Source organism: Stylophora pistillata, chromosome 2 (genome assembly GCF_964205215.1).
Source record: "Stylophora pistillata chromosome 2, jaStyPist1.2, whole genome shotgun sequence".
In the NCBI taxonomy this organism is placed as follows: Eukaryota; Metazoa; Cnidaria; class Anthozoa; order Scleractinia; family Pocilloporidae; genus Stylophora; species Stylophora pistillata.
In genome coordinates this window covers 2,898,316-2,968,579 of record NC_142520.1, presented here as the reverse complement: position 1 = coordinate 2,968,579, position 70,264 = coordinate 2,898,316, and the positions used below count along the sequence as shown (strand labels likewise).

The following is a 70,264-nucleotide window of genomic DNA, read 5'->3' as shown; positions in this document are numbered from 1 at the left end:
GTCAGACAGATAAACAGCCGGTGAAAAATATTCAGCGATTATATGTGGTTATGGTTTTGATTTTGAATCAATCTTTTCCTTACAGTCCACTCATAAGAACTTATTGGTAGCTCTGGACAAGCTTGCTGTGCCGCCAACTCCTCAGATGGTATTGGCTAGTGCTGATTGTTGTTTAAGGCCGGCTGAGAATAGCACTGCTGACAGGTTTGTAGTGATAATGTCGGTGACTATGGCGATGACGACGATGATCGCGATGACGATGATGATGACGATGACAACCAAGATGACGATGACGACCATTCTAAAGACATCCTCAGTATTTAATTGTCAGACTTTACAGTACACTACAATAACACCAATTGAACTTAGAGATTCTCTGAGAGCCTTAGCGAACTTCGCTAAACACGTACGTCCAAAAAGCCTCGTATTCTGCACGAGCTTCGCGCTCAACCAAACTGTCTCATAAAAAAGGATAATAAACACGAAACATTAATATTCCAGAAGACACGATATATTTCTGATAGTCACACGTAGCCGAATTCCTCAATAGCACGTGCACCAACGTGGCTCTCTTTAAAAGTAAAGCTATGCGCAAATAGTAGACACGGCAACACGATAACTACATCGATCACGATGACGATTTGCAATCATTATGCCCAGGCTTTCTACAGGTATTAGGTAACAACAAGTTGTGTAAGATTACCTGTAGTTCAGACTGTGCAGGTTTAAATGTGTATCACATATTTGATATTTTCTATGTAGGTGTGCCTTTTGTCAGGTGGATGACATTTTTACAGAATACGAATCACGAATATTTGGCCATCAAGGAATGAAGGGCGTCGATGAGCATAAGTAGGTATTCCTGTGTACAATAAGTTTACAATTCTCTCGACTGATTTCCGTGACTTTCTGTTTCTGTTAGTTATGAGAATCTACAGGTAAATTAACATAGTATTTCGCTTCGTATTTTGTTCAAAGTTTTCAGACTGACGACACACTTGATTGGCATCGCCATGGCAACACAGGAGGATTACGTGCAGAGTCTGAGGTCGAGAAGGTCCTGAAAGTAATACATAACTTCATCAAGACTCATAGTAAGTCAAAAACTTACTCAGTCCTTCTTAACTTGTCACACAACACTTCTACTTACTCGCGTCGCGCGTCACGCGAGAAAAGTATGCGCGTCACGCGTCACGCCCCAACTTTCCTTCTCAGTCTCCATAATGGTAGTTGTTTCGTAGGTTGCGATTGTTGTTAAAAAAGACGAGTCGCTACCCTAGTTTCCTTACGAAATGACACAACTCAAGTTAAAGTGTAGCCTGACAAGTCACGACCCTAGGCAATCTTCAAGTGGTCACACAACGGTGGTGGAGATTTTGCTTAAAGAGTCACCACTCAAATTATTTGTTTCATGTTCTTTACCAATGTTATTTTGGTGCTCTTAGGTTAGACACTTTACTCTCACAGTGCCTCTCTTCACCCAGGTGTATAAATGGGTACCGGCAATTTAATGCTGGGGGTAACCCTGCGATGGACTGGCATCCCATCCAGGGGGGAGTAGAAATACTCCTAGTCGCTTCATGCTACAGAAACCGGAGTTAAGCACCGGCCTAATGGGCCACTAGGCTCGTAAACAGACTTTACCTCACCTTTGTTTTTACAGAAACTGGGTCAACTGCACATCTTCATCAAGAGGGTCGCTTACACTTGAGCTTAATTGATGGTCTAAGAAAAGAATTTAAGGTTAGCTTTTAGGATCTGATTCGGTATTTACGTTTAACCCGTTGCGCCTTAACATCAGTATGCATATTCTCCATACTGTTCTCTATACATTTCCTAAGTTGCTGCCAAGGAGAATTTGTTTATCAATCAAGAGCTTCCTTACTAGGTGATCATTTCCTTTATTCTTGTGACCTTTATGTATGATTCAGGGGTGATATTGTAAGGAGAAATTAGATGCTCCTAGGGGCCAAATGCTCGTTTATAAGTGGCGCCTCATTAAGGAGAGGGCACCGCCCAGATCCCTCGAAATGTACGGGTCCACGGCACTCAATTTGTCCTGTGAAAGAAAAAACGTACAACCACGTCGTTTAATACTCCTAATGGAGAAATTTGTTTTTATTGCGGGTGTCTTTTCGTTTTGTTTAACTTCACTGTGTGATTGGTCGAAAAAAGCTCGCGCCTCTAATCAGTCAAAACTAAAACCAATCACGACTTGGTCACTCAGGTTTCCCGCGCTTTAGGCAGGTTGTTTGTTTTTTACTGTTAGTTTTTATTGGCTCGTTGTAATATGTGCCTTTTTTCTGATTGGCTGTTATAAGTACTTTGGTATTGGTGTCGCAATCAAAAAGGCGCTCCATCGCGCTCAGTGATCGGTCGAGAAAATCTCGACATTTTCCCGCGCTTTTAGGTTCTTTACTTGTTTTTACTCAGAGTTCTCATCGGCTTCTTGAGATTTGTTCCCTTGTTTTGATCAGTCGTTGTAATACTTAGTTTTTGAGTGTACGAAATTTAATCGAAAGTACTCTAAGATAATTAAATACTGTTTGTTATCTATTTCTCAGTTTCTCAGAGCTCTGTGGTTTGCTCTGCGAGAGCGTATCTCTTGTCTTGACGAACTTGACATGTGTACAACTCGCCTCAGGCTTTTGTTGCCAGGAGAACCTGCCACAGATAACAACCACGTGATTCATCCTTTACAAGTACTCAAACATTTCTATATTTAACCAGTGGGCCCGGACGAGGTAGACTGGACTCCGGATTAAATGGTTCGATTATGAGCCATGGCCGGATTATCGTGATGACCCTTGACTACCACAGTATCTTTTTCTACCCAGAATGTTAAATGATTTACTCACCACTAAGAAAAAGGAGTGATGTAGAGAAACAATTTACGATAAAAATTTTTAGGAGACGTTTCTTAAAACATCCTTATTTGGACATAAGTGTCCACTTTTAGACACTGTTGCCCGATTTCCGCTAGTGTTCGATTTAGACAAAAGTGTCCGATTTTGGATCTTGGACATTAGTGTCTGATTTTGGATTTTGGACACCAGTGGCCGATTTTGGATTTTGGACACAAGTTGCCGATTTTGGATAATGGACTCAAGCGTCCGATTTCGGATTTGGTAGAATGGGCTGTCGAATCTTCAAATTATTCAGACTGGATACAAATCCGTAACTCTGTTATCAACTAATTGGATTATTATTTTCTTTTAAAGATAGAACAACAGCGCCTAAAGTTCATGTCGGAGAGAGTTGTTGCACAAACTGAATTGAGAAAGAAACTCGGCCAACTACTTTATCTCAAAAACTTGGCGAAGGTAGGATTTCTGATCAGATTCCATGGAGGTTTCCATCCAAAAAAATAAGCCCTGGCTTTTGAAAGATAAATTTCAGGCAATATACACGAAGTATTTCTTTGCCCTATTTTCAGACCCAAACCTGTCATGACGGCAAGAACCCGGAACCATGTCCAGTTTGCACCAAACTGCTTGGAGTCCAGGTAAATAGCTCCAAAAAGACCCCTCTACTTAAGATCCTTTTGACTTATTTGGGTCCGTTCGCTTTTGTTGTCATTCTTTCAGTGGAGCGTTTTCTCTTGTGGACATTGCATTTGCTGTCAATGTTCCTGGGTGCTCCTGCGGCAGGCTGGAATTGGTCCCCGGCAAAGGAACGTACACGTGAAGTGCCCGATGTGCCGGATACCTACTCTTGCACAAGAAATTTCCTACGTCAGCACCGCAAGGAGCCAGGACAAGGATACAGAGGAGCATGTCACTGTCAAGGTTGTTTGGAGCTTCACTGTTTAGATATTAATCACTAATTCTCCTCTGTAGTTGTCATAACTTTCTTTCAGAGCAAGTTCTGAGAAATAAGTGATTCATTAGGTTAACGCGACCTTTTCGTCTCAAAATTGACACACAACTTATAGCGCTTCTCGATTAACCTTCACAAAACCAAAACCACAGTAATACAGCAAAGGAAATTATCGCGAGCAGCTAATGAGGGTTTAAATTTGCACAAAGTAATTTGCTTAAAGCGCGGAAAAGTGCGTTTGACGAGGTCACGGTTAGTCTCGAGTCTGATTGGTTGAGAAAGTGGCGCGATTTTTCTAGACCAATCACAGAGCTCTTACTGATTGAACTATGTAATTAGTGTCCACCAATGAGAGCGCTTTTCGATTGAGGGTCAATGGTCGATCACCAAACTGCGTAAAGCGCGGGAAAACACGGGCGACCAAATCGTTATTAGTTAAGTTTTGCATCTGATTGGTTGAGAGAGTGGCGCGAGTTTTCTAGCCAATCATAGGGAAAAGTAAACCAAACAAATGGTATCCCAAATTTCTTTCGACACGCAATTGGAAATTTCTCTTAGTATTTCAATTACTTAATGAGATCAAACGATGAGGTATTAGTGAAGAAGAGTCACAAACTTTCGGTTATTTTCGCTCCTTTAGGGTAGCCATTCTACTAAAGTAGAATCTGTCGTGCGCACATTGTTGGCGATCAAGTCGGCAGACAGTTCAGCAAAGAGTCTTGTTTTTTCTACGGTAAGTTCATGATAACGTATGCCTTTTAGCCGGTGTAAAAGCTCCCCGAATTATTTCAATTGTTAAGTCCTGCTAAAGTAGTGCAGTACTAAACTGTCGCATTCTCTTATTATTCTGTGATTAATTTCTGTTACGTACTGTTCTGATTACAACCTTTTTTCGTTTCCCTTAGTGGCAAGAGGTACTTGGTGTTTTAGCACAAGCTTTGGACGAGAATGGAATCAAATATAAACACATTACTGGCAGCCGACTTTTCCAGGTTAGTACGAAAAGCTGTCAATGAACAACAAAGCCACAGCCGATTGTCTATGGTCATACTTCATAATGTGGCGCCCTTTTTTTGACTATATCTGTGAGGTAGAGGGCATTTCGATCGAGTGTCTAACGACCAAAACTAACGTAATAACGACAGCCAATCAGATCAAAGGAAAATTTCAAAAGGAGCCAATAAGAACGAAAAGTAAAAACAAGGTAACTGTGTGAAGCACGTTAAAAGACGGGTGACCAAGTCGTGATCTGTTTGAACTTTGCGTATGATTGGTTGAAATTTCTGTGTGAGTTTTACTGACGGATCGCAAAGCCTGAGCCTAGTAAGGCATAGCTGGGAGCAGGGTACTTTGTGAGCGAGCGCAAAAAAGCGCATAAAAGTTGTTTGAGGCCCCTGCTTGTCTTGGATTTTATTGAGGGTTATGGAAAGTTGTGGAAAATTGCTGAATATGAATGATGGGGGGGGGGGGGGGAGAGACTTTCAAGTAGCTTATTAGAGATGAATTTCAAGAATTCAGTTTCTGTTGTTAAGTGGAAGGATGTCAACCACCTGTTAAAGGGAAGCGTGCCACCTCTTTTGCCCTCTCGTTGAAGCTTGATTAACACCAGTTTTATTCTTTTAAGTCAAATCTGCAGACGTTTAAACAAGATTCCTCGGTAGGCGTCCTCCTCCTGCCCTTACAGACTGGGTCCAACGGTCTTAATATCATCGAGGCGACGCACGTGTTGTTAGTGGAGCCTGCAATGAACCCCGCCCATGAACTACAGGCTGTGGGGCGTGTGCACCGGATTGGACAAACTAAGTACGTTGTTATTCTTTTTACTGTTTCATATACATTTACTTCAATGTTGCTTGTGAGAAGATATCTTTGGATCAAGTAACAACATTTTGTTGTGAGTCCTTATGGATCTTTTTTATTGTTTTGTATTTCACTTAGTGGAATTTGACTATATGGCGCACTGGCGAACTGTAGTGTGGTGAGGGGAGGAGAGGGGAGGTGGATGGGTTGGGTCACATGTAATGGACTGAGATCCCATCCGGGTGGTACAGGATACTCCCACTCCTTCCATGTTATAGCAAGCTTAAGTAATTTGAACAGGATTTTTGTTGTTGATTTTTTTTACAGACCCACACACGTGTACCGCTTTATCACACGAGGAACTGTGGAGTCCCGGATGTACTCCTTGCTGCAGTCCAAGCCAACTAGCTGTGTCAGGTAACCGTTTTCCACCCGCACCATTTTTCCGCGCAAAAATGTATTCATTCATTGTTGTTATTCTTGTTAACGTCCGCTTGAAGAAACGTGGCGTATATGTTTTAGTTTTAGACAATTCAAAAGTAAAGTTTTGTAGGAAGTTGACCAGGTTTGGAGTCTTCAATGGAAAATTTGTCTTCTCTGAAAAGTAAAAAGTGCTATGATGCAGCCATATTGTCAAGTGGGCGTCAAAATGATATTTCCAGCCTCGAGTTTTTCAGCCCTCTCACCCAGGTTTCCCTGAAAACTGCAATGAAAGTTGTAACACATGATTTTATCTCTCTCAACAGAACTGGAGCACGTGATAGTGAGAATGCCAGTCTGACACTTCGTGACCTCGCCTCATTGTTCACTCAAGATGAAGAACGCGACGATGAGCAAAGCGTGACGGGATCGTTCGGGTTTTATGAACCAATAGGCGCACTCTCTCCAGATTAACAGCGAACTTTAACACTTGCTATTGTCCCGGAAGTTAACATACAAGTCCTTCATTTTTCATACTCAAGTAATTTTGTTTCCATGAATAGAACTACACAGTTCGATAATGTTACGTAGATCTGGCTGCGCTGAGTCGACAACATTTTTTAATAGAAGAATATTAAATGATTCCTATTTTAGCGAAATTGTGAAAATGAAGAAATATGTTGTAAGTCGGTAGATAAGCAAAAATGAAGGCAAGTAAATCAACAATTTCTTCTCTATCCTCCGGATAGTGTAGGCGGCGTAGGTTAGCGGATTTTAATTCCCCAGAGGTGGAGAGGAGCTTGACCAGTTCGTCGTCCAGGAATTCCATGGAGACGAACACAGACACATGAATTGAGCGTTTGCCCAGCAAACGGAGACGTTTTCGCACGTCGCCGTAGTCAAACCCGGCGTTTGCGAGTCGGCAGCTTTTCAGCTGATTCTAGGGTGATGTCGAAGCGTTTGCCTCCGAATTGTGGCACAATGCCGCGTATGTGTTTTGCGAAGTCTGGCAGGGACTTGGCAATATTCAATGAGTCCAGTTCCATAGAATCTTCCATTATAAGGCGAACACTACGCCGGTGATCATGAGCGAACAAAGGCCGTGGTCGGCTGAGCGCGCATTCCGCGGTGTCTGGAGTGTAGCCACAAAAACCATAGAAATCAAATCTGCCGTACTCACCACCTCTATGATCTTCGAAGGCTTGAAACGCGTGTAAAAACTTGTAGAAAAAAGGCCTGCGAATAAAACTTGACTAACGAACAAAAATAAGGACTATTCTTGCTTGCGGCTAAGACACTTGATCTTAGCCAAAAGGCCGAGAAGCGATCTATTTAACAGACAGTACTGTTTCGGTTAAAATTTTTTCTTTTTTTAATCAACTTTATTTATACAATGATTAGTGTTATATACAGAACAAAACTCAATTAAAACTCACTTAAGTGAATTAACGGTAAAGGGCGCGCTGTGCAGTGCACCGGTGAAGGAGACACAACACAAGGGAAATTAGCGAGGTTATTGACAGTTGCCGGGTGTTATTACTATTTACAGGTTGTTTTACGGGAGGCTAGCTCCTCTGTGCAGTACCCCAGTGAAGGGGCCCCAGCTCCGGGAGAAATCTGTTTTCTCTTTACACGCGAGAAAGGTGCTCTCTGTGCAGTACACTAGCTAAGGAGACCCAGCACAGGGGTGTTATGAAGTGGGAAAAGTATGTACAAGGGGCGATTTACACTTTGATTTTGAGTTGACGGTTCTCAAAGGAGCAGAGAACGTTCCGATGAGCCCAGAGAGTGGTAGATGTCGCGCCTGGCGAAAGGTGGAAAGCCGCATTAATGCGGAGGCGTATGCGGGTAGTGATTTTAGAGATTACAGATTTAGCTGAGGTCCTCCGGGATTCAAAAGTCTCTAGGTTCCGGGCGGCACACAGCTCGTTGAGCGTGAGTTTAATTAAAAAGGAGGTAAGAGTGTTTGAGCTCTCGAACTGGGTGCCTCGGGGCAGTCCCTGCCGCAATAAAATAATTGAATTAGTGAGTAAAAAGGGGAAATCATAGAGCTGATTGATCAGGTTCGACATCCAGCTCCACACAGGGGACACCAGATGACAAGAGCAGAATGCATGGGAAATTGTTTCGCGCTCGCCGCAGCCCGCGCATTGATCGCTCACGGCAAGTCCCCGCCAGGACTTGAGGTAAGCGCGCGTCTTGACCACCCCGTGAGCGATCCGCCACGCAATTTCGCTCACCCAATTTGTGCTCGGACCGGCACCAAAGATTTCTTCCCAAATGTGGCGCCAATTACATTGGCACGCGAACCTCCGTTCCCACTGTGTGACACAAGGGAGCCGCTGGGGAGGAGGGGGAGTTAGCCTGGAATAAAAGGTTCTAGCACTGTGGTCAGGGAGAGAATCGAAATTCCCCCCCACCCCCACCCGGTCAACGAGGGTCGGTTAATGGTTATCCCCTAAGTGCTTGGGGACGTTATTGGAGCGGAGAAACGCCCAGCTTTTAATTCTGTGGCTCAGCGGAAAGCCGACCCAATATCGGGCGAAATAGACCCATTTAGCGGTGTAAGTCGCGTCGCCCACCGAAGGAATCCCCCGGAGTTTAAGGGCTCGCGCCTTTTGGAGGGGATTTACTACGGACAACCCTCCCTGTTGCCAGGGGAGCCGGCATGTGTCGCGTTTGACCAGTACGGCCTTACCGTTCCAGAGGAACTCCCAAATAGCTTTGGTGATGCGGGTGTGAACCGCCCTCAGGCATTTTTACCACTGTGGCAGTGTACAAGAGGCCCGAAGCTCCCAGCGTGTTAACGATCATAGCTTTGCCTTCAAGGGACAGGGTCCTAGTGCGCAAGATGTTAAGGCGGGTTTCGAGTTTTGCAACCCGATCTGCCCAGTTAGCCTGGTCCAGATTAGTGTTACAAAGATAGACTCCGAGGATTTTAAGCTTATCGGCCACCCAGGTGATGTTAACGGGGCCAGTTGTTCTACCGGCTTGGGAGCCTATCCATAAGCCCTCGGTCTTCTTGGGGTTAAGCCTCGAGCCAGAGCCTCGCTCGAAGGTGTTAATTAATTTAAAAGCGCGGGTGACAGAGTAATCGTTAGCCAGAATTAAAGTCGTGTCATCAGCGTACTGAGACACTTTGCAGGTTTTATTAGGGGAGAAATCGCTGAAATTTACTCAAGAACCCCCAGGCTACTAACCGATTATGTTTTTTTTTTTTTTTGTTTTTCAGGCGCCCCCGGCCACGGACCCATTAGTGCAATGGTCAGTGCTGCAACGGCCGGACGACATATATACTTAACGGAACCGGAGTGCAATGGTTCCGCCGAGTAACGCCTGAAGGAGGGTACACCAGTACGCCAAAATCGCCCAGGAATCGAACCTGGCCATTATGTTGATTAATTTAACCGACCTCAGCTCGTAGACAAAACGAAATGTACTAGCCGGGATGTGGGAAATTCCATATTATTTCGAGACATTTTGTGACTTTTACATAAATTTTACAGCTATTGCGCATGTCCAGTGTGCTTGTCAACCATGATGCTTTGCTATTCTTAAGAATATCGTGGCCGTGTGATACTTTTTTTGGCAAGAACGAATGTTTTTTCGAATCGCCTAACGTTTTTGTACTGTCAAATTACTACTGAATGTTTTAATTTTACGGTGGTGTGATAAGACGATTGCTATGTCTTTAACTGGAGCTAATACAACTCCATTGGGTCGTCTTCATCCAATATTGGCCGCGAAGCAACACGGATCTGTTAGCCCTACACCTGGCTTGAAGCGAGAAGCCGGTTATTCCGAATTCGGAGGTGAGTTTCCTAGTTACAATACTTGTACCAGCGTGAGATCTTGGATTTAATGCATGCTGAAATTTATTATTATCATGCAGTAAAATCTACTGGCTAGATACCAGTCTAAACACTTGCTTGAGAGAATTTTCAGTTGATCAACGTGAACTTGTAATGATTGCTGTAGCTCCCTTGAAAAGCGCAGAAATTTTCGTTAGGTTAAAGCTTACCTTAACTTTTAAATTACACGATTTTAACAGACGTTTTAGATCAGTATAGGATTGCCTCAGGTCGTTTATGTCTAGTTGTTTTATTTTTAATCTTTTCCGATTACAATGTTTCTAAGATTAACTACGCTCATGTTTTGAAGATCACTGTGGTGACGGCTGAGTTGATCCGAGTTAAATTTTGTTTCACGGAGATCAAATTTATGTTTGCTTATTGAAGACGAGTCCTATTTTCCAAAAAAAAAATCATGAATACTAAATATCACCCTTACTTGTGTAAAATTTGTGCAATATTTGACGTTCTTTTTTCTGTCTTCTTTAAAAAGAAATGAGAATCAGTTCTAAGGCTGTATTTCACATGATGTCCTTTCATTTTTTCGTTTGTTAATCATTATTTGAATCTGAAATAAAGAAAATAAAAGTTAATATGGAAAAAGTGTTTACAGACCTTAGTGACATTATATGGGAATGTGGATTGTAATGTTTGGGCTGCCTTAAGTGCCAGTCTCCCCTAGGCATAAGGGTGAATTAGTTCCACAATTCTCAAGAGGATGGCAGGTAAAGAGGTAACATCATTCACCTAAGGAGCTGAGGGAAATGTTTCCATGTTACATACTTATTGACTGAGTCGATAGGTTAGGTGATAAAAGGTAATGAGATCCTGGGAGTGAAATGTTTAACTTCTTTGTTAACTTTTAGATGGAGAAAGAAAGAAAAAAAGGAAAAGCAGATGGGGAACTGAAGAAAAGAAAACCTTTATCCCTGGAATGCCAACAACAATGCCGCCAAATCTATCACCAGAGCAGCAACAGGCGTATATTGGTAAGGGGATGATCAATGATGATATTTTTGCTACTGATTCTCCTTCATTCTCTTTAATTGCCCTTAGGAGAATTTGTTTTCTAGTCAAGACTTGTTTGCTTCTCACCTTGTGTTTCAAGGTAGGATGTTTTTCTTGTGTAGATTTCTGGGACATTCAGTTTAAACCCTGTCTTCATTTGCAGGGTCTTTGCTAAGTGCTGGGCTGCCAGCTAGATTTGCTAGTTGAGAAGGAGGTGATTGCCAACTGTATTTTGGCAAGGGTTGCTGTAAAGGGTACAAAATTGTGCAACAAAATCTCTCTTTTTTAGCCAGCTCAGTTAGAATCTGAACCTTCAGGCTATTTCCCTATCTACAACCTGGCATTTAGACAAGAATGTCTGTTTTTTTTTTTTCTCATGGCCACCTCTTAATTCAGTTATGTATCACTATCCCCCTATTTTTTTTTGGAATTACATCTAATATGAATATTTGACAGTAAATTGACCTCATCTTTTGTAGACAGTATCTATATTTATTCTTTTGTATCGTTATCGTTTTTCTGTTCAGCCCAACTGAAGATTGAAGAAATTACCAGAATGCTGCGGACGGGAGAGCTTGGGATACCAGACAATCCCGATGAGAGGTAAATTCTCCAAACTGTTCTTTACACATTTCCTATGGTTCTTACAAAGAGAATTTGTTGAACAAGCTTAATCTTTATTGGGTAATTTCAGTTGCTTGATTCTCATGACCTTTGGGTTTGATTTAGGGCTAATATTTTAAAAGGAATGAGATGCTCAGGGCTCAACATTAACTAGCCACAGACTAGTGGAAATTCAATTTTGGTTAGTGGTTTTCGATTTCTGCTGGGCCAGTTTGGCTGGTAAACAAACTAAAATTGTTTAACATCTAAGTTGTCACTAGCCACTTGGCTAGTAAGTTGGAAAGTTAGTGTTGAGCCCTGGATGCTGTTCCCTCTTTGAGGTTGAAGGGTTCATTGATCTTAGAAAAATACAAATCAAACCAAGTCTTGCTTCAATGCCATGACTGAAAACACAAATTTTGAATTTCTCAGCTATATCAGAGTGTTTTCAAGGGGAGAAATGACAGTAGTAAAGAGAGTTATCATTTTGGGTAATATTGTTTGAAAATAAACTCAAAATATTATTTCAAACCCACAGTTTAACCCGTCACACCCTAACATCAGTATGCATATTCTCCATACTGTTCTCTAGACATTTCCCAAGTTGCTGATAAGGAAAATTTGTGTAGCAATCAAGAACTACTTTAGTTGGTGATCATTTCCTTTATTCTTGTAACCTTAATGTGTGATTCAGGGGTGGTATTGTAAGGAGAAAATACCTACATGTAGTAGTCACTCATAGGGATCAAACTCTTAATAATGTCTACTTGTTTTATTTCACACTTTAGGTCACCATCCCCCGAGCCAATTTATAACACAGAAGGGAAAAGGTTGAACACCCGTGAATTCAGAGTGAGAAAGAAACTAGAGGAAGAGAGACACAATCTTATACAGGAAGCTCTGACTTTGAATGAAGATTACAAGCCTCCTGCTGACTATAAGTGAGTGGTTTTTGTTGAATTAGTTTTTACAGTTGACACTTTGGATCCTCTGTTCTGTAACACATTCGACTTAATGGCAGATGTCACTGTTGTAAAGTGGATGCTTTTCTTGAAACAATTTAAAGGGAGAAAAGTTAGATGAAGGTGTTTAATGGTTAGTTTGCCAGACTCTGGTGGAACTCTACAGCGGGTTTGACAATGCTGTTCTCTAGTACAGCATTTCTCGTTGCCATGTTCCCACCAATAACGTAGCTCCATTTTCCGCCTTTAAAAGCACACACAACCCGCAATTCCTCTATTCACTCCGACGAAGGGCTAACGCTCGAAACGTCAGCTTTTGTAAACATTACGGTGGCCAATTTACCACTTCAACTTTGTTGATATATCCAAGTTATTTCGTTACTCCCACTGACGCAGCCCCAAACAGTTTCTTTCGTAACTATCAGCCTTTATTCATTAATTTGTACTCTAGTAGAGTTTGGGTGGGTACAGACACCTAACTTTATTCCTTGGGCACCTTGGAGAGGTGTTTAAATTTTAAGATTTTGATGCATGCCTGACTAACCCGAGTATAAGTGACACTACCACAAGTAAAAGAATGGAAATAAAACTTTGTGTTGAGCATTTGTTTATTGTGACTTCCCTCTGTTACTTTGTAAACAAAAAGCTTAGTAGCCCCACATTGAAAGCATCATTACTGACTGGGAACGAAATGTTGTTACTAGGTAAGATCTTGCCATCCTTGACCAGCCTCAATAGAAATTTCAGTTGGCAGCCCAATTTCTTAACTCAAACCTGGTTAATCCTTGAAAAAAAGGGGCAAACTGCGTAGAAATTTTGTGTACATCATGTCTAACATTAAAAATCTACTTCAAAACAACACAGGCCACCAATCATAAAAATCCAGGATAAGGTTATGATTCCACAGGACAATCATCCTGAAGTGAACTTCATTGGATTACTCATTGGACCTAGGTAAGTTGGCAATTTTTTAGGGATCAATTATTTTCAATTTTCTAGGAATGAAAATATTGAATACCATCGTGTCCTCGATGCTGTTGGCAATTGCTGATAATAAAATAGGTTCTCTGCTAGGTACAACATTCTCCCATGGTAAAAAAAAATAAAAAATTCAAATCAGTACAGCAATCATTTTTCCAGTTGAATTTTCAAGAACTCCAAGAAATTGTGTGGTAATTGTAGGAGGTATCTCCAGTGGTAAATTTTACCGGTTATTGTTACTAATCAAGTTAATTCATATATTTACAATGGTTCAAGGAGAACACTGTGGGAAGTGTTCTTGCAAGGAGTTTGTTGACATTAGAGCAGTCAGTTTCCTGACAAACAGATTTGCTGACGTCTGAACTCTTTAGAGTTTGGAGCTGTGTTCTTTCCTCTTTATTTCATTGTTTGCCACAGCAGTGTAAAAGACCCACCAAAACCACTACTTGCATACATGTACATGTCTTAGATGGCAATACACTCTGCCTCCTTTTCAAAGCATTTACATGACAGTTCATGCTTAAGAACATTTGCATTAACGTGTCCTTCTTGTTATTTTACTTTGAATTTGTGCTGAATAAGTATAAGTTAATGGAAGTTTTTGTGATAGATGTTTCCATTTCTGGCATAGCATGCCAAACTGAACCTTTTCACTTCCAAGATCTCATGAGTCATTCTCCTTACTGTCTGCTAAAGAATTCTTTTAATGTTAGTGTAGAGAACTTGGTATTGGATCAACTAATAATCCCTTAATTGATTTTTTTCTTTCTTCTCATCACTTGTCTGCTTGATATTGTATTGATATTGTAAGGAGAAATTCTGTGTTGATCACACTTGGCAGTCAAGCGGTTGATATATACCTTACTAGCTGTTAAATGGAGGAATGATAGAATTGATTTTTTTTAATTTATTTTTTTCTCTTCTCATTTAGAGGTAACACATTGAAAAAGATTGAAAAAGAGGTAACATATTTCTTTTTTTTTAAATTATTTGTTTCTCTCTTCTTAAGAGCTATCACTTTGAAAAATATGGAAAAATAGGTAGCATCATATATCTCTGATACAGATGATGTGATGAAACCAGCAAGTATTGAACTTTCAGCTAACAATTTGCCACCATGCTTTCATTTCATTGAGAATTTTAATGAATTTGAAGGACTGCTTTCCATCCCATTACACCCCAATCTCAGTATGCATATTCTCCATACTGTTCTCTATACATTTCCTGAGTGATTGACAAGGAGAATTTGTTTATTAATCAAGAGCTTCTTCAGTTGGTGATCATTTCCTTTATTCTCCTGACCTTAATGTTTGACTCAGGGGTGATATTGTAGGAGAATTTAGATGTTCATCACTCTTTGGGGTCAGAAGGTTAATTACTGATTAAGGTGCATTTTCTGGTTTTCAGAGTAGCGCAAAGATCATGATCAGAGGAAAAGGCTCTATAAAGGAAGGAAAAATACACAATGTAAGATGTCATGTTTATTTATTTATTTTTTGTGCATCTCAATGTATCTTAAACACCAGTACATAAGCCACACACTGATAAGCCTGACCCCAAGTTTGGACCAAAAAAATTTTGAAAAGAAATTAAAAGAAATTACAAGGGGAAATCTTGAGAAAATTGCACTTTATTGGTTGCTGTATTAAACAATCAGTGGTGTCAACTCACTAACAATGAAAACAGCGAATACTTTGTAACCTAACTGATAATTTTAGCTGTAATAGTTTGGGCATAGTACCTTAGACTTATGTTTAATCTTACTTTTTTTCATTCCTGTCAGATTTTAATAGAATTTTACTTGAAACAACAAGAAATCTTCAGTGCTTAATTTGTAGAATCTTTTTGGCTTGTAGCCAAGTATTTAATACAGACTCATGAATATTCATGAGTATTAATTTTTGCCATTGTTTTTGCAAGTTTGTGGCATGTTTTCAAGATGATCTCATAGATAAGCTACACTACTGATTTGTCGCAAACATATTGAGAAAAAAGGTGTGGCTAATCCACTGGTGTATATAGTGATGCAGTGGACAAGGGCTGAGAATTAAAGAATGAGCAAGCAAGTTCTTTTCTTTTCCCTGATTGTCTTTTGTTTAGGGAAGAAAGGACGGGCAGCCCAATCCTGGAGAAGATGAAGAGCTTCATGCCTTAGTAACTGGACCAAATGAACAGTCTGTACAGAAAGCTGTTGCAATGGTAAGTTCTTTCGGCTTTTTTATGCAGAGGATTGATTAATTTCTCAGAAGAGTAACTTGGTAAATTCTAGTAAGTGAGTTTAATGGACAATTCCTTTCCTTTTTTTTTTTTTTTTTTGCAGATTCGGGATATATTGCGCCAAGGAATAGAAGCCCCGGAAGGACAAAATGACTTGAAGAGGATGCAGCTGCGAGAATTAGCTGCTTTGAATGGAACACTGAGAGATGATGAGATTCTGAGGTAATAATCCTGACATCAGTATGCACATTTTTGGTACTGTTTTTTCTACATTTCCTAAGATGCTGACAAGGAGAATTTGTATAGAAACTGAGAGCTCCTGGTTGGTGATCATTTCCTTTATTCTTGTGACCTTGAGGTGTGATTCAGGGGTGATATTGTAGGGAGAAATTCAATGCTAGTCACTCTTAAGGGTTTAAGGGAAATTTCTCAAGCTTTTTTTGCCGGTTCTATTTGTAGATGTCGAAACTGTGGGTCAGCAGAGCATCGCCATTGGGAGTGCCCTGAACAGAAAAATGTTACAAATAATGTGCTTTGTACAAAGTGTGGGGCAGCAGGCCATCTGGCTTCAGATTGTATTCAAACAGAGTAAGTAACAACTGTTACAGATCACAAACATATAGCTTTTACTAATTTTTATTTGTCCCACAACATAATCATGTACTAGTTCTGTAGAGTGCTGTGTAAGCAGTGTTATTAAGTGTCTCAGTATGTGCATGGTCTATTTGAACCCAGAGATATATTGTTTATAGTTCAGGGATTTCATCAATTTCAGAAGTAGGTGTACATTAGGACATAAGTAGGGCGAAGACAGTTCAGTGGTAATCGAGGCAGATTTGTCACCGGTCTTTCTCTTCTGTTCACTTAACATGGCACACAGCGAACTGATCGTGCTGTTGATTGAATTGTGACAACTCATTCCAAAAAGGAGACAAAATATTAACACAAAACACCTTCATTGATGTCTGTCTTTAGAACATATTAAATGGGAGGTAAAATGGCCATAGTTGCTGGCTCCTTTGTGGAGTAGCCGCCAGAATTCGCAGATTGCCAGCTTCTAATGAAATCCCTGATAATTAATATCCTACTTACCTTGTTTTCTTGTTTAGTAAGTGGGATAGATTGGCACATTTTGCATAATCTTGCAAAGCATAATGTTTTGTTGTGATTGCCTGGAGCTTTAGTAATGAATTAAATATTTAATTATTAGTAGAATACAAGATGTTTACAAAGGTGTAGATTTTAGTTTCAAAATTAACTAATGCAAGATTTCTAAATTACTTTTGCTGTTTTTAACCTTTTAGCCTACCGCCTATTCCTGTGGTACAAGTGGACAAGGCAAAAATGGATAGTGAGGTAATATTGATTTGACCCATTTGACTCCCAGAAGTGATTGACTAGTAATTTCTCCCTATAATATCCTATACGTTATTCAGCAATCTTGTAATGAGAATACTCAAACCAAGGGAAGCAGGGATGATGTAGCAGTGAGAGCACTCGCCTCCCACCAATGTGGCCCGGGTTCGATTCCCGGACCCGATGCCATAAGTGGGTTGAGTTTGTGTCGGTTCTCTTCTCTGCTTCGAGGGTTTTTCTCCGGGTTCTCTGGTTTACCTCCCTCACCAAAAACCAACATACAGCTGATTCCAGCTGGCTGTAAGCTGTGCTCCAAGATCACACATGAACTGTATAGTGGCTGCCAGGGGTGCCATTGTAAGCTTTAGGTTCGACCTTGTTGAGCTGCATTGTTGCTGTACTTTGCAATGGCAGTTAGCAGTGAAAATTATTATTTTTAATTATTATTATTAAATAAATGAATAAATAAATAAATAGTCTTTATTTCACTGATAAAATACATATCAAGTGTTACATATAAAGTGTAATGGGCTAAAATATGTATTAATTACTTACAGCTAAGTTATGCTTAAAACTAAGTCTATTAATAAAAGAATTTATAAAATGCTCAGTATTGCAAAGTGGATATATTGGCTTAACTTGCCTAAGCCTATGAGTAGCAGAGTTAATCCTGGGAAGGGAGTGGTGCAATGGATGATGTTCTCACGCGCTTAATTTTTTGAAGATTCCTACATCAGACTTGTCTAAGCAATTGATAATAGAAACCGGAGAAGACGTGTATCTACGTTTGCAACAACAATCCAGGAAGCATTGTATGGTAGTAAGTTCTGGTGGAGATAAACCATATACTGATATTCCGTATGTAAGTTCAGGCAGAACCAGAGCGCTGAATAATTTATCCAACTCTGCCTGACAATAACCCTCCGTTCTAAGAGTTCTAAGAATATATAGGCATTTATTAGCTGAGGCCAACTTATTCTTGATGTGAATAGAGAACCTACAATTTTCTCGAAATGTAACCCCCAAAATACATAGATGTGAATGTTGAGGGATATTTTGTACTGTGTCTAATACATACTTGTAGCCCTTCTTTCAGAAAACCATTTCTTTACATTTAGAGAAATTACACTTCATAGAATTATCGATACACCATTCTGTAAAGTTATTAACCATGAGCAGCAATATTACTATCACTATCACATTAATTATTAATTATTATTATTAATTATTATTCTTAATTAAATTATTAATTATTATTATTATTACCAAGTAGATGTTGTTATCTTGGTCTAATACCAAATTCACCTGACTAATTCATAAGGAAATGTGGAGCAGTTAATTTAAAAAGGGACAATTCACAAGTAGATTTTGCGAGTGAAAGGGTTAAATGTGACCTGTTTTGCTCTGACGAAGGGCTAATGCTCGAAACGTCAGCTTTTTAACTCTTTACGGTGGCCAATTTACAATATCAACTTAGTTGATGTAACCAAATTACCTTGTTCCCCCCACAGACGCAGCACCATAGTTTCTTTAGAAACTTACCCCCTGTTTCTAAACAGTCTCTTGGGTGCTGATCAGAGAGAACACATGACAACGAATGTCCTTGCCTTTTGAGGCAAGGCACTCCTATGAGTCACCAAGACAGAATTTCTCCTCACAAAATAAATACAATTTCAAGCCAATAAGTGATCCAATACCAGTGCAATTCAATTCTTGAATCAAACATCATAAGAATTTTATGGCAGACAGTAAGGAGAATTTGTCATCAGATCTGGGGAGTGAAAGGGTTAGGGTTTGAAAAGTCAGTTGTTAAATTCACCAAGCTTCATGGATGGGTGCAAATAGCAGAAGTAACTTGTTTTTTTTTTTTTTTTTTTTTTTTTTTGTAGTACATGTCACTCATGGCAGAGCTAGGAGAGGGCCCTCTGCCAGAGCCAAAGGTGCAGCCAAGGCTTCCGCCCCCAGTGGAACAAAACAGGCCACCACCACCTCAGCACACACCCACACCACGCCCCACTCTACCCATGCAGGTATGTTCAGGTTTACAACTAACTTTTTATGGGGGTGTGAAGTGGCTCTGAATTGTTCTGGATGGACCAGTTTTATGGTTGAAAAAGTTTTTAAGATGTTTCCACATTAAAAACATTTTCCTTCTACTGAATGATCACCAGGCAAATGAACATTGTCTTAGAGTGTCATGAAAAAAAATGAGAGATGCTTGGTCTCTTTGACAATGATTTACGTAAAGACCTTTGACAAGACTTCAAAATATTTACATGCTTGCAACCACCACTAAAGTTTTGGTCATCGTGTGACTGATCAGTCATTTCTCTGTTGCACTGGCAGCCAGCCAGCTGGTCACAATTTTGGACCCAGTAGCTATGATGAGAACAAACAAACAAATAACACAGGGTGATTTGAGATGTGAAACTTTCCAAGGGGAAAACAGTTGGTAAATTAAATGCAATTTATGAGTAAATGGAAAAAGAAACAAAGATTTAAAATCAGATATTTAGAACAGAGTGAAGAAGAAGCACAAAGCAGGTGGGCAAATAAAATGACTGAATTTATTAGGGCAGAAGGAAATACAGATTTGCATTGTCATCAAATTTGTTTCTTGTTTCTTGTTTCAGAACACCAATCAAGATCGGCCTCCATCCTCTGCCCCACCACCATGGGCGGCACCACCAGGTCCTAAGCCACTCATGAGCACGCCAGTGCCCATGCCTGTGGGAGGGCCACCTCCACCACCACCACCACCTAATGGTAATAATGCTCCACCATGGGCAAAACCTGGTCTGCTGCCTCCTCCTGGTGGACCACTGATGGGTAAGAGCTGGCTCTCTTAGGAGCTGACTGTCTTAAGAGCTGGCTCTCTTAGGAGCTGACTGTCTTAGGAGCTGACTGTCTTAAGAGCTGACTGTCTTAAGAGCTGACTGTCTTAGGAGCTGACTGTCTTAAGAGCTGACTGTCTTAAGAGCTGACTGTCTTAAGAGCTGGCTCTCTTAGGAGCTGACTGTCTTAGGAGCTGACTGTCTTAAGAGCTGACTGTCTTAAGAGCTGACTGTCTTAAGAGCTGGCTGTCTTAGGAGCTGACTGTCTTAAGAGCTGACTGTCTTAGGAGCTGACTGTCTTAGGAGCTGACTGTCTTAGGAGCTGACTGTCTTAAGAGCTGACTGTCTTAAGAGTTGAATTTCTTATCAAGCTGCTGTTGTCTTAAAGAAGGGTTTCAGCAGTGACAGATTTACGATTGTATTCAAGACTGCTTCTGACCTAGTGAAGATAGAAAATAAAAGTTGAAGCTTCAGAGAATTGGAGTGTGAAGAATCGAAATGGTACCCTTTTCTTCTGTTCCTTTTCATGACTTTTACTGGACTATAGTGCTCTGTGTGTCTGACAATGACTTTTACCCTTTTACTCCCAAGATCTCATTAGTAATTCTCCAAAGTGTCTGCATTGCAATTCTTATGATGTTAGTTTGGAGGATTTGGTTTTGGATCAACTGATAATACCTCAATTTTCTTTTTCCTTATTCTCATCACTTGTCTGCTTGATGTTACTTGATGTTATATTGATATTGTAAGGAGAAATTCTGTCTTGGTCACTCATGGCAGTGAAAGGGTTGATTCTAACAGTGACATTAGTGAAAGCCAATCTTTGATGCACTTGTTAGTCACGTCCTAACCTCTGTTTTCTTGTTTCCAGGCCCTCCTCATCCTCATCAAGCTGGCGGCCCACCACCCCCTCCCCCTTCGGGTGGACCTGGACCATATCCTCCCCAGGGACCTGGGGGACATGGACCCCCACCCCCACCCCCACCAGCATCTGGTGCTCCCCCTCCGCCTCCTTGGCAGAGTGAGTATAGAAACCTGTTTGGAGTAGTTGAAATCTGGGAGAAACATTTATCATCTCTGTAAAGGTCAACATGCTGGTTAATACCTAAGTTTGAAGTGAAAGGTTGATGCAGTTTTTAGTACAGAGGCATCAACTTCACTGGTTGGAGATAGTTTTTTTTTAGTGATTATGATGACTGAGCTGAGCTTATACCTGTCCATGTGTGGAGAAGTGTCAAAGATGTGGAATCAGTATATACCACACCAGTGAATAGTCCTTTTAGTACACGCTGATTGGCTAGTCTGGAAGTGAAAAACAAGTACTATTTACTTCCTAGCAGCTATTGAGACAAAATTGTTTTTCAACAGTTTCATTCCGACCATTTTTTGGTATATTAAAAGAAATAAACTTAATTTTTGGGATCTGTGTGGTTCACACTAAAACAATTGTTCACCTCGGTGTTGGTGAAAGCATTGGTTATTTACGTCACCACTTCACCACTTTGCTGGATAATTGTTCAATTTTGCAGTAATTTATTAACAGCTGTAAACTAACCAACATTCCATATCTTTTTAATTGTCCTCCAGATCCTGTTCCCCCACCATGGCAGAATCAGGGACCTGGATTTGCTCCACCCCCACCCCCAGGGTTTTCTCCTTATGGACCACCCTTACCACCCCCATCAGATGGTCATTGGGTGAGTTATGGTTCTACAGTTCTCATGTTATGGAAGTTTTTCGATTTATGAGATGATTACTGTGGATTCGGAGCTAACAATCCTAGAACCAATCAGGAGAACTGCATGGAAGATGAGGAATTAATTGTGGTTCTAGTCAAATCTTAGCTAGTGCCACTTTAAGGTTCTTGGTCAGAGGAGAAAAGTGAGGAAGTTCTGCCTGGATGGGCCATGTGGCTGCAGTTCTTACTTACCCATAATTTATTTTAGTCTATGCTTAAACTCAGTTTTGAATTCAACTTTCTAATGAATAACTTTTATTTTTATACCCAGGCCCCACCCCCACTGATGGGTGCACCTCCTCCCCCACCACCACCCCCTCCCCCAGGACCACCTCCTCCATCAACATGAGGGACGGAAGACTGGTTCATTCAGGATCAAGAGAAGAATACAAGCGTCTGTGTGGTTCAGTCACATTTAACCAGAGAATTTGTTATCGCAAGTGTAAAATCCACATCTCGGCTCTTGATTTTTCATGCAATTCTAGCATAGTGATAACAACGCTAAGTTTGACAGCTCTTGAAATTTTTGTCTTTGTCATGTCTCTGAAGAAATAGTAAAGGATCAGTTTTGTGTTAAAGCTGGCTGCTCTCAAAGAATTCTCTTCCTTCAATTTCTTCAGCGAAATTGTCTCCAGATGTCTTCATTTTAAAAGGAAATTATCTATAAATTTGTTGCTCTTGGTAAAAAAACAAATGTTGTGTTTCAGGAAATGTCATATGCAGGTAGCCGATGTACAAACGCAGTCCCCCTTAGGTTTGCCTTCCTCCTTTTTAAGAAGAAAAGAAAAACTTCAAAACGTCATATGCTGTAAACGCTGTATCAAATATGTATATTTTTAAACTTTAGTTTGCACTTGGGCTGAAATTGGGAACAGTTTTACCTTGTCCTATGAATGCTTTGGGTCAGCGCTCTTCATTTCACGTCGACTTGCCTGGTTTCTTGGGTAGAGTAGGCGTTAATCTTTCAAACAAATAAAGACAGATGATGATCATAGACCATTGAGTCAGTTTGCTAGACATAACGTCTCGTAGTCACGTTCGACGCACTAAAAACTACTATAAAAGCCTGGAAGAAGTGTGGACATTTCAGAGTCACTTATATGAACAATTATTTATGAGTATTTTAAACATGGCGGAGTACTACTGATGAGGATCGTAATTGATCGAAATCGATTTGGAATTCCGCTACATTTTTACAAGTGACTTTTATATACCATTTTACACGTTTTTACAATTCTTGTATTCGTTTTATAGTAGTTTTTAGTGCGTCGAACGTGACTACGAGACGTTATGTCTAGCAAACTGACTCAATTATCGAACACGTTCCTGGCCTCGGCCCACAAAATTTCATCACGATCATAGACCAACTTCTGGTTTATTATTTAACTGGTTTGTCTTGGTGTAAGAAACTTTGAAGCTTTTTTATCTCTATTATCTTTCTATGCCATTTTATCTCTATTATCTTTCTATGCCATTTTATCTCCCTTTTTTCCTTCGTTTTACGTCACTCGCCAGTGTAACAGGTTCTTACACCAAGAATGAGTCAAACAGAGGTATTTCCTGTCAGCAGCCTATCTGCCTCGTCTCCAGATCCTATTTTATTTCGCTGTTGAAGAGAGCGACATGATAGGCTTGGGGCGTGGGAACTTTTTTTGCACCGTGTTCTGAGAGGAAGAAGAGCCCAAATCCATTTTATTATTCGAAACCAAATGGATAGTTTACAGACTAATTTGTTTTTATCAGCTGAGTTGATAACGTGAATTGGTCGTCATCAAAAGTTTCTTAGCAACATATGGCAATCTGCGGTCTTTCCTTTCACTTAGGTAGCATGGAAAGCCGTAAAAATCCTGAACAAAAGCTCATCGATCAAACTGGCAGTCCAAATCCCACAGGGATCAACGAACGCTTTTCATTCAACTAATTTATTCTCGTTTTTCTCGTTGTCATGTTCCCACCAATAACGTAGCTCCATCTTCTACCATCAAAAGCACACACAAACCACAATTCCTCTATTCGCTCCGACGAAGGGCTAACGCTCGAAACGTCAGCTTTTGTAATCGTTACGGGGGCCAATTTACCATTTCAACTTTGTTGATAAATCCAAAAAGGTTCTAAAGCTGACTTTCAAGCATTAGCCACTCCCTTTGGCCAAGGGCTATAGGCCAGCGTAAGCGCTAACTGTCGTTTTGTCCAAAACTGTTTGCCTTTGTTAGTTTTCTCATGATCCTTCCACGATCTGACCTGGTTTCTGACCTCATGCGATAATAGCGGATCTTGTGATTAAATGCCAGTTTCTCCTGGTTTTGTGTGTCTCAATACAAAGCCATTCACAGATTCCATGCTGATTTCACTCCGTCATAATCGTTCCAAGGCCCTCTTCTCTTTCTCATTAAAGGCAATCTCGAGCTTAAGGACATCTAAAAATTTTTCTTGGGTAGGTACGTCGCGACCATATCGCTGAAAAGGAGCTGGAATAACCCTGGGCTTGAGATTAATAAAGAGGGTAAGTTTCTAACGGAAATGTGCTGCTGCGTCGTACGATCCGTGAGAGGTTATTGGGCACCTTAAAGAGTTTCTAAAGATAACATTTCCAAGGACTCTGACGAAGGGCTAACGTTCGAAACGTCAGCTTCAGAAACTCTTGACGGTAGCTAATTTTCACTGCCGATTAAAGCGTTTCTGCTTATTAGAATGTGAGAGACTAGGCCCTCACAAGGTGAAAAGAAGAGAGAATCTGGGAACGAGATGTGTTAGAGAACAGAAAGGGTTTCATACGAGCCGTGCGCGATGGGCGCTTTGGAGCGCTTGATTGATCGAAGATTTGTCCCGGTTTAGAAAATGTTTCGTAACCACCAGAACATTTCTCTCCTTCTGTATTTCTTTTTTCTCGTCCTCTAGCTTGTTTTATGGGCGCTTTGTCGTGTTGTGTCCGCCAAGATATGACCATCTTCCGTCCTACGCCTCTCTCGGCTTCGCCGCACATCGCTTTGGTACGTACAGAACCACCAGCTTTGCAAGCTATTTCTTGTCTTGTGTACTTTTGCTCTTTTACCTTATTTTTTGTTTTTCTTTTAATACCTAAAATGCAAACCACGAGCCGAATGCGAGTGATTTACAAACTTTTCTATTGTTCTTGTAAACTAAACTTAAAACATAAATTTTCTATGGGTTTTTAGTATAATTTCAGAGCTGAGCAAAGAGTTTCCAGCAATCTGATTGGTCGAGCGGTTCCTTATATCACGCTATATAAACCGCTCCGCTCGGTTTATGTAAAATGTTAAACTAAAATGTCATAAATGTTACTAAAATGTTATGATTTTAGAAATTTCTCTGTTGTTCAACTCTGAAATTATACTAAAACAATGATTCGCCTCAGGTTCGGTGAATATTGTCGAATAATCTCCTCGACTTCGTCTCGGGGATTATTCGACGATATTCACCTCGCCTTCGGCGAATAATTGTTAACTAGTTGCAATGAACGAAGGCTTTTTTTGACCAGTAGGGGCGCTCGTAGTATTTCAGTTATTTTTTAAAGATTGATTCTGAGTGGGATTGTTGTCGCTTTAAAAACATGTGGTTTCAAAATTTGTCACTGCATTGTTCCACTTGAGAGGAAGAAAATCTTCAATATCACGCGAGTAGTACATGATCATCAGCCACACAACGTGCAAAAGAAAAAAAAAAGAAACAAATACAATACAACAAAATAAATAAATAAAACATACTTTGATCTAATCTTATTTTTATCAGTATTTGATCTTTTTCTTTAAGATAAATTGAGGGTATCAGTTGAAGACAAAAGCAATCGACATGTTTCTTCCTTTGTTTTTATTTCATGTTTAGAAATTCAACCTTTTCTTTGTCCTTTCTTCTTGTGGTGGAGTGGAGTGCTTATTCCTTTTCACTCACTGTGGAGCATAGGTCCAAAGAAACCTCACGCCATCTCCTTTTCTTGTAGTGAAGTATCATTCCATAAATTTCTTCCTTAAAACAAAAATATTCATCAACTGCTTTAAAATCGATATTAAAATTAATTTATGCTTTCATTTGTTTTTTTTTTTTTTTTGTTTTTTGTTTTATTTCATTGGTGATATTTTGTTGTAACTGATCAGTGAAAGTTAATTTCGACCGCGCTTGTTGGCTGGGTTTAATGTTCAGAGGTACCTAATGTTTTTGTTGAAGTAAATGATTAATGCGTTGAAAGAAACTGCATTTGATTAATCTTTGACATAAGCGCTTCGATCTGTTGTGGCAGACGCCGTGTGATAGTGTTTCACAAGCGCCCTCGTAACGAACGAGCTAGTCGATTTCGTGTGTAATTCAACCTTACAACCTCTTTTATAAGTTTGGAGAGAAATCTGTTCTTTTCTGAAGATGCAAGTGTCGTAAACTACGGTGCTAAGAGATGGAAAGTCGCGCGGAAGGTGTGTTTATCACTGTTGTATGTTAGAGATGCGAGGAATTCTACCCTGCATTGGCGTGTTCTTCAGCTTTCGTTTAGCATGAAAGATATTGTGGTGAGTATCTACAAAATAATTCCTGTGATGTTTTTTCTTCGTCGTTAACTAAAAATGGAAACACCCCTGCCATAATTTCTTCGTACCATCTCAGGTTAGCTTGGCTTCTCGTTTTAATACGAGATTAAAGCATTTAAACACATCCGTTTAACGCCACTGATTCCAGAATCAACTTACTTGTCCGTAAAATTAATAAAAATATACTTTAGATGAACATGGTTGTTCTGTAACATCCAAGCTCCCGAATTTAAGTGCAACTTTAGAAGAAAAACCTTCTAGGCTGGGGTCCTCTTCGTAGACTGGTATGTATCTGTCTTGATTATTAACTTTGCGCTTTTTAATGCAATCAGTATTTACATAACCGAAAAGAAAATTTGGTGAACAAACGATCTGGATAGAATCCTCAACCATTCGCTTGAAATGTGTGCCTCAAATTTTTCATTTCAACACAGACTGAAATGGTAAGATCGATCAAAATGATTTGTTTCTTTTTTGTGTGTGTGTATTTGAGAATAACGTCTGGAGTGTGTAAAAAATATTGCTGTCGCAAAGACAGCACACGACTAATTTGCTTATTTCCTTGCGTGCTATTTTGGCATAGGAACGGATTAAGTCTCTTTTTTTTTTTTTTTAAACAGATGTTTTAGTATTAGAAATTTGCAGATAAATTATACTGTGTTGATGTCTGACAAATTCATGCGCATTATTTCGAAAGGTGTCCCGCGTGGACGCGAAAGAAATTACAGATAACAAACCAGCATGGCTAGACATTATTGGGTCATCCTAGGTCAATTGAGAGTCAAATTAGACATGTTGGTCTTTGATTCTAAACAAGCTGTATAAAATTTATTCCTGAGTTAAGTTGAAGTCAATCGCTTTTTTTTTTTTTTGATTTGAGCAATACAACAAAATACCTCCTCAGTCCACACAAGTCTAAAATTATCGAATAATATATTTATTTATTCTTTCCCTGATCACCTACTCTTGACATAGAGTAAAATATTAACTGAATCACTGGATCATTGGACTGTCGGACTATATCCTGGACTAATTTTGTGCCATTTATTTTCCTCTGAATTTGACAAGTTCACTGCTTTGAAAATAATGAAAATTTAATGAGTGGGAACGTTCATGGAATTTAACCCCAGTCAGTCAGTTTTAAGAGATAAAAAAGAATGGAAACAAAAATTATCGAAAGGTTACTGCTTTTGTCTTTGATTCTACAACTCGGAAAGATGCGAAGTTGCATTTTTTTTGTTATGGCTACGTGTCTCGCATGCGCTGCGCGAATACCGCGCGTGTCAATGCATGCTCAGGAGCATGCGTAGTTTAAAGTCTTGGTCCAACGAGGCGTTGTGGGGCTGTATTATTCAAGATTTCTGCCCTTGCTAGTGACTCGAACAAATACTTTTCTTGTAAGGCGTTTTCGCCCTAACGCTGCTACAAAAATCTGCAGCACTGCATTTGACTTAGGGTTGATCTACCATTCTGAATCGAGGGTCATTTTCGAAAATGAAGGACAAGGATAAAACAACTTTGAATCAGGTAAGGCGAGAATGGCGCGTATTTAGTAGTCCTACGATCAGTTGCATGGTCGTAACCTTGCTTAAAAATTCTCTCCTTCATTCAGCGCCTTATTGCGCCTCAGGACTCACAAAATTCGCCAGTTCATTTGTTATTGGAGTCAGGAAAAATTATTTTTGTTGTTTTTACAAACTGCGCTGCTAGGCTGGAATTCTGTTTTGTTATTTTCTTCCATAACTTAATGTCACGCACAGCGACGAAGATAGCGTCTGTGTACTCTGACCATTTTCTTCAGACTGTATTTTTCTAGTCTGCCCTTTTGGCAATGTCAAACGGCCATACCTTACCTCGGAAGATTTACAAAACAAAACTTAAGCTCTTCTTTCTAGTCTGTAGTTTGAAATCAACCATAGGATTTCCTGTGTTGTTCGTTTAAAAAATAATAAAAAACCAACTCTTCTCCGCATCTTCTGGATCTTTCGTGCGAGACTATGAACGTACGATTCAAAGAAGGTGTTTCTTCTCTCCTCTTCGCATGAAATAATTATTTATTGTCAGAATTTTTTAATCGAACGAGCTCATGTGGTTTGGATTCTTCAATCTATATTCATTAATTTAGCCTGCTATTTACATGTGTGTGAAATGTAAGGACGGTCTACTGTTCAAGCGCTCTCGTAGCTTTTAATAATTTTATTGGGAATATTCCAGTAACTTCGACTATGGTTGCAGTCGAACTTTAAACGCGAAGTAATGTAAATGTCTTTTGAATCTTTACTCGTGTTAGTTTATTGTACTTAAAATCGTTTCTTCACGGCTTAAATATCAATCGTAGAGTGACGCGATGTTTGAATTTCCAGAATGTGCATATGATTATTCGCAAAAAAATATTCCCGGTTAATCCTTGTCGTGGGGGCGTGTTGTAATAGGCGTGAAGTCCACCACACCTAGCCCTATGCAAACGCAAACTTTATCCATTTTCAGCTTTTTTCCACTCAAAACTATCTTCCGTTAAGGTTTTCTCGGCTTGTACCAAATGTAAGTTTAATATGTCATGTTTGAAGGGCCATATGCCAGATTTATCTGGATCAGATCTTTTTAATCGTTGTTAATGAGGAACGTTAAATGTTTGTCTGTACTTTTTTTGGAGTGTTCTTAGGAAAAGTTCAAAGGACGTTGTGGATCTCCTAGGGAGGCGGTGAACTGCATGTGTTCTTGCTTACGATTTTGGGTGAATGAGCTATTGTTCATCCCAGAGTTGTTGATAACTTTCGAACTTTTGATCGAGATTATGGTTTAGATTTAATACGCTTGGTTACTCATTTTGTAAATGTATATTCATGAATGAGTGTGCCACCTACCTCGAATTCCATAATCGCATCTTGGTTTCGAATTCAAACTTCGAAAAAGTCAATTTTCCTCGTTTTCTCGAATCAGCCGATTGATTTTTCGAACGAATGATCAGTTGAAGTTGACAATGAACAGATATTTTTTAGTCTGGTCACGCCAATTACTTCTGTTGTTCTTTTCAATGATTCCTTCGCCAGCTCACCCAAAACTTGTTTACCTATACCTTAAGTTACTCTTGTGTATAATTTCAAAGTAAATATGTTTTCTTTTGTGGAAATTTGGACTTCTGGGCGACAATTTGTGTCTAATTTGTTTTTTAACTTACGATCGAAGTACATTACTATGCGAGGCTACTGTCATCTTTTGCATCGTAGTCTAGAACTTTTGTGGTTTTCATCGAGTTGTTCTGTTTAAATTGCACAATTATTATTCATGATTTCTCTTCTTCGATCTTTCTTCTTGAAAATTAGCAATGCTTATCTGTTTAATATTTTACATTTTCATGTTTTTCTTTTGTTATCGTTTCCATCATCAGGTGGTGTGGACCTCAAATAAATAGACTTAGTGATATACATGAAAAGAAAAGAGATAAGCTGAAGCAATGATTTTGATGATTGCACTAAAAACCAGGAACATATCATTCTGACCCAGAAAGTTGACTAAAACTATGTGGTGTTTATTTCTATAAATTAAATCAAACTTTAGTTATGTTTGATGTGAGTGTGAGTGTGAGTGCTTCATATTTATTTTCATTATTTTAATCTCAGCAAGCGATTCAAATTAAGACGGGGTAAACGTTTTTTTTTTTTTTTGAACAGCGGCTATAGTCAGGTGGTAACAGGGAATTAATAATTTGCCAGAATTAGCAAAGTTGTAAATCAGTTTTGTAACTTTGCTTATTTTGCTCTTCCACCTGTTTGTCTTAGTCTGTATGCATTTTAAATCTCTCTGAATGACTCAAATTAAGACAGAAGGCAAGTATTTTTCTTCTAGCCTCTGTTAGCCAAGTAGTATTAGTGATTTAACATTATTTGATTTTTTGCAAATTTGCACATTCATTTCGTATTTTGCTTGTTTTGTTTTTCCACCTGTTCCTTTGCATTGTCCACAAGATTAAAAATGTAAAAGTTCGTTCATTAGGTTCGTTACATTTTTATTTAAACTCTCACCAGCTTTTGATTAAGAGCTCTTTCTCATTGTATCTCAACTCTTAGTGGTCATTTGAATATGTAAGGCCTTTAAAATTGATATCATCCAAAATCATTGTTACAAAGCATTGTTTATTATCTAATAATTTGGATATATCAACAAAGTTGAAATGGTAAATTAGCCACCGTAATGATTACAAAAGCTGACGTTTCGAGCGTTAGCCCTTCGTCATTCGCTCCGACGAAGGGCTAACGCTCGAAACGTCAGCTTTTGTAATCATTACGGTGGCTAATTTACCATTTCAACTTTGTTGATATATCCAAATTATTTCATTACTCCCACCGACGCAGCCTCAAACAGTTTCTTTCGAAACTATCAGCCTTTATTCATTGTTTATAATCTGTTCATTTTTTTTATCCTCCTACTGAATTAGGTTAAGCTAGACAACTGGTGTAGAAAGTGCTATTTCAAATTAGATGTAAACAAATTTTCTTTCCATTTTTACAATTATCAGTGCAGCTCTAGTTAATATATCTTATTAACCAAGCGCAAGGGCCGTACTGGGAGAATATCGGCCCAAGGTCTTGACAGTATGGACTGAGCGCAGCGAGGTCTGTACAAAAAAGACTGAGGGCCGATATTCTTCCAGTATGGTCCCGAGCAAGCTTGGTTAATAAGAGATTTATTATACGACTGAAGTTCAAAGGGACACAAGTACGGTATCATTTGGGACCATTCGGGACAGTGCCCGGTCCAATACTGAGAGAATATTGACCGGCAATAGAGCATTTTGATTGGTTGACTTTAGTTATTGGCCCTCTGACTGCCCGAGTCGTGTAATAAATAGTGTTTTTGCCTGGCCATGTCTCAAGCCTTCAACTTCTAAGATTGATCAAGACAGAATTTCTCCTTACAATATCAATACAATGCCCAGCAGACAAGTGATGAGAATAAAGAAAAATATCAATTAGGAGATTATTGGTTGATCCAATACCAAATTCTTGAATCAAACACTATAAGAATTGTATGGCAGACAGTTAGGAGAATTGCTAATGAGATCTGGAGAGGGTAAGATCTGCAAGGGTAGATATAAGTTGTGTAATTTGTCCTCAGGTGGATGTCACATTTTTACGAGCTGCCAGAGCTGGAAACCTTGAGAAAGTTCGCAACTTTTTGAATGAGGAAGGAGACATACATACGTGCAATGCTGTGAGTAAAAATGATCATATTTCTACAGACAAGTTGATGGAAGTAAACATGTACAGTAGGATAAACTACCTTGGGTCAACTTTGTTTTAGCTGTTCCGTCATGTGTAAATGGTTCAAATGTTAATTAAATCCTTTCACTTTCAAGAGTGGAAAAAAAGGAATTTGCCCCCACAATATTTATACCCTTTTGAATGACAAAAAGTTAGGAGAATGGTGAAAGAAATTTTTTTTTTTAACAGAGAGTTAAAGAGTTGAAAAGTTAACAAAAATTTTTGAATTATCAGTTGGAATCTACATGTATAACCAATTTTTTCCCCTTGGTAGCCATAGAGGGTATGTTGAGGTCATCATTTTAAAGAATGTAAGCTTTCAGATCTTGGAAAAGAGATGTTAAAAATTTTTTTCCTTCTTTGCTAGAATGGCCTCAATGCTCTGCATTTGTCGTCAAAGGAGGGTCATGTTGAAGTTGTCCATGAGCTGTTAAGGCGAGGAGCAGGAGTGAACTTCACTACTAAGAAAGGCAACACAGCATTGCACATTGCTTCGCTTGCAGGACAAAAACAAGCTGTAGAAGTCTTATTGGAATCAGGGGCTTCCGTGAACTCCAAAGCTCAGGTATACAGCAGAATTTGTTAAATTAGCATGCTTTGATTTACATCCTTACATTGGTAAGCATATTCTCCATTCTATGCTGTACACATTTCTCACGGTGCTGTCAAGGAGAATTTCTTTCACAATATTTCATTCTTTTCAAGAATATTTTTAGTCAGCGATCATTTTTTTTATTCCCATGACCTTACTGCTTGATTCAGAGGTGATTCTTGAAGGAGAAATAAGATACTAATCACTTTAAAGAGTTAAATCGTTGGCTACTGTTTTTTTCTGGTAAGAAATGCAGGTGGTGTAATGGTTTGTGCTCGATTCCTGGGCAAAATCTGTGCAAGATTAACTCTTTTTTTAAATTATTTTTATCTCTGAGAATGATAAGGGTCATCTTATTTCTCTTAACATTATCGCACCACCCCTGAATCAAATACCATAAAAACCTGCCAATAAGCCGCACATTTTTTCCAAAAATTGTTGCCAGAAATTAGGGGTGCGGCTTATCTGCGGAAACATTTGTAAAAGGTGTTGTGAATGTCGACGCCAATTTCCATTTTCGTGTCTGATCTAATGCCTGGTTACTAAGCTTTGACTGTTCCACTCGTGTTCTTATTGTAATGCAAAAATCTATGGAAAAACTGTATTGAAAGAAGAAATTTGTGTCAAGAAATATCACAAGAAGATCAATCATATATCAAAGTTGGTAGAAATGATGTTCATTAAAGTGCTAAGACTTTTGAAGTATTTTCCATTACAATATTAATAGTGAGTTTATGTTCAATGAACAGTGGATCAAGAAGACTTCTCAAGACTCAACTTTGGATTTCTTTGGATTTCTTTTGATTTCTTTCAAACAATTTTTTTTTTGAAAATTTGAGCTGCTAAATTCAGGGTTCGGCATATCAGCAGATTTTTAGGGTATATGGGTCACAAGAATAAAGGAAATGATCTTGAACTCAAGAAGCTCTTGATTGTCAGACAAATTCTCCTTCTAAGTGCAGTGTGGATAACTTGCCTCCTAATGTTGAAGCGTTAAGGGGCTAAACTTGACAGGGCTCGAATTTAATTTTTGGATCACTAACCCTTCGGGTTAGTACACATCTTTTTTTACTAACCAAATTATAAAGTTTGGTATCCAAGCTCACAAGTTACGATATCTCAATATTGAACAGTTTGATAATAACGACTAGGACAAATTAAAGAGCAGCTGAAATTGCATGGTGACCTAAAAAACGTTGACAATTATGCACCTATTTTATTTCCCTCTCGTTTACCATGATTAGTCAATAACAGTACATCTACAGCACATTCTCTAACAAGACTTAAACTTGACTTAACAACTTGAGTACTCTAAGTATTCCTCTGAGAGTCGGGTCTACGTGCTCTTTGTCCTGAGGTCTACCAATGTTTAAATATGTTAGAAAATTTTACTAACCATGCTTGGTTAGTTGGACAAATTTTTAGTAACCAAATGTTAATGGGTTACCATTAATTTCGAGCCCTGCTTGAGCCTTTTTGCTCCAGAGTCTATCATGCTAAATTAACTTCTTGCCCACCATGTTTCAGACAGATTACATAGTGCCATTAGTGGGTGAATTAAAACACTTTTACCTGTGAATGCCAACAGTTGTTGTGATCTTTTGTAGAATGGCTTCACACCACTGTACATGGCAGCACAAGAAGGCCATGTTGATGTTGTCAGAACTCTCCTGATTAAAGGAGCAAACCAGCAGTGTACTACTGAGGCAAGTGGACAAGTATTTAGTTCTCCAACTCTTCTTACAGCTGTCCTTTTAAATCCCTGAGTGGTAATTCAAACAATTAAGATTACTGGTATTGTCAGTGACTGTTTTTGTAAACTTAAACTACATCATCTTCAGAATTTACAACTTAGAGTCTTATTGTTAAAATAGCATTGAAAATTTGAAGGGCATCACTGATGGTATCTTTGATACACAATCTTTCCCTTTTGTCCATGTTTGTATAATTTTTAATAGAAAACTGCATTTCAAAAGACACTTAACCCTTTAACAACCAGAAATGATTAACATGTAACTTCTCCCTTTGATATCCATACACTATCCAACAATCATGTAATGAGAATATGGGCCCGGTTGTTCGAAGGCTGACTAGTGCTAACCCAGGGTTGAATTTTAATCCAGGTTTCTTGATTTCTCTGTCCAAAAACTGTTTTGGGATAATTTTCCCCAATTCTTTTTAGAGCACGCAATCATTAAATTGTAGACAAATGGAATGAAACTGAATTTTCTTTTAATTAAAGCTTTCAGATCTGAAATTGAATTTCACACTAACCCTGGGTTATCGTAGCCCACCTTCAAACAACCTGTCCATGATACTCAAACTTATCAGTTAGAATTCTTGCTTGACTAACACCAAATTCTTGCTTGACTAACACCAAATTCTTGCTTGACTAACACCAAATTCTTCTACTGACAACAATCATTCACTTGACTCTGATGATGACTTGCGCACAGGTTGTCGAAACGTCAGTCACTACCACCGACAACAGTCCTTCTCAGGACTACACTCACCCGGACGATCAGACTACACCTTCACCAAATTCTTTCTTGACCAACACCAAATTCTTACGTATATGAGCACGATCCTTCGCAGTAAAGCACTATTTGAGCAATAGTGAAAATCAGACCTGAAAAAAATTTCAGGCCTGTACGGGATTCGAACCACTGACCTCTGCGATACTAGTGCAGCGCTCTACCAATTGGTAGGTCTGATTTTCACTATTGCTCAAATAGTGCTTTACTGCGAAGGATCGTGCTCATATACGTCTCATAACCGCAGTTCACACATATGTTTCATATGTTTGTTGTTGTTTGATTTATTATCTACGGGTTTATGTCGAATTAATTTGATGGCCTGCTCCCAGTTGGCTTGTTAGCTCAATTGGTAGAGCGCTGCACTAGTATCGCAGAGGTCAGTGGTTCGAATCCCGTACAGGCCTGAAATTTTTTTCAGGTCTGATTTTCACTATTGCTCAAATAGTGCTTTACTGCGAAGGATCGTGCTCATATACGTCTCATAACCGCAGTTCACACATATGTTTCATATGTTTGTTGTTGTTTGACCAAATTCTTACTTGACTAACACCAAATTCTTGCTTGACTAACACCAAATTCTTGCTTGACTAACACCAAATTCTTGCTTGACTAACACCAAATTCTTAAAACTAATTTACAAGGAAATGTGTGGCACCTAGAGGTGAGAATTAACAACCTGATCATGGGGTGAAAGAGTGAAAGCAACTTAAAATCCTCTTAAGAGTGTTGTTAGTCTTGTGTATGTTATAATTTGAAATGGCTCTTAGATAAAATGGCATTGACATTATTTTTTGTCAATAAATAATATATAATGAACTAAAAAAAGGGATGATTTGAATATATCAACAAAGTTGAAATGGTAAATTGGCCATCGTTACGATTATAAAAGCTGACATTTTGAGCGTTAGCCCTTCGTCGGAGCGAAGGGCTAATGCCTGACGAAGGGCTAATGCTCGAAGCGTCAGCTTTTTTAATCATAACGGTGGCCAATTTACCATTTCAACTTTTTTGATATATTCAAATTATTTCGTTATCCCCACCGACGCAGCCCCAAACAGTTTCTTTAGAAACTATCAGCCTTTATAAAAAAGGGATGGTCTTGTTTGTTTTTGTGATATACAGGATGGTTTTACTGCAATTGATGTGGCTGTTCAACAAGGGCATGATAAAGTTGTTGGTGCCCTTCTTCATCATGACTCCAGAGTAAGTTATTCACCTGTTACCTTTTTATAAAATTATGTTTTAGGTTGTTTACAGGGCAAAGGTTTAGTTAATTTCACAGAGTGCCAATTTATGAACTGTATTTAACTTTATCTGTTCATATTTTTATTTACTTTTGGGCTAGTTTATATTTATAAAATTCATATCTAATATATTATATAATCAAATCTACATATATATATATATTTATATTTTATCTTTAATTCAGATGTTCTCAAGTTTCTCTTAATACTTGTACTGTATATGGATAATTCTCGTATTTCTTAGTTTGTCGAGCGTTTTTTAACATGAGCCTCTGGCTCGGAAGATTGTGCAAGCACTTCCCACGTTTTCAACTTTAAATAAATCATTACATTACTTTACATAAGCTTTGCTCATATTTTTCTAGGCCTGGTCTAGTTGAAAAGTCGCTTCATAGGCGTTAAGTGAGCTGCTGGATCCTGTTGATAAGTCTTTTTTGTTTCTTTGATAAGTTTCTTTTTGTTTAATTGGTTTTTCATTTTTTTTCTGCTACAGAAAGGCTATCGTTCTCTCCATACTGCTGCAAGGAAGGACTTTGCCAAGGCTGCCAAACTTTTGCTCCAGAAAGATCACAAACCCGATATTGAAGCTCCAGTGAGTTGGCTTCTGTTTGCCATGGAAATGCATGATTGTAAAATAAGCATGTGTGCCTAACAGACAATCTGTTCTGTGATGAATTTTTCAGAATGGATTTACACCTCTACATATTGCTGCCAAGTATGGAAATCAAAATGTTGCAGGAGTCTTGGTTCAACATGGTGCCACTATTGACTACAAAACAAAGGTTCAGGATGTAGTTTTAATCACAAATTGTGAAAATTACTACTGTTATTTTGCATAAAAATGAAGGCTTGTTTGTCTAGTAAGACACTGTAGTTTTACACTTTTATATGCTCTTTCAGCATTGGTGTTTTTAAGTAAAAAATGGTTGTGTGAGTTAATAATTTGTTTACTTTTCTCTCCACAGAATTATGTTATTGCTCCTCTTCACGTGGCTTCAAAATATGGAAACCTTAATATTGTTACACTGCTAGTCGAAAAAGGTTCCAAAGTTGACATTCCTAACAAGGTATTTTAGCTACATACATTCAAGTACTTAACCCTTTAACTGCCATGAGTGACCAAGACAGAATTTCTCCCTAAATTATCAATACAATATCAAGCAGAAAGGTGACGAGAATAAAGGAAAATATCAATTGAGAGATTAGTAGTTGATCCAATACTTAATTCTCAAAACTAACAACATAAGAATTGTATGGCAGTCAGTCAGGAGAATTGCTAAGGAGATTGTGAGAGTGAAAGGATTAAAAACTTTTTTTGTGGTTGAGTTGAGGAAAAAAAAAGAAGAACTTTAGGATGAGCTTGTGTTCAGGTATTGGAGTATAATCTTACTCGTTGTCCAGAATAAGGAGAATTTAAAGGAGTAACTCACAAATAGGATGACTCAAACTCTGTGTCCAACAGGATGGCCTCACACCTCTTCATTGCGCTGCAAGGGATGGGCATGACAAAGTAGTGGAATACCTTGTGAACAAAAAGGCATCGATAACAGCTAGAACTAAGGTACAATTGTCAAAGAATAACCTCTTGTAAAACCATAGCATTGAAGAGGATTATGGAAGTTATGGAAGTGTTTCAAACAAGCCTCTGATTCTCAATGAAATGTGTTTTGATCAGTACCAATGATTATTGAAGCATGAGTTGTCTACTGCATTTTTGGATTGATTGTTGCAAAACCCAAATTAAAACAATCCTGGCTAACAACCTACCAGCAACATAAGAAATATTACAAGGTACCAGCAAGAACTTGGAAAATAAACATCGATGCAACCTGCCTGAAGCTCAGGAAAGGGAAACTGACCAATTTATGATTGGTTTTAGTTTGCATTTGCTCCGACGATGGGTTAATGCTTGAAATGTCAGCTTAAGAAACTCATTACAATGAGCGATTTACATTAGAAACTCAGTTGATAAAAACCAAATTACAAGTTAGTATCTTTTGCTACCCCCTACAAATGCAGCACAAGAGTTTCTTTAGAAACTTACCCTCTTTAGTCAATTGGTTGATAGGCTGGAATGAGTTTTAGGACAAATTTCAGAGTGCTTACAAGGAAAACCATCACAATCTCATGGTTCTTTAATGAATATTTGAGAATGATTGTAGACCTTTTTTTTTTTGTTTTTTTTGACAGCATGGACTCACTCCTCTACACATGTCTTCCCAAGGAAATCATGTCAGCACATCTGCACTACTGATTGATAGCAAGGCACCTGTCAATGCTGTTGCCACAGTAAGAACCAATGATTAAAAACAGTTGCATCAGTATGTATATTCTCCATATTGTTCTCTATACATTTCCTGAGGTGCTGACAAGGAGAATTTGTTTGACAATTAAAAGCTTCCTTACTTGGCAATAATTTCCTTTATGTTTAGGCTTTAAAGTGTAATTTGGATTTTGATCTATCTTTTGCTCTTCTTGAAGTCTCTAAGATTTAATTCTTTTTAACCTGTGTTGTAAACACTAGAAGACCAACTGGTTTAAAACATTGTCATTTGTTTCTCACTATTTTTATTGGTGGGACAAAATTTACTTTTCTTTTCATATTACATTTCATGATACTGTAAATTGATATAGCTAACTGTGTATGATTACATTTTAATGGAGAAGGGATAAAGTTACCTTCAAAAATAGATATTGACATTTAAACGCACAGTGATATGCATGTATTCACTTTGTCGTAAAGCTTCTTACTGTATATAGTGTTGTGCAATTTTTATTCAGCAAACTAGTGTTTTTGTGGAAACTACACTTTTTCATCATGCGAATGGTTTGTATGTCTTGTAAAATTGATATTAATAAGAAATATCTGAGATTTGTTGTATTCCTTGAGATTTTTGGGAACATTGATTTTGCTATATTTTCACAGAATGGCCTGACACCTCTTCACATCGCAGCACATTATGGTCATGTAGACATCGCAGAATTGTTGTTGAATCGTGGAGCTGACACTGATGCAAGAGCTCGGGTATGATTTTGTGGTTTGAAAATAATAAGTACTTTATGATGGTGTAGCTTAGTTTAACAGAGCTTGTGCTGAAATAAAATGGAAATTTTTTATAGATGCTTTTCGAAATGTAAACTGCAACAATTGTTGTCCAAGACAAGTTTATACTCTTTCGAGAATTTTTCATGATTCTTTTTCCTCCTCCAAAGTTCTGTTTCATTCGCAAACAAAGCCAAAATTATGCAAGTTGTTTTGAAAGTGTTTCAATTTTTTTGTTTTACGCTGTACCTTGAATTATCAGAAATTAAACAACTTGATAATTTTTTTTCATTGAGGATGTAAGATTTTATGGTGAAAAAAAATGGCATTTTTTTCCAAATAGAAAAGGATAAACTGACAGCTTTTATGGTCATTGTGTTGATTTTTCCATCTAGAATGGATTTACTCCACTTCATGTGGCCTGCAAGAAAAACCGTGAGCAGGTTATTCAGCTGCTGTTGAAGTATGGTGCAAATGTCCACTCTGCCAATGAGGTATATAATTATATATATATATATTTTTTTTTTGGTAAACATAATCATGCATTTTAAAAAGAGTAGGGACAAAGCTGAATTTTGAGCAAACAAAAATGCTTCTGAAATTGTCAATCCTAGCAGCATAAAAGATGCATGTCACGTATGGACGTAGAAATGGCATAACTTACCACAAAAAAACTCACATTGTTCAATTCTCTTGGCAAGGCAGTCTTTCAAAAAACTGCTGTTTGTCACGATAGCCTGGGGGGCACTTTATTGTTGGAGTTAACAATATAATTTTCTCCATGCAGCATATATTTTGTGTTTGATTTAAAATGGGAAGTGTTTCTTTCTTTAATTTCCCTCCAGGGTGGCCAAACTCCCATGCATGTGGCGACATATTATGGGAATGTGACCTTAGTTCTTATTCTTCTGCAACATGGCGGCTCACCTGATATTACAAATGTGGTAAGTCCCTTTGCAAAATAAGAATTCCAAATGTTCTTGCTTTTTCTTTTAATTACTGAAAAGTTCTTTCTCAACCCAATATAAAATCTATTGTTCAAGTTAACAAAAGAACACATGGCTTCATTTGAAACCTCATTTCATTAACATAACCATTGTTCATTGAAATGCGTTTTCTTGGTGTTATATTGTATACTCGTATATTATAGTTATCAATACTTAATGACATTTTTTTTTCACAATTACTATTGTAAATAGAGATGTTTTGAAAATAGGAATGTTGTCTCCTCCCTTGAACTCACAACATTCTTCAAAATTAGCAGAAACTGGAGTTAAAAATTTTGATAATTTATCATAATTATTAGAATGGCACTTAGTGAACTAAATGATATGAAGAATTTACACTTATTTAATGAACTTAGTGGTTTGATATAATCTGTGCTAGTTTAAAAGGAATTTCAGGTCAAAACGATTTTAAACTAGTTTGGTATTTGTCTCCTTCTTTGTCTTAGGTACATGTACCCAACTTTATCATTCCCCTTCTATGTCATTTTACAATATTTGAGCATATAAACTTGCAAAGCATACCACAGCATTGCACTGCAGAACAGGGCAAAACTACAGACAGAAAGTGGAGCAACAAAATGGCTGCTCTAAACAATCTAAACTTTGTTTGTTTTTTCCATTTTTTGTTTTTTGTTGGTCACAACAACACTTTTTACTTTTGATTCCATCTGTGTCATGACTGTTATGAAACCTCTGCCAGATTAAAGGGAATTTTGTCTTTAATTAAGCAAAGGTTATTGCCCTTGTTTTCTAGAGAGGTGAAACTGCCCTTCATATTGCCTGCCGCAAACGACAGATAACAATTGTGAGGCTTCTGTTAAGGAATGGTGCTTCAGTTGATGCCAAGACCCAGGTGAGAATTTATGTGATGGTTTGCTGACTTACCTAGGTACACGACTTTACCTTTTAAGCCTTATCAGTTTTTTTTTTGTGTGTGTATGTCTGATTTGTTGTACTGTTTGTAATTTGCAGGACCGTGAAACTCCTTTGCACATTGCTGTTAGAACAAAGAATGTTGAGATGGTTAATCTTTTACTGGACCATGGAGCTTCTCCAGATGCCATAGACAAGGTACAAATACTTTCAAAACTCAAATGGTACCATCTTTGTTAGCCTGTTAAGAATGAAACCAATTTTGGTAGTGATCAGTAGAGTTTTGAGAATCTTAAAAAAAAATGACAATCCGCTGAGGGAAAGATTGTTGAATTTTCTTTTTCACTTCGAAGAGCAAAGAGTATTCAAATGCTCCTTTAACCCTCTGGCCCCGAAGAGTGACTAACATCTAATTTCTCCTTACAATGTCACTCTGAATCAAACATTAGGGTCATGAGAAGAAAGGAAATGATCACCAACTAAAGAAGCTCTTGATTAATAAACAAATTCTCCTTGTTAGCACCCTAGGAAATGTATAGAGAACAGTATGGAGAATATGCATATTGATTTGAATAAAAAAAACTCAATGCTGGGGATATTGTTTTGATGCAATACCAGATTCTCAGCTTTGACTAATAGAGAAATGTATGGTGACCATTTGGGAGAATTTAGCTTTTTAGGTCTTGGGAGTTAAGAAAACAGACAAATGACTAACAATGCTTCATTTCATTATCTAGAACAAGTGCACTCCTTTACACATTGCAGCCAGGGATGGTAATGAGGAACTTGTTCAGATCCTTCTGGAGCATAGTGCTTCAGTAACTGAGTTATCAAAGGTATGTACCTAAACACATTTACACCATTGATAGCATGCTAAAGCAAAGTAATCTCAGAGCAATAGATTGGCTATGTAGGTTCCTATTGGACAGTTAAAGACTTAGACTTTGTCAAAGTCGTTCGCTTGGTTTTCTGTTCTGGTGTGGCTCGCTCACTCGGCTCACTCGCGCTTCACACTCACTCGCGCTTCACACTCACTGTCGCACTACGCGCTCAAAAGCGCGACTTGTGAGCAAGTCTGTTAAATACTGTATTTTTAATTATTTCTCTTTTATGGTAAAGCATCATAGGCCAACCTCTGTTTCTTCCATTTCAAGATGTATTTTATGATTTAGTCAAATGGGATGTCTCCTGGAACTTTTTTTTTTTTTTTTTTTTCCAACAGAAAGGATTTACTCCTCTTCATGAAGCTGCCAGAAATGGTCATGTTAGAATTGTGGAAATCCTGCTGAAAAACTATGACAGCCCTGACCCAGAAGGAAAAGTGAGTGAATTATTGTTCTTCTGTATTATGCAGTAAATTACTAGTTGAAAACCAGGGGCACTCATCTTTTCTTTGTGATCAGGGGTACTGAGATGCTCAGGGATCTGAGCTCTCTTGGACTAAAAGGATTTGAGCATTGGTGTTCAAGTAGTGTTTCATGAGCCTGGGGACTCCTCTGACAGACTGTTCCAATAGCTGGTATTTTATCAGTGCGTGAGATGCCTGCTCTCTAGCTCAAGGGCAGATTGCCATTATCTGCCAGCTTTAGAACAGTTTCCATGTTTAGTAGCTAGCTGGTAAGAGCTGGAAGCTGCTAGATATCTCAGGTGCTTAACCACAACTTTGTGAAGCAACTTTCCAGATGATATTTAGCAGGTCTGTCCATGGGAAACTTAGTTTTTTCATTAATGAATTTTGTTCTCTCTTCAGCATGGACTCACACCTCTTCATGTAGCAACTCACTATAACCACGATAAAGTTGCCACTTTCCTTTTGGATAACAATGCCAACCCTAATTCTATGGCTAAGGTAAGGAAAGCCTTCATTTTGATAATTTTCTTAACTGTTTTATCACAAGAAACCGAACGTTGTTTACGTTGGTGTGGCTGTGTTTGCAGAAATACCATGAGCATGGAGCATTCTTGGATTGAGTTTCGTGAAACCAAAACCAAAGTAATCACAACAGCCAATCAGAAGAAAGGAAAATACCTTGAAGAGCCAATGATAGCTAAAGTAAAAAGAAGCAAACTGCCTAAAGCGCGGGAAAACGCGTGAAAACACCGGCGAGCAAGGCGTGATTGGTTTTCATTTTGCATGTGATTGGTCGAGAGGGTGGCACGAGTTTTTCTGGACCAATCACAGAGCGGAGTAAATCAAACCCAACGTGATCTCAGATTACTTGTTATACTCATTTTATAATTGCTCTTTCATAATTACAATCTTAATGCATATTTCCATGAGCTTGGCCAATTTCACTCAGAACGTTACTGCATTATATGAAGATGTAGACTAAGTTAACTTTGTTGAGATATTTTTGGGATAATTTTTTATTTTCTTACTGTTGTTCAGAATGGATTTACTCCTCTGCATATTGGAGCCAAGAAAAATAGAATAGACATCGTACTGATACTGTTGAGGCGTGGAATGGACCCTGATGTCGTAACACAGGTAACAAGTTCTAACTTCGTTACAAGATTCAGATTTTTTTCACCATCTCACCCTCATAAAATTAGGAATAACATTTTTTTTCATCCTATTACCGAGCTCAAAATTTACCACCTTTTCTTGTACGTATTACTCGTTCTGTTGGTGAAACGGAACGGAATAGTAAATGGCGCGAAAGCGGCGGTAGAGGGAGGCTTGGGTCGAGTCGTCTCCGTGCGCGACCTGATCCCATTCCTCTCTCGTTTTTTCAATCCTCAGCTACTCTATCGCGCTTTGTTTTACTCACAAAAGGTACCCCTTTTGGTTTCCTCTTGTTATAGGCCATTCTACACGTTCTGACTAGAATACAAAAGAGATTGGCTTGAAAACGTATGTCTAGGTTTTAAGTTTTTTTTGGTTTTCTTCTGTTTTTTTTGTGTTCCACAGACTGGCATCAGTCCATTGCATTTAGCCGCCAAGGAAGGACATGTGGAGCTTTGCGAACATTTGGTGGAGAATGGAGCGTCACCAGGCGTTACCACTAATGTAAATAACAAAATCATGAATCACAAAAAGTTCAAGGTTTTGGCTGAAAAAAACACAATTATTTTTCCGGCGATAGAGTCCTCAATACTTTGATGGAAAGGTGAAGCCACCGTATTGGATTGTAGTATCGAGAAGAGCGTGGCGCTAGAGCTTACCAGGAAGACGGTAGTGAGACTAAGAAACTTCCCGAGTCTCTCCCCCCTTATTATATGACAAAGCTCTTTATAATCCACTCTTTCACTCCCTGTGACCAAAAACGAAGCTTCATCATAGACCCCCTTCTCCGTTGCAACCTGTCGTCCTTGCCAGAAGGTGGAAAATTTTGAACCCTTACCTGGGTGGGTTGGGGAATTTGAACCGGAAGTGTCAAGTTTGTTTAAGCGGAATACAGATGTTATTATCTTTAACTCTGGAGATGTTCAAGGTTAATGGCTCAGAAGAAAAGGTCTACAAGGTCTTGGGTTGTAAAGCTTAGGCAATGTGTAGAAAGTTACGGTCGCCGATTTTGCCCTTTACAAAAAATTGTGTGGGGCATAGTTGAACACAATTTTTCCCCGGAGGGCGAGAAATTGAAGAAACCAATCTTTAAAAGTTCAAATGCTTAGGAAGAGGGATGTTAAAGCTTTGAATTGATCGATGCATCAATGTCGGGATTAACAACTTAAACGTGAGCAAAACAATTTCAGTGCCTGTTGGAATAAGTAACAATGATGTTTCCTTTCAAATGCTTTAGAATGGACTCACCCCTCTGCACCTGACAGCAAGAGAAAATAGGATTGATGTGGCAAAACTTCTCCTGAAGCACAATGCTCCCATAAACGCGCAGACGGTGGTATGTAAAGCAGATGAACACTTCTTTTTTTTTTTTTGCCCAAAACTATTCTTTTCTTTATCTAGCCTGCAGAGCAATCGTAATTTTGACGCGCCCAGTGCTCAGTGTTTTCTGGGCCAAAATTTTTCTTCTTGGCCGTCATCTTTGATCTTAATAGAAGCGGAAGGCTTGGGAGAGAAAGAAATTTGTACTAAGGGGTGAGCAACAGTGAAAAAATAAGGAGGAGGTGAGGGCGTGGAAGTGACTCTAACTCCAAATTTAACATGGCTGGTTGAGTAAACGATCGCGCGCTTCTTAACGTTAACTCGTGCTAAGAAGACGCCTGCGCTACAGGCTATTCTTTATCATAAGCCATCTTCAGAAAGCTTGCGGGCTTTTCCAAGAAAACGTGGTTTTAGATGCGCTTTCATCATTATTTCTGGAAAACTGATGAGAAAGTATCCACAGAACTGTCACCCCTTGGGTAGGGGAAGTAAAAATTTTCATGCATTTGATGATTGCGCGAAGAAACTTCGTGGGTAAGATAGTGGCTATTAATTCCCAGAAGTGATTAACATGTAACGTCTCCGAAAGATTTCCCTACATTATACAACAAACAAACGAGAATGCTCAAACCTATCAGACAGAATTTGTTACCTTGATCCAACACCAAATTCTCGTTAGTAATTTACCAAGAAAAATATAGCATCTAGTCAGGAGAATTAACAATCAGATCTAGGAAGTTAAAAGGTTTACTAATGGTGAAGCATAGTACAGGCCAGCTTTACCAAAACCAGTGTAAATGGAGCCGGATTTTGTTCCAACCAAAAATGTGATATTCTTGTTTTTACTCTACGTTTTCTCTTGTCATCAGAGTGGTTTCACGCCATTGCATATTGCCTGTGTGTATGGTAATTTTGAACTGGCCAGGCTACTAATTGAAGCGGGAGCAGAGATTGAAAGTAAAACAAAGTATGGTTACACAGCACTGCACCTTGCTGCACAGTATGGCCATAAGCTGATTATTGAGCTGCTTCTGGAGCGTGGAGCCAATCCGAACGCACAGACTAATGTGAGTATTGTTTAAGAAGCACTTATTACCGGTCAATTTACAACCCGCCACGGCGGCGCCTGTTTACTTACAAAACACCCGGGGCGGGGCTAGTGATCGTAAAACGCTTTACTCACGTTTTCCTCTTCCTTGTCCAATTTCCAGGAGGGTTACACAGCACTTTACATCTCCCAGAGGGTTCATCTGAGCACCGAAATCACGGAGAGACTGTCTCAAGTTACAGTAGTCACACAGACAATTAGGTTAAAGCGAAAACAGGTCAGTTATGTTATAAATGTGTGTACAATAATGATAACTGATATTGCAGAAAGTGTTAGATATTTCTCTAGCGACTATATTTTACGTCTGGCCACCATTTTTTTATTTAGTCCACCTAACGGCCATTTTCAAAATTTTTGTGCATAAAACCCTGCTAAGCATAATTTTCCTTTGCCTTTGGAAGATTTGTAATGAGCCCAGGGTGTCAAGTTCCTATTTTTTTCCTATTTTTTGGCCTGCCTCCTATTTTCTCCTATTTTTTCATGAAATTCCTAGTTTTTACTATTTTTTTTAGGGTTTTACTAGGTACACAGAAATATTTTGAAATATTTGAAATAAAATTGCCAATAAAATTGATAAATTCTACAAAAAAACTGAAACTTCATGTCAAAGAAGACCAGTTTGAAGCCTTTATGAGTGATTTTCTTTTGAAACTAGTGCCCAGACTTTAATGGTGCCTGTTAAACATTAAAGCATTGGGTTGTGGAACAGAGTTTCTGTTGGGAGTGTTAAGAGGATAGAACTCAAAGAAATCCTCCTATTTTTTTTCCTATTTTTGGGTGAGAATTCCTATTTATTTCCTATTTTTTGGCCACTGTCGTTCCTATTTTCCTATTTTCTAAGTGTCATTTGTCACTTGACACCCTGTGAGCCTATAATTCTTATTCATTACACGACTCGGGCAGTCAAAGGGCCAATTACTAAAATCAACTAATCAAAATGCTCTATTGCCGGTCAATATTCTCTAAGTATTGGACCGGGCACGGTCCCGAATGGTCCCGAATGATACCGCACTTGTGTCCATTTGAACTTCAGTCGTATAATAAATCTCTTATTAACCAAGCTTGCTCGGGACCGTACTGGAAGAATATCGGCCTCCGGTCTTTTTTGTACGGACCGAGCTGTGCTCAGTCCATACTGTCAAGACCTCGGGCCGATATTCTCCCAGTACGGCCCTCGCGCTTGGTTAATAAGATATATGCAACATACTTTTACACCGTTTGCAGCCAGAGGAATCCTCTTCTCAAGTCTTCTCGACTGTCATTTCCATAGCTTGAGCGTCGATACAATTTTTCACTTGAAATTAAACGTTTGGTTGTTTTCCACTGGTTTTGCATTTCAATAAACCAGGAAGCATACGAACCAATCATACCACGGATAGTTTCAGGAAAAGGAACTCCCATTCGACAAACGCGTGCTGTAAGCACGTATCAGTTAAGTTTGGGTTGCATGACATTTACCTTAGGTGACATTCCCAATATTGTAACGTTGCGTTACAAATACAAAATATTTTTTTGTCAGGGACAAGACGGAGAAGAAGAAGAAGAAGAACCTGACATCGTTTTCAGTGCAGAACCCGAAGAGCTGGAGGAAGAGGAAGTACTTGATGCTCTGGAGGTTATTGAAGAGGGTTAGTGGTTTTTGTTTTTGTAGTTTTTTTGTTTCTGTGTGATTGAGACGCAAGCGCAAGTCAGGAGGTAGGTGGGTTGTAGGACGTAGCGTTTTTGGGGAAACCTCTTAAAATCACGCTGACAATTGGCATCTTGTGCAGATCCAACAATTGCTGAAGAATCAATTGACCGCTTCATGACAATGGAGGACATGGTAGATGATGATCACCGCTCGCCAGGACTGGTGCACAGGGACTCCGGAATTTTCAGCTCGTCTCGTTATTCTGGAGCCTTCTTGGAGGGAACTCCCACCGGCTCCCGAGCGTCGGACTTAGACCGCTCTCGATTGTCCGACTTTAACGTATCGGAGAGCATAACGACTTCGGAAATGATCGTGACAGAGTCCGAGCTTCCGTCAAGTTTGGCGGACATGGCCGATGATAATGTACCGAAGTATGAGCCACTAGTAACGGGTGATTTCCTAGTGAGTTTCCTGGTTGACGCGAAAGGTGGTAAAATGGAAAGCTCTCAAACAGGGCTCAAGATCACGCTGCCGCCAAGATCATGCCAGATGCCGACTAGAATCACTTGCAAACAGCTACGGTGAGTGGAGCTGTCACGCAATGCTGTCATGTAATGCTTTCTTGTGTAGAAGCAATACCTAGGCCAGTTTGTCACGTATTACTTTGAGGAAAAAAGCTTTACATATGTGTCACGCAATACTGTCATATAATGCTATTTTGGCTAGAAGCGTTACTTATACTTACTCGTCACATGGTACAAATGTCACACATGCTGGGGCTGTCGCGCAATGTCTTCTTGTCTTTCATGCTCTTTGTTTTTTGGTTAATTGCCTCACCTAACTCTACCTTCGGTTTTCTACACCTTGAACTCCAGGTGATTGAAAAATCTAGGGACTCTGGACAGCCACTAACCCCACGTTCAAAATGTTCCTTGACAATTTTCATTAAATTTTCGTGAGTATTGTTTTACGAAAAAAATCTGAATTAAAAGTACTCTGTTAGTCTATGCTGATTGATTTGTATATTCTCTGAAATAATTTTGATATATCAGCAAAGTTGAAATGGTAAATTGGCCACCGTTACGATTATAAAAGCTGACGTTTCGAGCGTTAGCCCTTCGTCGGCCTTCGTTAGCCCTTCGTTAGCCCTTCGTCGCTCCGACGTAGGGCTAACGCTCGAAACGTCAGCTTTTATAATCGTAACGGTGGCCAATTTACCATTTCAACTTTGTTGATATATTCAAATTATTTCGTTACCCCCACCGACGCAGCCCCAAACAGTTTCTTTAGAAAACTATCAGCCTTTGTTCATATATATTCTTTGACCCGAGTTCACCTCATTTGACTCAGAGAGTATAGAGAATTGAAAAGTTTCTCTTGATTTTTTTTCAGACTGAACAAGCCATCCCTGCTGCCCCCACTCATGGAGGGTGAGGCATTAGCCTGTCGGGTTCTGGATGTGAATCCATCAGGTGTGAAGTTTCTTCAACCGATTTATTTGGAGCTTCCTCATTTTTCTGCGCTCAGGAACGGAGAGAGAGAGCTAGTTGTACTGAGAACTCAAGACGGAGGGTGGAATTGGGATGAAGTGTGTGTTGAAGACATGAAAGGTACTTGAAAAATTTGGTTCCCTTTCCGTTTCCATTTCTCGATATTTGCCGTTCTAAGAGTAAGTGAAAAACTTAGTGTGCTACCGTGACTTGTTTCAGCCATGGATGGTTACAGCTCAGACATGAACATTCATCAAGGCTTCCTACCCAGTAAGAGGTATGCACGCATTGAGACCCACGACTTCCCGGAGAAGTTCTGCATCATGTCAAGACTGAAAAAAGAAAGCTTCGTCGTTGGTTCCCAAGGCGAGGTCCTTAAATCTTCGACCCATCCCCTAGTACAAGTTAAGGTCCCTGAAGGGGCTGTCTCAAATGGTACCAAGATAACCTTGCAGGTTAGTGGAAAAGAGAGCCTTCATGTTCTTCCGTATCACTGTTCACGAGTTATAATAATAATAAAGGTCTTTATTAAGAATTATTGTGCAAACAGACGTGCTACAATTAACATGAATAACATGAATAAAATGAATAAGGAAAAAGAAAATGTATTAATTACTATTGAAAAGACATCTATTAATAAAAACTGATTTAAAACGGCTTGTCTAGACCTTAGGCAAAATATAATTATGCGACCTAGTTCTCAACCGCCGTGTTCTCTGGCGAGGTAAGAGATCGCTCAACGCAGTGTTGGTGGAAGAGATCCTTTGCCATAATTTCTAATAATTATGATTGAAATGTGAAAAACTGTAGGAGATTCGTAAACCGTCAGATAAATAATTCAGTTTGTGAGGGTAAATTGTGATCGTCTGGGTCAGAATAATGTTGAGAAGGTATGTTCTCGGTAGGTGTGGCTAACTTTTCGGAAGTCAACATCAGAGTCGACTCTAATATTGACTTCCACATAGGCTGTCGACACCAGTCCCCCTCTCCGGACTTCTTTCAACTGGACGATCAGAGTACACGAGTTTAAATTTTTCCACTAGAAATCAATATAATTTCTTTCCGATTATAGGTTCAGCCCGCTGATGAATCTTTTAATGACTTCGAAGACTGGGTGGCTGTCAGCCCTGTGCTCACAATAGAGCCACAAGAGCTTAAGTTCTCCAAACCCGTGACAGTTATTATCCCCACCCCACTTTACACCCCGGGTGGAGATACTTTCGATATGCAGCCATCTCTACGGCTACTCACGTGTGAGCCACGTGATAACAGGAAGTCTATGTCCCATGCGCCCACTTACCAGTGGTATGACATCACTGATAACACACCGCTGACCGTGGTGAAGGAGTATGCAAGTTTCACGACAAGTCGCCCCGCAAGGTAAGATTCCTTAAGGTAAAATAACCCAACCACCCCCCCTGAAAAGAAAAAGGTTATCTACCCTGTAACGTGGAAATTTTGTTACCCGGTAAGCGCTTTAAAGGGAAAGTACGGTCTAGAAAAAGTTGACGTAGATCAAAAGTTCCTTGCTTGAATTGACCTAACTGGGCTATTCATTTGAGCTAAAACCGTTTTAGTTGCGAACAATGACGTTCCAAAAATCGGCATTTTCAAATTGAAATCTGCCATCTTTGTTATGAAGTAGCAATAGTCAAACATGCTAAATTACATCCCTTGCCGAAGTGGATGTAAACAAGGAAAAGTGCGGCGACGGGGGCACCACTTATTGAATTCTCGACTCGGATTTTAATCTAGCAAGAGGATGTAGTACATCCATTTATGTTTCAAACGAAACATGGCTCGTCTTCAGGGTAAGGAGATACTTCTGTTGGGGAGAAAGACAGAGAGAAAGTTAAGAAAATGAATTTCAAGAAGAAACGTCGACCCGCTCAGTCACTCACGTCTTGGAAATCGCGAGTGGTTCTCTTGCGGCAACTGTCAAGAGAAACCTACGGAAAACGAAAATGTATCCTCCTAAGAATTAAATGTACTGGGACACTGACTCAATTCGAAAGGCAAAGGTTTTTTCCTCAAACACATCCTCGCTGTGGAGTGATAGTTACTTTGCTAAAGAAGACGGCGCAGTGCCCGCTACGGATTCATTTTACACTGCTACTTCTGGATGAGACGAACTATTTTTGCAGTTACAGGAACCCAGCTTCGGTGTATAACGGAACACGAGCCATTTGGAACTAAGATCAGCCCAAGTTGGCATGCAACAAGTTAGAAATGATAGACTTGAAGATCATTCTTCGCATGCGTAAACACTGACAAAATTGATTACAAACACTTAGCTGCCAAAATTAACGCTGACAAAGGCAGAAGTTAATTGTTACGAATTAAATTTTGTTTGTTTCAGCATTTACCTTTAATTTGCAAAGTCGTTTTTCATCTTTATTGCTTAGAATTAGCTTCAACGCAGTTATTTTTCGTTCTAAAATGTTTGAAATGTCGCGACTTGTGAGAAGTAGAGCTTGGTTATTTTCGACGCGCGCCGGAAAATCGCCTCTGTCATACAGTGTTTGCATTAAAAGTTACCTCAATATAATTGAAGCTAAAATAAAACTTTCGATTTCTCTTGAAAGCATAAGCACTGCACAATTACGTCAAGTAGTTGGTTCGAAGACACAAATATTTTCATATTATTTTTATCGTGTCCAATCTATATGATATAGTGAAATATGGGCGCCTGCCTGACGAAGGATAATTTGTATTAGTCGCAAACGTGTTTGTCTTCATAATTTGCGAGCGATGTATTAAATGTGATGTAGTTTTTTCTCCGCAGGAGAATGTGACTGTTGGGGTAAAGAAAATTTACTCGATGGACTCATATCAGACTTAGGAAAGACAATATATATTTGTACACCGCTTGGAAAAGTGCATGATGTTGTAAATCGGCTTTGGTCAAGGGTGGCGACTGAAAATTTACCACATGCGGTGTACCACCATTTCGAGCTTCAATTTATTCGCTTACAATAAAATAGTTCGAAAAAACTCGTTGAATAAATAACTGTGAGCTGTGTTGAATATGGAAAAGGTAGGCATAGCTTTCAGTTCGAAGCGAAGGTCAACAAGGAAAACTTACATGCCTGTATATCTCGCTGGAAGTCTTCGTTCTAGAAGTTCCGAGGTTTTACAGAGTTCGGCAAGCCGTCGTCGCGGGTCGTTTTTGCCGGCTAACTTTTCTTTAATATTTCACTTTCCGGCAGCTTGTAGAGGCTTACACCTTTTCCTTTTGAATTTTAGTGTGTATTTTGATATTCAACAACAGGACAGTTCACCTCATTTCAATTATTGGGAGTATTAGAAATTGTTTTAACAAAAGGTCAAACTAGTCAACAAGGACAAAGTGCCGAACTAAGTTTGACTATTGCACGTCACAATGACGTAATATCCAAGATGCCGTTTTTCTAACCACGAAAGTTGTAAAAATGGGCGACTTCGAAGCGCTCTTGTCACTAATACAAAGCAAACTAGACAAAATGGCAGTTATTTTCGAACTCCTGAGGATAAAGTCTTCCTATTGAGATAAACTTTTTCTAGATCGTACTTTCCCTTTAAGGTAAAGTGACATGTTCATCCTCCCGGGGAGTGAAGGGTTTGAGCCATTTAGCGAATAATTTTCCCTTTTTCCAAGACTGTATTGTTGTTTGGAGATGTAATGCGTTATTTCCCACAGGTACTGGCTTGTGGAAACCCGTAACCCAGACAATGTGACGTCGGATGCGCGCCTGTTGTACCGCAAGTTAACCGCTGTCCCTTTCTTGGTCAAAATTGTCGTATTTGCCAAAGTAAACCCTGAGGGAACAGAAGCCCGTTTGAGAATATTCTGCATCACGGATGATAACATCGACAAAACACTTGAGCGACAGACTGGTTTCGTGGAGGTGGCGCGCAGTCGTGACGTGGAAGTGTGCGAAGGAAGACCAGTTCACGTTAGGTGGGTTATGAATCAGTCAATGACAACACAGCGGTAAAACGTCGGGCACGCGCGAGGAGATCATTTTGGCTAGCCAAGCGCCAATTTTCCGCGCAAAGTCTCAAAGGAAAACCAATTGGCACGCAAGGTGTGCGTGAAAGATATGACCTGTAAAAGGAAACAGGAGTAAGGAAGTGGAAAACGAGCCCTTCTGCGAACGCAAACCTTATTTAACTACGAACATTTTGTTTTATCATTTTGTAATAACTATGAAAGACAATTTGATTCTGACAGCTTGGAAGCACGCCACCAAGCCATTATTTGAGTGGTGTTTTGTTCGCAACGAACACGGCGGTGAAATGTCTGCGCAAATTTGCGAGCATTAAAACAAGTGGTTTGAGAGGCGGCCCAACAAAGTGCTTTAGACTAAGAAACCTCACAAACTAGAAGGTCGTTTTTCGTTTTAAAGGGTATAACTTTTTTCGGTAAAGCTGAGAACAAAATAGGCTCGAAAAGTCTCAAGTTTTCCTTTTCTCCTTCTTTTATTTCCTTTTTCAGATTTCTTTTAATGTTTCAAATCTTCCTGACTTTTAGTGACAGCGATTTTTGTTATATTTTCAACAATTTTGCGCGGGGAAATTTGCGCGCGGTTGGTCAAAATTTTGGCCCAACTGCGCATACCTTTCGTTGGACCGCTGTGTTTTTCATAGCGTGTTGTCGTTCACATGAACTCGTTATCGTGGTCTTGCTCCCCTACGAGTTTTCTGTGGTTAACTTGGCAGAATATCCAGCTGCCAATCGGAATGCTGAGATCTAAATCGTCACAAAACACCCAGATGTTTGTTTTCCCACGCTCGAGTTAAAACCGTACATCCGTTCTTTTAACGCCACTTATTATAACTTCAGGTGTGTGGGAAATTTGACTCCTGTTACCCGTGAGCCTCTTCAGGTGACGTTTTCTCCTTTTCGTGAGAACCGCCTTGCAGTGACTGTGCGTGTGACCGATCCATCCCAGCCCTTCACCTGTCGGCTGGCATTCCTCAAAGAACCTCGCAAAGACCGCCAAGGAAACGTGCGCACGATCTGTAATTTGAGCATCGACTTATCTGAAGAGGTGAGACATCAACTAACAGATAGATGCCTTTGTTAAAATTTCCTCGAGCTTCTTGAATGTAATATTGCAAAGAACACTCTTCTCTTCCATTCGCACTTGATAAGATTTTTTTTTAATTCACGCGCGATACACATGATATTAACCAATCACGCCTGAAAACTTTGATCTTGAATCTGAGGTGTTTTCTAATTCACGTACAATGCACGTGATTTTATTTAGCCAATCACATCCAGAGATTTTGAACTTGAATCTGAGGTCGAAGTTGATACTTATTGACGCGGACATTTTTTTTTGTATGTGTTGAGTTATACAACCTTTTTTTATCTTAGATTTTAGAGTTCGATATTTTTCGAAACGTAATTCATTACAAGATGACATTTAATTTGACGTAGTTTTCCTTTTCCTCTTTAATTTTACGTAGACCGTACTCTAGCCTTTCTAATGGCTGATCAGAAGAAATGGAGACATCACAAGAATACCTGTTTAGGGCAAAAAGCGCGGGAAACTCAATTGGTTCTCTTTTAGATCTTAGTGGTTAAGAGGGTGATCCCGATGTTTTTCTGACCAATCACAGGGCAAAGTAGATTCAATGTTATCCCGGATAACTTTCAAAACTTCATCTAAATTTTCCTGAAATTCGTCATTTAAACAAATATGCGTGTCTGGCAACCCGTATCTATGTTAAAGTATTCTTTTCATATCTTACAGAACTTGAAGAAGGGCGATACTGCGTGGCTTCCTGGTAAGGATTTTGTTTTACGGATCAGTTTTCTCTGCAAGCTTGCTTATAAAGAGAAGGGAAGTACACTGTTAATTCTGTAAGGGCAGGAGATGTCATGTGTGGTGAGCGCGAGAAAAAGTGTCATCCGCGTTTTGCGCGGGAAAATATGTCGTCAGCGTTGAGCGCAGGAAAACGTGTCATTCGCATTGACCGCGGGAAATCATGTAACGTGCATTAGAGAACTTTGAAACGATATAATTTTCATCCCCGCTTTTTAAAAGTATGTTTGATATCACGAAATTAACCGCTATTTGAGATTTGAAAGAGGAATCTGACCTTTTGTAGATTCCTCAAAATGAGCTGAAAATTCAACTACGGACGTCGCCATTTTCAATCTTGCTTATCAACCGGGCCTCATAGCTGTGACGTAGCGAAGTCCAAGTCATCTTTTTCCGGGTCGCAGTGATATGTTCAAAGCAGAAGAAAACATGGCTGATGCACTTATAGTGTTATGTTTTGTTAACTCGTAGATGAATTGTTGGCATTGATCGGCAAAAATGTTGGAACAGACTGGGTTGCGCTTGGACAGCAGTTGGGGTTGACAGATTCAGAACTGCAAGAAATTTCCGACAGAAAGTAAGTCTGAGTGTGGTTTGAAAGTTTTCTTGTGTCATGCTTTTTCTTCAAATATGTAGTTAGGAAAAAAAGTTTGCTCTGTTTTTGTTATAAATTTCCTGGCCAATTGGTTGCAAGAATTTGATCTGTTATCAAGATAAAACCTTTCAGCTGATGGGTTCGTTAATTCTCTTAGCACCTGTTTGCTGTAAAGTTATGGAATAGTGCAGAGAAGTTGCCTATAGATCACAGCATTTGGTTGAATCAATTGAGTTATGAATGTGAACTGGCCACCTAAGAGAGATTCTGAGACCGACGTTTCGAGCGCTCGTGTTTCGCTCGAAACGTTAGTCTTAGTACCTCTCTTCGGTGGCCAGTTCATATAAGAGCCCTTATTCCAGATTCGCGTGCGCGCGGTTCAGTTGGACAGCAGTTTCCTATATTAGCATAAGCGAAAGAGAGGTTCTCGGGTCAAGCACCTAAAGACTACTAGAAGAAGAATAAGAGCTAGCAACTCAGTTGATGAAACCAAATTATCTTGCACTACCCACAATTCCTCTATTCGCTCCGACGAAGGGCTAACGCTCGAAACGTCAGCTTTTATAACCGTAACGGTGGCCAATTTACCATTTTAACTTTTTTGATATATTCAAATTATCTTGCACTACCCCCACCGACGCAGCACCACAGTTTTTTTTCGAAACTTGCCCCTTTTTATAGTTAGAGGTTTAAACTTCCAAACGGTATCTTTTTTCTTTTTTTTCCATCAGTTCTTCTTCACCTATCGAGTGCGCCACTGATGTCATGAAGACTTGGCGAGATAAGGAAGACTCCGAAGCTAGCATGGCGTCCCTCGAGAAAGCTCTGCGAGATATGGGACGAAGTGACATCGCAGATAACTTCAAACAACTTGCTTACAGCAGCTACTCCAAAGACCCAGTCGTTATCGTGGAAACGCGCCATTTGTCCCCAGCCAAAGTGTACACACAAAGCTCCGCCCCAGATAACCGCAGAATTTCTGAGTTCCTGGACTCGGTGGGTGAATCTGACGATATGTTTGGCGGTGACGATTTTGGTTCGCCTCGTCTGCAGCGTGCATCAGTCGATGGGGAGGAGGTGTTCACAGAGATCAGAACCACAAGAGTTGAAAGCTCGCCTGAGCCAATCATAGAGGAGTCTGTCATTGTAGTCGAGAAACACAGAGTCGTGGACGAAGATGGCAATGTCATCGAAGAAACGCAGAAAATTATTGAAGATGGCAACGAAGTGACGGAAGACAGAGAGAAATTGCTGCAGGATTTCTTTGCAAACGACAAAGGTGTCTTGGACTTTCTCGCCAGCGACAAGGATGGCACGGTTGAGAACGGAGCTGAAGAAACCGAAATCTGAACAGACGATTTAATGTGTAATTGAGCAAGACATGTGAAGTGCATTTACGTCAAACGCTAAGAGTTAAAGGAGAATGGTTTGGTAAAGAATTAAGAGTTGTGCACGGATTCCAAAAAAAATATCCGCCTCTGGTGATAAGAGTTCTCGCAGATTAAATATTCAAGCGCCTTGTTGTAAAGTTTTGTGTAGGAAGAAGGAATTGTTGAGAATTCAAAATCTCGTTAGAGGGAGATTTTTACATTACAGTCACAAGTAAGATATTCGAACTTGTGGTGAGCAGTTTTAATTATTTTCATTCATCATGAAGTATGTCTTATCATCATTTGTCTACGCTAATTCTTACCTTAGTCCTGAATATTTCAGCGTTTGCAATTTTAAGTCGATAAGACGTGGCGAAGTTTAAAATATTTTTAAGTGTTGAGACGTCGTAGTCTTCAGGTATTGAGGCATCACGCAACGAGGTGTTGTGTGACTCGTGACAACTGGAAAGAGGCATTCTTGCCGCGCGGGGAAGATAATTTGAATTATTGGTTGTTTTTTTTTTTTTTTTTTTTACATTTTAATGTAGCTTTGGTTTGTTTCCTTTGTTCTCACAGAATATCATGTTAGTGTAAATTAGCAAGCGTAATTTCTGAGAAGTGTGTTCGCTGGCTAAGTGTTTGCTGAATTTTTACTTGCTGTTATCGCAAACTGTTTCCAAAGAAATCACTTGAATCTAGAAAGGGCTATCTCAACTCAGAGAACATATTATGTATCGCTAGACACTCGGTAAGTGTCCGGAAAACTTCCAGCTATCGCCATTATCCAATCAGAAACGTCCTAAAAAACTCTCTGGCAGACCTCGTGGCCTTATGGCCTAGAAAAAGCAAATCTTTAATCAAAATTGTGACTGGTTGTCGCCTAGCAAATTTAAGGATATTCGAGGTTTATCAATTCTCAAACTGTAAGCTTCTGGTTTCTCTTAGAACATAGCGCTGTTTAGTGGAGAATCTGGTCAATGAAAATGACGGATTTTTTTAATGACTTTTTTTTCCAGATTGAACTAATAGCCGGATATGGTTCTTAGCTAAGGTAGCCTACATTACTTGGTCGAAATTTAGAATACGAAAATAAACTGTCTGTACTTCAGTCTACTTGTGTCATAATGTACTTTTGGGAATATTGCGTCCAAACAGTTTTCAATTAAGTGTCGAAATTAATCCGGGATTAATCAATCATTCTTAATCTATTAATAGTCTGTGATTGGTCAAAACACTTCGCGCCACTCTCTCAACCAATCAGTTGCCAAAGTAACATCGTTACTTGGTCAGTCGCACGCGTTTTTCCCGCTCTTGTTTTTACTTCGAGTTCTCATTGGCTTTTCAGGGTGTTTTTCTTTCTTCTGATTGGTCGTTTACATTGCTTTGGTTTTGGTTTTACGACGCTCAAATGAAAAGCGCTCTGTTTTTCAGTTCCTTCGCCGCGAGAGTTGAAAGCTAAGACGCACAATACAAGAGGAATGGAAAATAAATCGGAAATCCAGAGCCCAAAGCAGAAGGCGAGTGATTTTTTCCTTAAGCATGTTCTTCCATTTGAGATCATTCTTAGGATGAAAATTCCGCGAACATCCCACAAAGCATTTACTTGGGTGGGGTTAAAATGTCTCGAAAGAACACGCACAAAATAGAGCGGACACGCGAGATGACTTCTTCCTCGCGCGTGTGTCTATCGCGCCCGTAGGCTTAATGAAAGCACTGTGAAACCACATCACAATTCCCGAAGACCTCTTTTGTCCTCTTTATTTTATTTATATTTTTAACCTTGGATATTTATAGAGATGCTAATTTCCCATTGCGGACGTGACCAAGAGATAAAAGCTACTTACGTCAAAAGAAACGAACGAGATAATTCCATGGATGCAACCCCTGGTAAAAAAAGGAAAAAAAAAATTAACAACTCTTGTTCGTATCTGAAAGCTAATACCATCCATATGCCCGGAAATAGCTGAATAGATTTATTTTTAAGAAACCGAAATGTAACATTATACGTAGACGATACGTCTGTAGTCTGTTAAAACACATTTTCACACGGGCTGTTGACCTTTCATTTGATTTGGACGGGAAAAAATCATGAAAATTGAATGGAGATATCGGCTCATTCATCAGTTTCATTTTTTTATGTAACAATACTTCACAAAGAAAGAAGAGTTTTAAAGTACGAGGTTGGAAATATGCGGTAGGGCACCGCACCAATAGGGAAACCATCCTTCATCAAAAAGCATATAGTTAAAAAACTCTTCCAGTCATTTTTATGCAATGTACATCACTTCGACCACAAGTGCTGTTGACATTAAAGGGCCCATACCCTTGAAAAGAGGAAAACTGCTTGCCAGGTCGGTCTTTTCACGAAACGCAGGTCGGTTTATAAACGAGACACAATTCTTAGTTGAAACAATGTCCCGGTACAAGGTCCCCTTTTCTACAAAAATTAAAGCTCTCCCTTGAAGCCCTAATTCAAGCAGGGTAGATTTAAACTCAGCAGGGCCATGAATAGACCAAAAATTTCATCCAAACAAATAGCAAATTTACAGTTGTGCGCAAGGGTTTAAACTGCGCCAAGAGACCCTGTTGTCGGGACAACTTCCTTGCGGTTTTGAACCTGTTAATCTCAAATTGAATCATACAGGAAACCCTCAGATTGCCACTGCTGAGCGATAAGGCTAAAATTAGGCTGAAAGCAACAGTTTATTATTAACACCGAACAGGGAATTTCAAATTGAACAGATGAAAAGTCCCTTTGGCACGATCGATCTCACTGCGGGTTCGATGTGTCGCCAAACAACTCCTTCCAAAAACCGCAGCACACCACAACACGCCCCAACCCACCCCACTGTTTTTCGTTCGCCTGCTCATCTCCTCAAACGAAGAACTTATTTTGACTCATCAAAATGTAACTTCACCTTACACACGGTATCTATACGTCATCTAGCATGCAGAAAATGAGAAAAGACAACTTTATCAGGTCTATGATGTTATCTTGACGAAACAGTAGTTTCTCTTGCCAATAAGAAAGAAATGCGAATTTCATCTCTACATTCATGATTTGATGCTCGAAATTAGCAATATTCTGCAGAGAAAAACAGCTAAGCAAGTTCTTTAAAGGTAAGCGATCCTCTATCAGGAAAGTATCCCCATGGCATCTGTAACCGGACAGACACCCACAAATCATCGTAAAATTCAACATATAGATAGATAGATAGGTAGATAAATAGATAGAAACTCTATCTAAGTGTCAGGAAAATAAGCTAGCCGAGGGAGCAAGCCCTCTACTAATAGGGGACACATTTTAGTTGATATGTTCATTACCCCATTTCTTTCCTTGTATGATTCTTTCTTTCTTCTCAGTCCTCTCACGGCATGTTAAATGGCGTCACGTTTCAGGAAATTTACCGAGCGGAAGTAAAAATTACCGTCCCAACTTTCGGCAAGGTGATCGGTGACTCATTACCGTTATTGATAGTTGTTTCCGGTGTGTTCAACTCTCTCATTTTAAGGATGACTGGTAACCAATCGGACCTCATTTGCACAATTTAACTTTTATTTTACATCTTACGTCAGTTGAAGTTGACTGACACTGCTAAAAGTTTCATAACAAGTTCAAGTAAATAACAGCTGCACTTAAGGATAGACAATAGTAATTGTTCTAGCACATCACGTGCGCGGCGTTCTTTTTCGTTCCATATTTGGAGGCTGCTGATCAACAAAGATTAGAGTACCGTCTAACATGGCGGATGAGACTGCAATTTGCAAACATTTAAAAATTCTGCCTTTCTATCCGCGTTGTTTATGAAGCTTTCTCTTGAATTTATGATTTAAGCCATGGAAGAAGGCTACAAAAAGGTAATAGAACGAAATCGGGACAAATTTCGCCGCGCAGTTACAGTGGAAAGGTTATTTTCGCCTTTAGTTGTCAGCAGTGTTGTGACTTCAGACGAGGCTCAAGCGATTCAAAGCGAGCATCCTACTCAAAGAGTGGACCGACTTTTGGATGTCATTCAAAGAAAAGACTATGAGAAGTTCAAGAAGTTCTGTGTTGTTTTGGAAACAACCTACCCGTATATGTTGAATTGTATGTTCTTGGCAGTCGAACCTCCAACTACAATTGGTGAGTATGTTAAATCGACTGACCTAAAGTAAACAAGTCAAATTACGGTTTAGCACTCAATCTTTCACATTGGTCTACGAGGATATCGAGTAATTATGCTTTCTTAACTAAACGTACTTGCTTAAGTATTTCTTTTTGAAGCGATTTTTGTTACTCACGAAATTCCCGGATAGTACTGTGTTAAACGTGGAAGAAGCTGTAAAGATTTTTGTGTGTGGATATTTATACTCAAGGTTAAGCTCATCAAGGGGTGGTTATTATGCCTTTAGTTCATGATGATCTCGCCTTTAGTTCCTAAAAAAAATTTTTGACACTAATGACAGCGATTTTTCGAGAAAAAAATTCATTTATGCTTCGGCGGAAACATGGAGTAGCGTGATGCGTGAAAGCATAGCCTGATGATGTTTGCACGCAAAATATATTTTTACGACACAAGTTGATTTCGGGGAATCATGTCTTTGCACTTGGGCTGAATTTCGTCACATTTCTGCGTACTCGAAAATTAATTTTTACTTCATTTAGTTATGCAACAGTTCTGCCATAAAAATAGGAAAACACTTTGGCGACTTGTAAGTTGTTTGTCACCAGACAAACAGACCTTAAAACCACAACTTGAAATCTTTTTTGTACTTACGCCCGAAGACACTTTTCGAGGATATAAGCCTGCGTTTCCAAAAAGTTTGCTAAGAGTTGTTTGGGGTAAAGGAAGTCTTCAAAGCGAGCATACCACTCTCTTGGTGGTTTAAGACTTCAAAAAGTTGCGATCGCAGTGATGATAAAATACATAATTGTTTAATTTGTGTTATCTTTCAGCTTCGTCGCACATTCGAACTGATCAAGGAAAAACTTCAGATGGTGATAGTGATGCACCGCGTCACATGCAATGTAAGTTTTTGCTGGAGAAATTTCACATTCATTTGCAATCAACTGTGAATTGTATCGCGATGGAAGCCGTGCGATAATGTTTCGTTGCGTTTTAACCTCTGTGCCCTGCGGTATAAATTGGATCTCGCGCACACAAAGAACAGACATGATTGTGTTGGCCCTGGTCCCAGAGGTGACTTAGCTAAAAACAATAAATCAGAATGAAAAATAATCAGGGTTTTGTTTACTTGTGCAAAATTCCAAAAAGTGATATTTGCTTTTCTGTATTTTGGCAACTCATCTAGGGAGGCTTGAAGTGCAAATGAGCAGATTTTTCTCTAATAATTCACAGCGTTAAAGTGATCAGTTATATTGACTGACAAAATCAGTGTGATTGACGTTGGACAGCAGAGTAAATGCTATATCTGTGGTGTTGTTTTTCTTGACAGCCAACTGGTGAAACCTGATTTTCATTGTATACTTCAGTGCTGAACTTGTTTCTCTGTTATTTTAACCATTGAGAGGGTTGTCGTGAATTTTGTTTACAGTTAATTACTAAATGTAACCAAACCGTTGTTGATTTATTGGAGGAAAAGCTTTGTTGAAATCAGCTCTTCAGAATTATCTTGTCAGATTTGATAGCACAATGTTTGCTTTCAGATCATAAGCACACAACACAAAGTTTATAACCATTGGTGGTAAAATACAATCTTTGGACATTTTGGCAGGTTTTGGATCATCACGACGTGTGAATGTTGGTCGCAGTACCAGCATGACGGGCCATGACCTCTGTAAAGATCGGGTTCTTGGTTTAAAAAATGAGTTAAAGACAGTTAAACGAGACTTGGAAAAAGTCACTGCTCAGCTTCATGAATCTGAAGCAGAAAGAGATGCCTACAAAAAAATAAATGACCTGAAAAATGGAGAAAGATTACATATTGACAACAACTCTAATATCCCAATTGGAAATTCTCAGGGAAATGAGAGGGATGAGGAATTTACAAGGCTCAAAAAGCAGTATGTGGAGTGCTTAAAAGAACTAGAGATGTTACGTTACGAGCATTCAGAGATGACAACGAAGTATGATGCTGTATGTCAACAGTGTGAAAGCGGCAGAAAATACAAAATGTTATTTCACAGAGAACAGAGAAAGTTTGAAGAGACAAACCTCGAGCGAGAGAAGTTGAAGCAGGAGTATGAAGAAATTGTATTATTAAGGGAAAGAGAAAAAATTGAACTAAGTGAAATCAGAAACAATCAGCAGTATGAAGAATTTCATTCTGGAAATACATTGTTTGATAAATATGAGTCGCACAAAAAGGAATTTCAAAATCCTTCAGATTCTCACCAAGACTGGCGATCAAAATACAATCACATGTACAAAAGTTATCAGAATTTGGAGACAGACTACTCTGCACTTAAAATTCAATTTGAAGGTTTGCTTCATGAGCATGACTCTCTGAATGTGGAACGTAATGGACTAAAGCAACAAGTTGAGGCTGCCATCAATAAGTACGACAAAGCTGTCAAAGATCGTGACACAGCTTTGAAGACTTTGTATCAGATTCAACAAGAAAGAGAACACGAACAGGAGCAGGTAATGACAATTCAAGTGAAAACTGCCAAAGATATTGCAAAGTTGACTGAAGAGAGAAATGCTGCTCTGAATGAATACCGATTGGTGATGAGTGAACGTGACACAGTTCACCAAGAAATTGAAAAACTTCATGATGAGCTCACTAATCTACAGAAAACTAATGAAAACCTCCAGAAAGATTACTCAAAACTACAAAATCATCTCCACGACACACAAGGGGAGCTGTCTCTTTTAATGGAAGAACGTGAACAGGGGTCGAAAGAAGTCTTTACTTTGAAAGAGAGTCTTGACCAAGCTTTTTTGGAAAAGGATAATGTTGATAAAGAACTGGAGAAAGTCCATGAAGAGTACGAAATGTTAAAACAAGAGAGGAATGTAGCAAGAAGGGAACGCAGTGAAGCAATAATTCACAGGGACAAGATTCTGAAAGAATGTTTTGAAATTCGACAGAAACATCAGCTGGTTCTCAAAGGGGAGAATAAAGAAATGGATGCATTGAAAAAACAGTTTGAAGTGCTTTCGAAAGAATTGACAAATGCTTTACATGATGTAGAAGTTGTGAAAGCAAGGAGAGACTGGGCAATGTTGGAAAGAGACAAAGTCATACAAGACAGAGATTCGTTTAAAATAAGATTTGACAAGATGCAACATGAAAGAGACCAGGCTGTCAGTGATTTGGCTGAACTTCTTCGTGAATCTGATGCCATGAAGAGAAAGCAAGGTGAAGTTGTCACAGAACTTTTGGAACTACGAAGCCACATTGAAATGCAGTTGAATCGAGAAAACCTCTCACAAGAGCTTGTTTCAAGTAGGGATTCAGCAATAGACTCTGATTCAACTGTAAGTTATTATTCCTTATCTTTTAACCATGTACTGGTAGACCCTAACATCAGTATGGAAGTTATCTAAAGACACATTTCCTATTGTACTTGAAAGGAGAATTTGTCTAACAATCAATTTCTTCTAACAAATGACTAATTCAGAACATTGACACTAGAAATGAACCAAACAGAACAACCTAACTTTAGTGATGGATTGAAACAGACCAATCACAACCAACTTATGCCACTTGAGTCTTACAGGCCATAACACCATGGCAAAACTGATCAATCATTTTACCCAAACTGGACTAAGAACATTCTACTGACAACAACTATTCACTTGACTCTGATGATGACTTCCACACAGGTTGTCGAAACATCAGTCACCACCACTGACAACGGCCCTTCTCAGGACTTCGCTCACCCAGAAGATTACATAACACTTTCACATGTTGCCCCCAGGTTCAAACCATTTACTGTAAGAGCTTCTAAAGTTTGGAAGCATTTGCTTTATTCTCATTACCCTAGAAGTTAATTCAGGGGTGATACGGCATGTTTATCACTCCAAAGGGTGGAAAGGTTCAGACAAGGCTGCAATTAACCCTTTATAATTAACTCCTAGAAGTGATCAACATGCAACTTCTCCCTATAATATCCATACATTATCCAGCAAACAGGTAATGAGAATACTGAAACTTATCAATTAGAGGTTGTTGTCCTGATCCAACACCAAATTCTCCTAATAAATTCACAAGGAAATGTGTAGCTCCTAGAGGGGAGACTTGAGGTAAGTTTGAAAGTAAAAGGCAAATACAGTGTATGAAATTGTAGGGAGCCAGGTTATTGTATGAATAGAACTCTCAGTGAAATCTTTTTGGTTTGTAAAGTCTAAAGAAGACTTAATTGTGTGATGAAAACTTTTTACCTTTACAGTGATAATCTTGTAATTCTTCTTTATAATATCACCCATGATATTCACAAATTAAGATCATGAGAACAAAGGAAATGATCACTAACCAAACAAAGTCTTGATTATTAAACAAATTCTCCTTGTCAGCACCTTAGGAAATGTCTAGAGAACAGTATGGAGAATATGCAGACTGATGTTACGGTGTAAACAGTTGATGTTAATCTATCTCTAAAAATGTGTGGTTGGTGACACTGATACAAGTTTACTGATTTTTTCACAGGAATGGGAAACAGAATCTGTTGTCTTAGAAAGGGTGAGTTGATGATAGTTGTAATGTTACTTCAGTCTGTTAGCTCTCAGTGGTGCAATTTATTCACAAATCATATCATTTTTTTTTTTAACATCAAGTCGCATCTTTTTCCCAGCCAGTGTGAAACCTTTATCAAACCACAACAATCAATAGATTTCAAGGCTTTTTACAAACCAGCCCAGTGTTGTTGGATCATTGTACAAATAGATAAATCCTGTATTTGAGCGACTAGATTTTGTGTGCTTGTCAGATTTCTAAATCACTTGCATGATTTCAGACCAAATTGCAATCCACTCAGTTTATTACCATGATAGTTAATTTAACACTTTCACTCCCAAGATCTCACTAGCAATTCTCCTTACTGTCTGCCATACAATTCTTATGATGTTAGTTTGGAGAATCTGGAATCGTATCAACCAGTAATCCCTTATTTGTTCTTTTTCTTTATTCTCATCACTTCCCTTGATATTGTATTGATATTGTAAGGAAAAATTATATATTGGTCACTCAAGTTTGTGTATCCTCTTAACCTGTTTGCTGGATAATAAAAGGATCTTATAAGGAGAAATTACATGTTAATCTCTTCTGGGAGTTAAAGAGTTAAAGTGGTGGACAAGCTGAGCCCGGTCGTCCAAAGAGCAAATAATGCTGTCCTACAGATAAATCGCTATCTAGGGGATGTGTTGCCAAATTGTACTGCGCTACCCATTGGGTAGGGATATTTCCAGTAGATAGCATCATCTAACCTTCCAGCGACCTGGGCCTGGTGGTTTTGGCCGGCTACCAGCTCTTATTGGCAGTGCTGCTCAGAGGGGTTTTCATAATCGGAAAGGGCTAAATTTGTGTTTGCCCCAAAGTTAATTCAGATTGTTTTTGCTCCAGATGAATCTTGACGATGACCTCGGCATTGCCATCGCTGGTGGAAGAGACACTCCAGCCATTCCTAATGACAGCTCCATTGTTATAACAAATGTTGCCAAAGGTAGCATTGCTGATGGAAAATTAAGGTCAGTTGGAATATTATCTGTGGCCATCAACTGGTCCAAGGTTGCCATTGTGAGAAGTAGAACTTTTGGTGACTAAAATTTCTAGCGAAAGTCGCCAATTTGATCATGACAGTCATGCAGCAAACTGCAACAATTTTTTTCACCATTTAGTATTTATGGTCTAAGGTAAAGTGACAGGGAAACAAACTTTATTTTCAACTTACTTGTTCCTTGGGACTAGTAAAGTGTTTATTCTACTTGTATGGGCCAGAAGCTTACTGTCCAAAAAAATCTGATAACAACAATAACTGGGTTTGCTTGGAAACAACTTGTACATTGTGCTTAAATTTGTGGTTGCTGTTAAATTTTTGTGTTTGAGAAGTTTGATGTAGTTCTGATTTTGATTTTAATTGTTGGTTTTCAGGGTGAACGACTGTGTCCTTAAGGTGAACAACATTGACCTGACAAATGTGGAATACCGCACAGCTGTTCAAGCAATCAGTAGGGGAGAAGTTGTCAACATGGTCAGTGTTAAGTTCATGAAAACTTTCACCTTATCCTTGCACTTCCAAGATGTGCACCTTATCCTTGCACTTCCAAGATGTGAATCATATAAATTCTCTTTATTGTTTCCTATGTGTGTTATGTGGGGAGATACATTGGCCCAACAGTTAATAACTCTTTGAACTCCCATGAGTGATCAACACAGAATTTCTCCTCGTGGTTTTAACACATCAAGCAGACAAGTGATGGGAATAAAGAAAAATACCAATGAGGGATTATTAGTTGAAACAATAGCAATTCTCAAAATTAATGTAATGAGAATTGTATCACAGATAGTAGAGAGAATTACCAATGAGATCAAAGAAGTGAAAGAGCTACAGCACTGAACTCTGGGTCGAGAGACTCCAAGTTTGAGTTGTAGCTGAGTCACTTTGTTGTGGCCTTGGTGAGATACTTAACCCACAATAGACTAGCATCCCATCCTGGAAGAAGAGCAGTGAGGGGGGCCACTCGGCTCGAGTGCAAACTTTACCTTTTTAGAAGTTTTATGTGATTTATAATGGTAATTGAACTGAGTGAAGTGCAATTCGGGCTGAAATCATATGCACAATTTCAAAATCGAACGAGCACACAACGCAAGTTCGATTTGAAATCACAAGTATGATTTCAGACCAAAATTACATGACGCGAGGTTCAATTACCACTTTATTACATCCATTTTGAAATCGCCCAAATACGGGACTTGGTCAATTCAAATATTTTACTGATGCAGTACTGAGCTGTTGAGTCAGTTTGCTAGACATAACGTCTCGTAGTCACGTTCGACGCACTAAAAACTACTATAAAACGAATACAAGAATTGTAAAAACGTGTAAAATGGTATATAAAAAGTCACTTGTAACAATGTAGCGGAATTCCGCTACATTGTTACAAGTGACTTTTTATATACCATTTTACACGTTTTTACAATTCTTGTATTCGTTTTATAGTAGTTTTTAGTGCGTCGAACGTGACTACGAGACGTTATGTCTAGCAAACTGACTCAATTATCGAACACGTTCCTGGCCTCGGCCCACAAAATTTCATCACAGTACTGAGCTGGTTTTTAAATAAAAAGCAGAACCGGAAACGCTTTTACATCTTATTTTTGTCTGCAAAACAGAAAGACTTTGACGTCATGTGTCAAAAGCTCAGTCAAGCATAAAATGATGTGATTTAGAGCAACAAATGGTGCGATTTGTGAATAAATCACACCAATTAGAGCCAATCAGATTACAGGGACCACCAGTGATTTCAAAGTGGATGTAATAAAACTCTTTAATTCCCAAGGCGCAATTGTTAATTCCCCCTTTCGCTGCTGCATGTTTCCTTGCAAATTTGCTCTGTGAATTTGGAGGCTTGAGTATTCTTATCCCCTTTTTGCTGAATAATGTATGGATATTAAATGGAAACGTCATCGTATTTTTCTTAAACCAAGATGGTTTTTAATTTTTTAAACTTTTCGATTTTATCGCAATTCTTTTTATAGTTAAATTGTTTAACAAATCTCTTCTCCTGTGTTATTATATGGAGAAGTTACATATTAATCACCTTTGGGAGCTAAGGGTTGAGGTGTAAGAATAGTCCATTTACAGTTGTGTGCTTGGTTGCCAAGCCTTTGAACGGGAGTGAGGCTAGGGGTGACCTTGTTATGATACAAAACCTTGCCGCCTTTCAAATGTAAATAACTTTGTTATCATGCTAACCAGATACAGGTCTCTATCACAACAAGGTCACCTTTAGCCTCACTCTGAATCAAAGGCTTGGCAACTAAGTACACAACTGTAAAATGGCCTATTGCGAATTATTGATGCACTTGTGCGTCATTGTATTTCTTGTTGCAGACTGTCAAGAGAAAAAGACGTTTAGGATCGAGGCCAGTCCTTCTCCCAGTTAGTTTAATGCTGACAAGCAATAGAGGTAAAAAGTAATGCTGTCTTCTGTTTTGTATGGAGTGATAATGATATTTCCTTTGGGTTATATTCACTGGGAGATGGGGATCTTAAACCTGTCATTCACAGGAATTGTCAAAAGAAACTTTCCTCCAACAGCTGTAATACGTTTCGTAGGAAAATGATCAAGTTAAAACTATTGTGTGATCGGGTTAGCTTTTTCCACCCTTATACCTCAAGATGTAAAGATCAATTTTCCATTCTGTTTGCCATGCACCTCTTATAATGTTAGATCCACGAATGTGGTGAACATCTCCTTGTTGATATTACTGAAGAAATGTCAGGGAAAACTGGACAAAATGCTGGGTAGTTTGAGATGAATCAATGTTCCCTTCAGAAGGAGAAAACAAGTAGGTATTTTTGTGACTTGTCTTTTCTCGTGACTTTCCAGAGCTGGGGATCAGAGTTGACAGTACAAATCATATCAGTTCAATTATACCTGGCAGTGTTGCTGCAGACGAGAAAACCATTGCTGTGGGAGATAAAATTATTACAGTAAGAGTTTTTTGAATTCAGTCTCGTTTGAACTGTATTCTATTTAGTCAAATTCGAAAACATCAACATTTGTTTCTCGTTGTTAGATTTCATCTTTATTTTCATTTGGCTGGTGGGTCAGTCAGTAAGAAAGATTAACTTGTTTTGGTCTCGCTATTTTAACCCGTTGAATTCCCAAGATTTGATTTTTAATTCTCCCCTATAGCTTCTACCCATTTCCTTATAAATTAGTTTCGAGAATTTGGTGTTAGATCAAGGTAACTACTTCTACATGATAAGGTTGAGTATTCGCATTACTCGTTTGCCGGATAGTGTATGGATTCTTTAGTGAGAAGTTACATGTTAATCGCTTCTGTTTATTTTCGTCTCCTTTTTGCCTTAGATAAATGGTAAATCTGTTGAAAACCTGAGCCAGCCAGAGGTAGAACAACTTCTATCAATGAGTTTAGTCCGCCTTACTCTTCAAAAATTGTCGTCGACTTCATCACGGCCACAGGTACTTCAGTCTCTGCTGAACGAAGTCAACGACAAGATCAGCAGAGAAAATAACATCTGCCGTGAGGCAAAACTTACCAGGGAAAGAATCACGAATTCTGGCAGCTTAAACGAGTTCCAGATGTCACAGCAAGGCTCGTCATCTGCTTATTATTCTGGGAAAAGTTCTCCTTTGCCTGATGACCAAATATCATCCACACCAGAATCAATCTCTGAACCAGCTATACATTCATTATCATCGACGCCTCTCTTTGAGGATATCAGGGAAGGATTGTGTAACAAACAAACAGATTCCAGTGATTTGTCGACAGAGGAAGGAAGTGCACCCCATCTTGTGACTACCACTGCGGGCTCAACATCGCGACCAAAAACATTTGTCAGGTTTAGAAAATCAAAGATGTTCCCCAGCCCTCTGACACAGTCACGTGATCTATCAATGTCATTTCAAAAGGAAAGACCGGTGCCTCCTATGAGGAGTTGCTCTTACATGTCGGCCATTACCTCACCATCGCAAGGAGACAATAATAACAGTTCACAAGAAGACAACGTTCACGCGTTGTCTTCATCACCAGTGCATTACCCGTCCAAGTCCCTCCGTGAACCTCCTGTGGTTATTGCACGTAAAAAGAAAGATTCGTACTTCCGAAACGGCTCA

General features: G+C 39.1%; 4 protein-coding genes and 1 long non-coding RNA gene across 7 annotated transcripts in view; 4 read left to right on the top strand and 1 right to left on the bottom strand.

The window, feature by feature from the left end:
- LOC111326555 (E3 ubiquitin-protein ligase SHPRH) overlaps positions 1-7,495 on the top strand; it is a 25,284-nt gene extending 17,789 nt beyond the window's left edge. Inside the window, exons 18-30 of the mRNA XM_088750368.1 lie at positions 86-204; positions 763-852; positions 979-1,094; positions 1,664-1,743; positions 2,565-2,702; positions 3,222-3,323; positions 3,437-3,505; positions 3,588-3,788; positions 4,460-4,552; positions 4,725-4,811; positions 5,444-5,622; positions 5,947-6,036; positions 6,366-7,495. Coding sequence (XP_088606494.1) covers positions 86-204; positions 763-852; positions 979-1,094; positions 1,664-1,743; positions 2,565-2,702; positions 3,222-3,323; positions 3,437-3,505; positions 3,588-3,788; positions 4,460-4,552; positions 4,725-4,811; positions 5,444-5,622; positions 5,947-6,036; positions 6,366-6,513 — 1,512 coding nt within the window. The 3' untranslated portion in view covers positions 6,514-7,495. The remainder of the gene's footprint in view (positions 1-85; positions 205-762; positions 853-978; positions 1,095-1,663; positions 1,744-2,564; positions 2,703-3,221; positions 3,324-3,436; positions 3,506-3,587; positions 3,789-4,459; positions 4,553-4,724; positions 4,812-5,443; positions 5,623-5,946; positions 6,037-6,365) is intronic.
- Positions 7,496-9,586: 2,091 nt separating this feature from the next.
- Positions 9,587-22,583, top strand: LOC111326587 (splicing factor 1). 2 transcript variants are annotated; one of them, XM_022930600.2, is made up of 16 exons: positions 9,587-9,851; positions 10,757-10,879; positions 11,426-11,501; positions 12,290-12,442; positions 13,328-13,417; positions 14,376-14,406; positions 14,852-14,911; positions 15,545-15,643; positions 15,765-15,883; positions 16,121-16,249; positions 16,966-17,017; positions 18,907-19,047; positions 19,651-19,846; positions 20,723-20,872; positions 21,439-21,548; positions 21,861-22,583. In XM_022930600.2, exons 1-16 carry the CDS (start codon positions 9,725-9,727, stop codon positions 21,936-21,938), a joined length of 1,734 nt encoding a protein of 577 aa, XP_022786335.2. In that variant the 5' UTR covers positions 9,587-9,724; the 3' UTR covers positions 21,939-22,583. The 2 variants fall into 2 exon arrangements, with proteins under 2 accessions (XP_022786335.2, XP_022786336.2); XM_022930601.2 differs by lacking the exon at positions 9,587-9,851 and having other exon boundaries at positions 10,858-10,998.
- Positions 22,584-22,663: 80 nt separating this feature from the next.
- Positions 22,664-37,281, bottom strand: LOC148736665 (uncharacterized). The gene is made up of 3 exons (XR_015997064.1): positions 37,189-37,281; positions 33,550-33,739; positions 22,664-25,573 (listed from the first exon to the last, which is right to left on the bottom strand). It is a non-coding gene; the product is annotated as an uncharacterized LOC148736665 (long non-coding RNA).
- Positions 25,700-57,621, top strand: LOC111326556 (uncharacterized). Of its 2 annotated transcripts, none has more exons than XM_088750367.1 (33): positions 25,700-26,106; positions 31,240-31,335; positions 31,753-31,950; positions 33,585-33,683; positions 35,637-35,717; positions 36,252-36,350; positions 36,442-36,540; positions 36,724-36,825; positions 37,221-37,319; positions 37,949-38,047; positions 38,685-38,783; positions 39,197-39,295; positions 39,647-39,745; positions 40,563-40,661; positions 40,781-40,879; positions 41,419-41,517; positions 41,904-42,002; positions 42,432-42,530; positions 43,071-43,169; positions 43,593-43,691; positions 44,425-44,523; positions 45,377-45,574; positions 45,719-45,832; positions 47,135-47,243; positions 47,385-47,826; positions 48,638-48,855; positions 48,955-49,190; positions 49,808-50,115; positions 52,415-52,675; positions 53,561-53,768; positions 54,477-54,510; positions 55,020-55,125; positions 55,875-57,621. In XM_088750367.1, exons 1-33 carry the CDS (start codon positions 26,092-26,094, stop codon positions 56,491-56,493), a joined length of 4,929 nt encoding a protein of 1,642 aa, XP_088606493.1. In that variant the 5' UTR covers positions 25,700-26,091; the 3' UTR covers positions 56,494-57,621. The 2 variants fall into 2 exon arrangements, with proteins under 2 accessions (XP_088606493.1, XP_088606492.1); XM_088750366.1 differs by lacking the exon at positions 25,700-26,106 and adding an exon at positions 27,452-27,651.
- Positions 57,622-60,231: 2,610 nt separating this feature from the next.
- LOC111326588 (disks large homolog 5) overlaps positions 60,232-70,264 on the top strand; it is a 20,895-nt gene continuing 10,862 nt past the window's right edge. The window contains exons 1-9 of the mRNA XM_022930602.2: positions 60,232-60,636; positions 61,450-61,521; positions 62,229-63,937; positions 65,109-65,141; positions 66,021-66,145; positions 66,549-66,648; positions 68,512-68,587; positions 69,011-69,114; positions 69,497-70,264. The exon at positions 69,497-70,264 is cut by the window's right edge and continues 629 nt beyond it. Coding sequence (XP_022786337.2) covers positions 60,351-60,636; positions 61,450-61,521; positions 62,229-63,937; positions 65,109-65,141; positions 66,021-66,145; positions 66,549-66,648; positions 68,512-68,587; positions 69,011-69,114; positions 69,497-70,264 — 3,273 coding nt within the window. The 5' untranslated portion in view covers positions 60,232-60,350. The remainder of the gene's footprint in view (positions 60,637-61,449; positions 61,522-62,228; positions 63,938-65,108; positions 65,142-66,020; positions 66,146-66,548; positions 66,649-68,511; positions 68,588-69,010; positions 69,115-69,496) is intronic.

Excerpts from the sequence above, each read along its gene's own strand:
- LOC111326556 (XM_088750366.1), top strand. The coding sequence starts at position 27,619 with ATGAAGGACAAGGATAAAACAACTTTGAATCAG. Across the intron at positions 36,826-37,220 it reads AAGTTGACATTCCTAACAAG|GATGGCCTCACACCTCTTCA; the intron begins GTATTTTAGCTA and ends TGTGTCCAACAG. Across the intron at positions 40,662-40,780 it reads CAGTTGATGCCAAGACCCAG|GACCGTGAAACTCCTTTGCA; the intron begins GTGAGAATTTAT and ends TGTAATTTGCAG.
- LOC111326587 (XM_022930600.2), top strand. The coding sequence starts at position 9,725 with ATGTCTTTAACTGGAGCTAATACAACTCCATTGGGTCGTCTTCATCCA. Across the intron at positions 13,418-14,375 it reads GGATTACTCATTGGACCTAG|AGGTAACACATTGAAAAAGA; the intron begins GTAAGTTGGCAA and ends CTTCTCATTTAG. Across the intron at positions 19,048-19,650 it reads GCCCCACTCTACCCATGCAG|AACACCAATCAAGATCGGCC; the intron begins GTATGTTCAGGT and ends TTCTTGTTTCAG.